This window comes from Pinus tabuliformis, chromosome J (genome assembly GCF_031772625.1).
Source record: "Pinus tabuliformis cultivar Carrire ecotype Pingquan chromosome J, CPIR1, whole genome shotgun sequence".
Taxonomy (NCBI): domain Eukaryota; kingdom Viridiplantae; phylum Streptophyta; class Pinopsida; order Pinales; family Pinaceae; genus Pinus; species Pinus tabuliformis.
The window spans coordinates 1,521,890,142-1,521,962,230 of NC_142295.1; positions in this window are offsets into that span (position 1 = coordinate 1,521,890,142).

The following is a 72,089-nucleotide window of genomic DNA, read 5'->3' on the forward strand; positions in this document are numbered from 1 at the left end:
TGAGAAACCGACTGTCCCGATCTGAGATGATAGACTGTGGGATCCCAAAGTGCACCCACACTCGTTCAAAGAAGAGTTTAGCAGTGGCTTCTACTGTGATATTCTTCTTGCAGGCCACCATAATGGTGTATGGTTGTGGATGTGCTGTGGTCGGTAAGCCCAACAGCTTCACGACCTCTGCCGAAATGAGGTTCTTTTGACTCCCGCTATCAACAATGAACTGTATCGGGGAGCCCTTTACCCACATCTGGGAGTGGAAGAGACGCTCCTCCTCCTCTGGATCTTCGGGTTCATTTTTCTGGATCTTTGCGGTAGCAACAGTGGCGCTGGGGTCCGCATCAATGATCTGCTTCCCTTTTTCATACCCTTTATCGGGTTTTGACTCAGAGTCGGAACATGCATCTGATTCTGAAACCTTTAGCTCAGCCACCAGTGACTGCTTGGCCCGACACTCACTTGTGTTGTGAGTGGAGCTCTTATGGAACTCGCACCATTTTCCAGTGTCCTTTCTCGGCTTCGCAGCGCTGTTCTTTGCTTGCGGCTTTGGCTGGTTGTCTTGGGTTGTCCCGCCTTAGCTTTGTCCTTTGTTCTGTGGTTTAGGGGCACCTTTCCCCTGCTTTGGATTCGCAGATCCAAAGTCTCGCTTCTTTTGTTTAAACTTCTGCTCGACCTTGACGGCATACCGGTATGCTGCGCCGAGCGAGGGGATGTTTAGGAATTGTATTTCTTCCTGGATGTACTTGTGCAGGCAGCCACGGTATTTGAGTATCAAATGTTGCTCCGAATCCTTGATACCCAACTTTGTGCGAAGGGTATGGAAAAGATTGGTGAACTCCGGCACGTCTTGGTCCCTTGCCTGCCGCAGCGTGGTCCACTTTATGTATTCATCCTCGTAGCTCCCGACAGGGTAGTACGGCTCCTTGATGGCATCCCGGAACGAATCCCAGGTGGGTGCGGCTGAAAATAGTGAGCCAGTACTTTCATCCTTCTGCTCGCAGTAGGTTTCCCACCAATCCTTGACGTGGGGGGCTGCTTTGAGGAGAGCAAAAACAATCTTTTCCCGACTCGAAAATTCATGAACAGAAAAATAACCCTCTAGCAGATTTAACCATTTATCTACGGCATCTGCGTCTATCTGACCCTCGAATATGGGGATTTCAAAATTAACTTGTACCTTAAAGGGTGTGGCGTTTCCAGAGTAGCTGCTGGAGGCCGATGCATTGCTTCTGGGTAGCCGCTGAAGGATCTGGGCAAAGCTGTCCATCATCGCGTTCCGTTGTCGCTCGAGGGCTTCTTCGAGCAAGATTTTGATGGGATCTCCTGCCCCCTCGTCTTTCTTCTCGTCCGCCATGGGAGGCCGTCGGGATTTGCGAGGCTGGTCTTGCAAAGGTTCAACCAGTTCAAGCCCTAACTCCTTATATCCCGACCTTGTTGGGGACATGCAAAGAAAAACAGAGAAAAAGCAGACCGCTCTGATACCACTGATCCGGATTTAAACAGGAACGCAACAAATTACAGAGATAACCATATACACAAAGATGCAGCGGAAATAATACTTCATTTCATTAATGGAAAATACTGAAATATGCTTACAAACAGAAATGGAAATAAACCAGCTAGGGCGATGGTAGCTTATCTCTGAGAAGAGATGTGATGGCTACATGCCTCTGAACTGTCTTACAATGAGGCTCGAAGGCCTATTTATTGTTGAGAAACAATGGAAAACCCTTAACATTCCAAAACCTAACCCTAGGAGATGAAACGCCAAACCGTGGGCCCCGTTTGGGGGTAAGTTGGTACATCAACTTCCCGAGGTCGTAACTTTGGCATATGATCTCCGTTTGACGTGTACAATAGCTCATTAGAAAGATCTATCCGAGCACTATCATTGTTGGAACGGGCAACATCGGTCCATTCTATGGACCCATGTTGCCCTCGGATTCCCCAAAAAACATTGTTTAGGGCCTCAAAATGGCTCCAGAAGTTCAGGACCCGAAAAACTGCTAAAAATAGTAAGTTGTGCTACAATTAAGGAAACTGAAAATGCTGAGAAGGACAATGGTGGGGGTCCAGGTGGACTTGGCAAGTGGCCACCAATATCCACCTGGATCATAAATGTTTTTCCCTTCACCTTTGCAAACTCAAACAATAGCTAGTTTACAAACAATCAAATAGTAGAATCCTTTGTACTGTTTAAACACCTATCAAGTCAAACAAGCAATCTTTTTCTCTGTCAATCAAGCATCCTACTCTAATACCACCTGACTTTTTCAAATGGTGATAACTTCTTCATACGGTGTCAGTTTTTTGAACCGTTCACAGCACCAGAATCAGGAAGACAAGATCTATCCAGTCGTTCAGGTTCGACACTCTTTCAAACACTTTGAATTTTGAGCTATCATTAAAGTCCTGGATCAATATCTGATCAGTATGGTTGATTGTTTGTTTTGTTCATGTGTGCAGGTGTGTGCTTGATATATCTTTATTGTTGTTGTTGTTGTGGAGTCTTTCTAGGAAGAATAATGTATCCATGGATGATGGTAATCCTCCTCACTCTGGTTGGGCAAACAAACTGAGTTTCATGCTGGTTGCAGTAGTGGCACAAGATGCTACAGGAGATCATGTAGCTCCTACAAGAGATCCTGTAGCAGTCCCTTTTTCTCCCTTTTAAGGGTATTTTTCTTCAGAGGGGTGTTGGGAAATAGTGTAAGGTTGGAGGATGACAGAAGAGCCTTGATGGAGTAGTGAACAGTTGTGGCAATGGAGGACATGTCCTATATTTTTTATTTTTATTTTGAAATTTTCCTATACTTTTTTGAATGAGACAGAGCTAGGCATGGGTATGGTGATTTGAATCAGGGATGCATGGATGATGGGTGAGTGGTTTGATGAAGTGTAGGGTCCCTCATCAACCTACAATAGGCATGCATGGTGATTTCTTATTGGGTCCCCTTTCCTGTAGCATTTTAGGACATCTTGTAGTGCTACAGGATCTTCCTATAGCAGCTACATGACATCCTGTAGCAGCTACATGACATCCTGTAGCAGCTACATGACATCCTGTAGCAGCTACATGACATCCTATAGCAAACCAGAAAATTCCAAAAAAATGATTTTTGAGGCCCGAAGATGGATATGAGTGGTAGGGACATGATTGACCTAGATGAGATGGAATCGATGAATGGAGAAATGGAATGAAACTCTTGTATGTTTTCCCTATATCTCTGCATTTTCCACTTAATCTTCAAAAACCTGCAAAATGATAGAATTTATTAATGGACAAGTTGGAGTTCCCTGTCATGGTATTATTTCTTTTTCTTCTTCTTCTTTTTGAGGGACACAAATTTTGCCTCAAGAGAGGTTTTCAACCTACCTACCTACCATGGGCACCTCAAGGCAGGTTTTCACTCAAGGATCTTTTATTTTTCTTTTTTCTCTTTTTTCACTCCTGGGATGCCTCAAGGAGGTTTTCAACCCAAGAGTTGGCATCATATGCCTCATGGAGGTTTTCATCCAGGCCTTTTATTATTTTTTTTCTTTTTTTTTCTTTTAATTTCACAAATAAAAAATAGTTTTCATGAATGATGTGGCTTGGAAGCTAAGACACTTCCGATCACATTTACCTCCTTGCTAATGGTACTGATGAACTCTTCCCTGGAAAAAAGATCTTTTGTAAGCCTTCAATGTGTATCCATTGACAAGAAAAGGAATACCTTCCTCATCAATGGTCTTGATTTGAACAACTCCACTATCATGGAACTTCTCTATCAAGTATGGGCCTAACCACCTTGTCATCAATTTTCATTTGAAATCCTTGAACCTGGAGTCATATAGCAGAGCCCAATCCGCTTCTTGAAAAAACTTGTCCTTGATGTTCTTGTCATGCCAAACCTTCCTCTATACTTGGATAACTTTAGTGTGTGGGAGGGCCTACATCCTAAATTCATCCAGACAATTCAACTAGAGCAACCTTTCTTGTTCTTCCTTTGTAACATCCAAATCCAACTATGTTGCCATTCTCAAGGTGTTGTACTCAAACTCAATGGAGAGAAAATCCTTCTTTCCATAGACCAAGTCATAAGGGGTGAAACCAATGGTTGTATTCCAGGTTGTATTATAGGCCCAAGTGGCCTCCACTAGTCTATCAGCCCAATCTCTTATGTTTTTACTCACAACCTTGGTGAGGAGGCCTTCTAATGCTTTGTTGGTGACCTCCACTTGTCCATTGGCCTCAGGATGGTAGGAAGTAGATTTTTTGTGCTTTATCCCATGCTACCTTAACAAATTTTCAATCAGATGTGACCAAAACTAGAGGGGACACCCACTCATTATTAGAGATGGGGTAAATGAATCCTGCATTCAACAATTTCTGCAACTCTTCCTTTACTATGTATTTGAGGGTTGGGTTCATTCTCCTTTGAGGTTGGCACACTAGTTTGCAGCCTTCCTTGATGTAGATGTGGTGAGTACACACTAAAGGATGCACTCCCTTCACTTCCTTATAGCTCCAGGTAAGGGCATTTAAGTGTTCTCTTAGCATGTTACACAACTTCTCTTCTTGGTTGGCTGAGAGAGAGGGGTTGATCTTCAAAGTCTTAGATGGACCAAATTCTACCATTTTGACATGTGCAACACTTGGGTCCAATAGGCATAAATCAGTCAAAGAATTATCTTTAGATTCCTTCACCAACTCATCAAGAGGCATGGTGTTGGGGTGTTGGTTCTGGAGGATTTGATCAATAAGCTCATCATCATCAGGTTGCTCCCCTCCTATAATAGCATCTAGGGTACAGATTGGATAGGATGTGGTATGATATACTTCATATTCCTCCTCCTCTTCCAACCATAAGGGTAAGTCATGCTCTAGAGATGGCCGAGCAGGGGGGTACAAGACCAATTGTTTGGACAAATGCCCATTCTTAATGGTCATGTTCCTAGATCTGCAACTTATGTAAGCATCAGCAATAGCTAGCCATGGTATTCCAAGGATGAGAGGATAGCCATTAAATTTAGTCTTGGGTTTGAGAACTAAGAATTCAGCATGATACTCTCAAGAATCAATAGAGACCATTACATATTCAACAACTCCCTTAGGAGCTATTGTGGACTTGTCTGCAAGTTACAATATTGTTGTCTTTGATGGAAACCCCAAGATCAATCAAGGTGTGAGGGACAATGATTCCATCAATGTGCCCATCTAACACAGGACTTCCAGGGTCTAGATACTTTTGGGCAAATCACTCTCCCCAACATTAGGTCAAACAACTGACCAATGAAATTAATGGTAGGGGTGTCTTTTTTTCTCCTCCTAGGATGTTTGAATCATTTCTCCTTGATTATCTTGTTGTAGATGGGACATCCTTGATGGCTTGGAGGAGTGGGATTTTAACACAAGTTTTTCAGTTCTCCCAGAAGTTCAGTCTCTTCTAGGGTGTGCTAATTAGGATGGATAAATATTTCAGGAAAAGGAGGTGGACTAGCTTTAGGAACACTCTCTTCCTTTTCCTCTTCAAGCTCCTTGGGTGGAGATGGAGGTTGGTTATCTGGGAGCACTCTTGCAGACCTAAGTTTGATTTCTTGAATTTCCACAGCATAGGCAAGGTAAGATGTCTCTCCACTATAGACTTGTTGTGTCTGTTTATTGTTCGAGTTTGGATTTGGTTGAGCAAGCATCTGAGGTTGCTTGGGTGGAGCAGGATGAATTAGTTGTGGTTGAGATGGAGTTGGAGGTAGTAAATCAAGAGTTTGGTTGAATTGAACCTCCAACCTTGTGATGGGGTATTCTACTGAGGATGTGAAGAAGCATATGGCTAAAATGGTTGATTGGCAGGTTGGGGAGTCCGATACTGAAGTGCATAAGACCAAGGAGAAGGTGTGGACATGAAGGGTGAGTAAGAGAACACCAAGGAGGCAGGGGTGCATTCTGATTAGGAGTGTAATAGGAATTAGATGCACCTTGCATGCCATGTTGGTATGGACGAGGTCCTTGACGCCTCCTTTGATTGATATAACAGAGTTGTTTAGCCCCACCTTCAGCCCCTTGGTATACAACCTTTAATCCAAGCATAGAAGGGCACTTATCTATGCAATGGTTTTCCTTGCAGACCAAGCATATCTCTATAACGTTTAGTGGACATTAATTTCTGGGGTGCCTCCTAATGCACTTAGGGAAAAAGATAGCTAAGGCTCTCTCTGCTTCCTCTCATTTCCTCTTGATCTGAATAGTGTCCACTTGCAGAGCAAAGGTGTGCAGAATTTCACTTTTAAATTCCTCCAACATGTTTCCAATTTCACTCTTGATAGATGTGTTGGAGGAAGAGGAACTGGCCAAAGCTTGACTAGCCCTACCCTTCTTTCTAGCAACCCTAGAATGGTTTTTAAACACTATCTTGATATCATTATAGGGTAGTTGATAAATGTCCCCTCCATACAACATGTTTAGGGTTTCCAATATGTCCTCCTTGATTCCTCTAAGAAGGACTAACTTGAGTGATTCAGGATCAAGGGTGCATCTAGCCCTTTTGTAACTAAGTTGGAACCTTTCCTCATAATCCTCCAAGGATTCATCAGGTCCTAGGGTCATTCTAAAGATTTCCTCTTTGGTGTCTTTGGACCTACAATAGTCCATGTACTTGTTGTTAAAGGATTGTTGCATTTGAGCCCAAGTAGTGATGATATCCCTAGGTAGACCCATGAACTAGCACAAGGCTGCATCCTTAAGGGTGGATGGGAACAACTTCAACTTTTGGTCATCAGAGGTATAATCATAGGTTCTGCAGATGACAACAAACTCAAACAAGAAGGTATCAGGGTCCTCTGAGGTTAAGCCATGGAAGTGAGGAAGGGCAGAGGGACTTATATTTTTCATCCTAGTATCTCCATTAGTCTCTCTAATGGGAAAAGCACCCTCATTTATGTTTTCAACCTCATTTCTGTTTTCAGCCATGGTGTAAGTGTGTGGAATGGTCTCTTATTATTCTTCCCCAATATGCTCTTCAAAGATTTCAAGTTGTTCACATAAGGGGTCCTCTAACTCTCATGTAGTCATAGAGGGAAGTTGGCAGTCACCGAAGAAGAGGGAAGGTTGATTGTTTGATGGTGTGGGGGTATTTGGCAAGAATTTCCCTAAAGTGTCTCTACTCCTACGAGGCATGAAAGAAGTATATATATATATATATGAGTTTCTTCAAAACCAATTGCAAGACAGAAAGTAAAGCAAGAGTAACATCTATACAACAAATGAAAAATATAAAGAAAAAGTAGAAATTACATCTACCTAGACACCTCCCCAGCAACCACGCCAAAAAATGATGAGCCTCAATATTGCAGCAAGACTACTGCAACTCCTAAGGCTACTAGCTTTACTTTATCAACCCGGGGATTTGTACAAACTTAGAGGTGACAGTGTTATATACACAACAAATGCATCATTCTACTCATGTCACTTCTCAACTAGGGAACTTGACCATTATGGTTCTGGACCATTCCTCTATTGAACTAAAGGGAGTCTGACTATTGACAATGGAATGTAAATCTATTTCTAATGCAGAGAAGGTAAATGCTTGTAAAACTAGGAAATGAAAGCTGTCAACTTGTAAATGATATGAAATGACACAAATCACCTGCAGAAAGGAAAATATGCTAATATTGTACTTAATCACCTAGCTATAAGGGTTACTTGAAAATGGAAGCTTTCTCTATCATTTCATAAGTTAAACATGCATGCGTTAACTATCTCATTCACACTTGGAGGATAGATGAAGTTCTAATTGCCAAACTTAGAAATAAAAGAGTTAATGCCATCTGATCTTGCAAGAAGGAAAGGAGTGAAGGGACTGGTCTAGGTGGCACTTTTGGTCATGGAGTCCAAGCTGAGAGGTTATCCTACTACTAAACTAGGCTAGGCTATCATTGTAGGTCAAAACAGGTTCAAAACAGGCTTCTACAAGTTTGCTATAGGATGTCCTAAAGTGCTATAAGAAGTTCAATGAGAGGTTTTGGAGGAAAATAATGGTGGGATGAAGTGTTGGAAAGGTGCATGAAAGTTGTGGAAGGCGTAGGGAAGGTGAACATCACCCAAGGCCAAGCCCAACACTCCAAGAAGGTTGGATTTTCCTAAGATACCTTGCTCACGGTGTCTGGAAAACAGAGGTTCGGAATATGGGTTGGTATGCATCAACAGAAGGTGGAGAAGACCTGGGTGGAGTTTGTCGGAGGATTCCCTTATTGCAGATCAACAATCCCTACAATAAAACCTGTCTCTCTTTTCATTTACAAATTATTGCATGCCAACATGGAAAAGATGAGTTGAATTTATAAAATCTGATCTAACTATTGTTAAGGACTGGATCTGTGAAATGGACTATGTTCTAAGCAACAACAACCTTAAAAAGCAAAATAACAACTGCAAATATTTCTAAGGAATCATAAATAGTTATCTAGCTAAGAATAATACTTAAGCTAGGCAATGAACAAAAGACAAACTCTGTTTTTGGGATGTGAGAGTGGGGTCCCCTAATCATGGTCCCATAAGGGAGATGGGATAGGGGTCATTGTCACAATATTTTTTGGTATATTTTGCTTCACCAAACTACAACACTAATCTACTCTTTAAGCTAATGAAAGCATGGATAAGAAACAAATTCATCAAATTTCTAAGCTAAACAGAAAACATAAATAAACTTCAACAATTATTCAACAATCTAAGCTAAGAATACAGATACAAAACAGAGGAACTTATGTTGCTAGGGTTGGGCCCTAACCCAAGAGCTTCAGCCCTCTGAGTCAACCTAGTGCTAGATCAAAACATAATTTATCATTATTATAAAAATTTCAAGTACATCATAACAATAATAGTGAAATATTCTTTGGCTTAATGGCCTCTTGGATACAATAAAACTTCGAATCCTAATGAGTCCCTTAGCTTGCTTATTTATACAAAACTGGAGCTAACAACATATCCCTAGAAAATAGGGATACTTGGCTCCCTAACTCGAGAATAATGTTTCCTTGACTGGCACTAGCTTGGCTACCAATGAACTCGGCTTGCTTGGTTTCCAGTGACACCGAGCTAATGAGATAGAGGGTGGGAATCTTCGACTGATTTGAGGAGTTAAGGAGGGAGACCACTTCCTAGAATCTCTCTTGCTTGCCTACTTTGATTCCTTGCACTCAAGTCAACTCAAAACTGCTCCAATTTCCTGCATTTAACACACATTAGACCATAGGACATAGTAACTTACTTTTACTCTTCTCGTTAAGAAACATATAATAAAATCTGTAAATAAATGTGAGAAAAGACAATTTAATAAGCTGGAGAGTGGCATTTTGACCCATATAGTTGACCTATTGATGAGCCTCATCAACAGGATAAGAAGAAGAGTTATGCATATCATAATAGGTTGAGCAAGGAGTTACAAGTTGGGGAACAGGTGTACTTGTGCATCAAACTGAAGAAGATCTCCTTACGGATTGGATCATGTGCCAAGTCGGCACCACGGTTTTGTGGACCCTTCAGTATTATTGAGAGGAGTGCGCTAGTAGCCTATCGACTTGCACTTCCTCCGACATTGAAATTCCATGATGTTTTACATGTGCCATTGCTTAAGAAGTATGTTAGATATGTTGATCATGTGATTGACTAGTCTGTATTGCAGGTGGAACCAGATGGAGAATTCCAGTTGGAGCCTTAGTGTATATTGCAGAAAAAGGTGCTCGTGATCCGGAAGCAATCGAGTAGGTTAAGGTGCAATGGAAGCAGGTTAAGTTGCAATGGAAGCAGGTTAAGGTGAAATGGATATGGCGGATCAAATCTATATATATATATATATGGGCTATGTATCCTTGTTTGTCGGTTGAGGAAAAGCGGTTTTGGTATGGTGTTTTGGTATATGTCTTGGTATATGTTTTAGTATATGTTTTGGTGATGTTTGGTATATGTGCATATGTTATGGATGTAAATACCGCTATGAATTGTGTTATAAATCTCTAATAAGCAATATGGGTCTCAAGTCATTATGATGTTATGTTTGTTATGTTTTCATGTTGGTTTTCTTCTCAGCATGTTGATCATTGTAAATAATGCATCAAGCTAAGTTATAAAGCTCCATCGGTAGTATTTTTTTCTTACAGCAGTTTTGTGGTTATACGTGTGGTTGAACAACGAGGACAGTCTTCCCCCAAGGGGGAGGATTCTTTAACAACCCTGGTGAAAATTCCATGTAATAAAAGTTAATAAAGGCAAACATAATAACCATGGTTGATGGGACATTTATTCCAAGCTAAATGTTGGGAAAGACATCCTAGTGTGGATCTTCATGTGGTTGTTTAATGGCTAAGGAAATTGGCAAAGGCAATGGCTAAGGCTTTGGAAAGGAAAAATGGCACTTTTGGCACATTTATTTATGAAAATAATGCAAATTAGGAGAAAAGTAAGGTGAAAGGTCGCAGGTTGCATGTGAGGAGGAAAATGAAGGAAAATAATGGAAAATAAAGAAAATAGAGGCCCCATTCATAAAAAGGCTTTTGAGGATCAGTTAGTAACCATTTCTCAGTTCAGTTTTGGAGCTCTCTCGTTATTCTCTCTCTCACTCTTGGATACTTAGAGTTTTCTTGGAGAACTTTTGGAGGGTGTGGCATACTTGGATTTTTTATCAAGAAGGTAAAGGAACAGTAGGAAAGCACCAGAGGATATCGGGATCAGTAGCTATAGCGGATTTTTCATGTAGGTATCGAGTTACATGTATGTTTCCCTCACTATTTTTGGCATGCATGGCATATGCATGTGGTTTGTTGGTTGTGATCTATCATTGGCTTGGAGGATGGCCGAGATTGATAGTGGATTTCCTAGCCTTTCCATTTCATAGGTAGCCATGGTGATTGTGGATTTGTTTTCCTTGTTTTGTTTTGGTTGGTTCTCATGTTTCCTTAGCTTGGGTTGAGTTATTAATCCTGGAATCCCTAGTTGGACAAATGATCTGGAAGCCTTTGGTGGGTTGAGTTACTAGTCCTGGAAGCCGTGGTTGGACAAACACTCTGGAAGCCCGGTAAAAGTTGTGGGTTGATTTATTAGTCCTGGAAGCCTTGGTTGGAAAAATGCTCTAGAAGCCATGGAAGGCTTGGATAGGGACCAGTCTGATGATGGTTTCGTTATGTCCAAACGTGAGGTGGAATTGATCACTATTTCATGGGTTGAGGTGGATGGCCTCTGGAATCCCTGGATGGTTTTGGATTGATGTGTTCTATGAGATCCCACGTTCATGCTTGGAATATGGCATGGGAGTGAATGGTTGAAGAGAGATTTGGCTCAGCCATTCTACGGTCGGGTGGAACATGGAAGTCCCATCCCAAGTTTGGATTTTGCATCATCAATATGAGGTTATTTCTCCTTGTATTTCTATGAGTATTATATTGGTTATATGTGGTTTATATGGTTGTGATTTCATTGGTATTTTTGTTGCTATTATGTTGGTTATATATATATATATATATATATATATATATATATATATATATATATATATATATATATATATATATATATATATATTATGACAGTAGTTATGTATGTCTCTCATCATGTTTTTACTTGTAAATGAATGAACAATGTATCTATGACCTAATGGATGAAATGGCAGTTGATGTGTTGAGGCATCAATGTTTCTTAGCGATTCTCAGCTAAGTATGAGACCCCTATGCTTAGATATGTTGTTTACACCTGTAGATTACATATTTGTGATATGTTTGATGAAATGCCTGTCATGGCTAGGAGGGGTCCAGTCAAGGTCTTATTCAAGTGTACTATCATTTCTATGTTATTTTATTGTTCTGAATATGTTATTCAATTATGGGTAGTGACCTGGGCAATGGGCCTAAAAAAGTGGCTCAAATCCTAGGGACATTGTCACAAAACTGTGCAAAATAGTCTCTGAACATTGGCTTGTAGGCCTGTGAGAGCATTCAGAAGTCCCTGGATGCTGGCATGCCCATAGCATGAGAGTGTCCAGAGGTCAAGTGGTCCATTATATCAGTGGGACATAGGGGCTGGTTGACAAAAAGATTGGATTGGTTCCTGAAGGTCCTAATGTTGATGTTGAATGTCTATATGGTGTTTTTTCGTCGATTCCACTTCCTTAACATAACTTAGGAGGTCGAATCATATCATAATTTCCTCTCATTACATGTTTACCCTGACTGGATGGTTGCTTGGATAGATGTGGGAGGAGGGTGTTACAGTAGAAAACATATACAAGTGTGTTATAGTTTTAGAGAATGTTTAGACACGTAAAGAGAAAGGTCCAACCCCTATTACTCGTCAATGCTTTCAAGGATTGATAATAGAACATTGTTATGCCCCTTAAGCACAACATTTGTCAATATTTTTTGGCTATGAAACCTTTGGAAAGATAAAGTAGTTTCTTACAATGTATATCTTGGTATAACAATAGGCAAATGTAAATTTACCTTTGTTGTTATATATATGAAACTTTTATGTGTTGAGTATCCATATGACTTGTAGATAGAATGTTTGGTTATAGAAACAAACTTAGTTTGTGAACCTAAAAGACTATTTATATTACAACTTGCATTAGCGGAAGCCTTATGGCATGCATTTAGTACGTTGGGTGTGCATATTCTAGGCATGGTTGTAAAAGGTTTGAGAGAGTTTCATAAGGGCACAATTTTGTGCCTAGAAATTAGAAGTGAACAAAGTATATATCATTGGAAAGCTATTAAAGAGTGCCAATCAAGTTTAATTGATCAATGAGATCAATGATTAAGTGTTTTGATCATTTTTAATTACTCTCTCGAGTTGTCCCATGGTCATTTTTTTCAAATGTGGAATGTGTAGCATCTCTCTTCATGTTTGTAAGTCTGCATGTCCATGTATCCATGTCGCTCTACCTTTGCATTTCCATACTCGATCATTTCTCGAATGTGGATGTAACTCTAATGTGGAGTTAAGTGACATTGCAAAATGCTTCACACTTCTTCATTTCTATGTCAACCAAAATGCACCACACACTTCTCTAACATGCAAAATGCACATATTTTTATACTTATCTATTTTTATTTTTATTTAAATCAAATGCAAAATACCTCTCATCATTCTATTCCTCAATACTCCTCATCTCTCTAGTTATGGATTTTCCATTCTTCCATTTGTAGCAATCGTAATGCACTCTATATTTAGTCAATTTTCATCAATTTACCATTCATTGGGTTGTCTTTGGGAGAAATTCCTTATAGTGTTCTAATTGGTAGTATTCCATCTTCTATATTTAGTAGAGTAACCCCTCCTTTTGGGATGTCAATGAATTATGTGCCATTTACTACTTTTTGGAATCCTTATTAAATCTTATAGAATGCCACTAGGGAGAAACCATCCCAACTTTATGGGAATACCATGAGTGGAGATTTACCTTCCTTCAGCCCAATAAGTGAAGGGTTAAATATTAATCTAGGTATATATGTGCACAAGCCATGGTAACCTGATGCCACTCAAAATCCAAGCTATTGTTTTCCTAGTTTCAGGATTTTGGAAGGTCCTCCTCTTGGAAACTGGAACCCTGTGGCTCAGCCACATATACCTTTTCTAGCAACATTGAAATTTCCAAACCTCTCAAAATTGACTATCGATTTAATGTGGTATGATAGAAATTGGCTCCCTATCCCAACCAAATTTCTTTCAAATATCCCTAAATTTGAAGGAAAGATTGGTGAAGACCCAGCTGACCATATCACCACTTTCCATCTAAGGTAATCTTTGAATTCGGAAATGCAAAAACAAATTATAAAATTGCTATGTCATTATTGATGTTTATTTATTTTCAAAATTGTCAAATTGATGTGCAAGATAAAAAGGTTCCTTTGTCTGTGTGTATTAAACTATCCAAAACCACTTCGCCAAAGTCTTGATAGCACAATTATGGGTGCAGGCAATCTCTCCACTGAGTTTTTATGGCCAAAGTCTTGATGCCACAATTATGGGCGAAGGCAGTTTATCCACTGATAAATTAGTGGATAAACTCCCTATGCCTGGAATTGTGGTATGGGGACTTTGGCCAAGCAATTATGGTTAGCTTGCAAAAATCCCTATATTAATAAGGGATTGAAATGTACTCATTGAATGGTTTGTGTATAATCCCCTATATCGAGACTTTTTAGAGAGATATCCCCCCCACCCAAACTAAAAATCGTAATTTTTGTTGTCATTTTTTCTCAATTAAGTTAAGGCATGCCACGTGCTCTGTCTCTTGGGTTATGCATTGGGGTATGTGATATTAATGGATACATGGGTCTTACAAATTATGTAAAATGTTCTAGTGTAAGGAAGAATCGTTTAAAGTTTAGGTAATCATAAGGTTTCTAAGCATGTCAAGGGTGTGCAATTTTATAGTGCATGCATGAATTTTTCCTTAAAAAGGTGTGTGTATTCCTCCTTGTTATGTAAACATGCAAACCCATGAAGAATTGATGTTATATAATGATGGGATAATGGTTAGATAAATGCTTAGGGTGAAAGTGTGCTAATAAGATTGTAAAAACTACGTTTAAAACCATGTTACAGTCTAGTAGAAAACATATACAACTGTGTTATAGTTTTAGAGAAGGTTTAGACATGTAAAGAGAAAGGTCCAACCCCTAAAATATGCTAATAAGACTGTACAAAATATGTGTAAAACCATGTTACAGTTTAGGAGAAAACATATACAAGTGTGTTATAGTTTTAGAGAAGGTTTAGACATGTTAAGAGAAAGGCCCAACCCCTATTACTTGTGAATGGTTTCAAGGGATGATAATAGAACGTTGTTTTGCCCCTTGAGCACAACATTTGTTAATATGTTTTTGCTGTGAAACCACTAGAAAGATAAAGTAGTTCCTTACAATTTATATCTTGGTATAACAATAGGAAAATGTAAATTTACCTTTGTTGGGATATATATGAAACATTTATGTGTTGAGTATGCATATGATTTATAGATAGAATGTTTGGTTATAGAAACAAACTTAGTTTGTGAACCTAAAAGACTATTTATATTATAGCTTGCATTAGCGGAAGCCTTATGGCATGCATTTAGTACATTGGGCGTGCATATTCTAGGCATGGTTGTAAAAGGTTTGAGAGAGTTTCATAAGGGCACAATTTTGTGCCTAGAAATTAGAAGTGAACAAAGTATATATCATTGGAAAGATCTTAAAGAGTGTAATCAAGTTTAATTGATCAATGAGATCAATGCTTAATTGTTTTGATCATTTTTAATTACTCTCACGAGTTGTCCCATAGTCATTTTTTGAAAATGTGGAATTCAGAGCATCTCTCTTCATGTGGTTTGCATGTCCATGTCACTCTACCTTTGCCTTTCCATACTCAGTCGTTTCTCTAATAGGGATGTAACTCTAATGTGGAGTTAAGTGGCATTGCAAAATGCTTTGCACTTTTGCATTTCCATGTCAACTAAAATGCACCACACACTTCTCCAATATGCAAAATACCTCTCATCATTCTATTCCTTAATACTCCTCATCTCTCTAGTTATGAATTTTCCATTTTTCCATCTGTAGCAATCGTAATGCACTCTATACTTAGTCAATTTTCATCAATTGGACCGCTTATGCACCACTTTTGAAGAGCATTAAAGTTATATTATTACCATATCAAGTTTCACACTTGGATTAATAATATTATTAATCTAATCTAAGTCTTGTAAAATTTCCATATAAATTTGAATCCAAGTGTTGGGTGTGCATTTCTCTTATGCCCAACAAACACTTATCTTCAATGTTGAGTGTGAATTTCTCTTAAGCCCACGAGAATTTTTCTTCGTGTTGATCATGAATTCACCTTAATTCCAGTGGGAATTTTCTTAAGGGTTGGGCATGAATTCCCAGCATGCCTTTCGTGTGCATTTTAGGCCTTGGGAAAGCATTTTTTTGCCTATGGGCATGCATTGATTGAAGCCTTGTGGCATGCATATTTCGGGCATGGTAATCCCAATGGGCATTTTCTTAAGTTTTGAGCATTCATTTTGTGCCTTGGGAGTGCATTTCCAATTACTTTGACATGAATTTTGTGCCTTGGGCGTGCATTTTTGTGCATTTGGCAAGCATTTTTGTGCCTTGGGTGTGCATTGGTGGAATCCTTGTGGCATGAATTTAGTACACTAAGTGTGCATATTAAGGGCATGGTAATCATAGTAGGAATTTCCTTAATGGATAGGGGTGTATTTCGAACATGTTGGTCCTTCGGAGACATCGTATAGCACAATAGGAACTACCATGAAAGGAGGACATTTCCCATTGATGTTACCTAGGTTGGGAGGATTTACCACTTCCAAGTTGAATAGAATGGAAATCCTTGATTCTTTTACTTTTTAATAAAACAAAATGAAGAGTAATAAAACAGTCACATAAGATGCTAAATCTAGTTGGAGTTCCTAAACTCATGGTTATTTTCAAGCCAGACAGTAACTCCATAAGGCAAAAATGATTTGTGTGTTCTATTCCATCAAGTAGGTCTTTGTTATATACATGAGGGAGAGACTGTTCAGTTCATCTCCTGATGACTGTTCATATTTCTAATTTCTTTATTTACATAAATTCACCCAATCACAAGGATTAGGTGTCAACATTCCCCCCCTTAATCTGAAGGGATGTTGGTGAGTCCAAGCATCATTCTGAATCGTTCAAGCTTTTCTCTTCCAAGCGCTTTGGTGAAGATGTTTGCAATTTGCTCATTTGTGGAACAATGACGGAGATGGATTGTTTTGGCCTCAACATGATGTCGAATAAAATGTTATTTAGTATTGATGTGCTTCGTTCGATCATGGAATTTTGGGTTCTTAGCCAACCTTATTGCAGAGGTATTGTCAATCATGAGTGGAGTTGATTGTACTTGTTTTACCTGCAAATCTTCAAGAATTTTCCTGAGCCACACAATTTCTTCTGTTGCTTCAGCTGCTGCACGTATTTTGCTTTTGTTGTGGAATCTGCTGGAACTGATTGTTTGTGTGATCTCCAGGAGACAGTGTTGTTGGGAAAAGTATCCAATACGGAATGACCCTATCCCACTCTAAGGGTGATAGTACCTCAGCAAAAACTGAATGAAAAGCTATTCAAGATTACTTCTTTATGAGATGAGAGAGAGAAAAGAAGGATGATCTACTAACCGTTATCTTGCGCTAATAGTCGATCCAATCCTCACTCCTTGCTGCTTGCTCCTAGCTCCTTGCTCTTTCACCGGCCCAGCTACACAAAGATCCTGTAAAAGCACAAAGAAAGGAAACTACAAGAAGCATACATCCATAACTGATTCAAGGATTAGAATAAATCAAATATACAAGCATCAATTCGCCATAGAGACACATGCATATAGAAGAACCTCAAATACTTTATTAATAGAAGAAGTAAAGTTCTGAGAGTGTTACAACCATAATAGGCCCAATCCAGCAACACCTCCCAGCAGAAAGAAATCTCCTCTTCACCTCCTTCAAAGCAATCACCCAATAGTTCTATACTCAAACCAACAACACTTCCTTACTTGCACAAAATTCCCGCCTCCATAGACCTCATGAGAGAGCTCTATATATAGGAGATTTGGAGAAAGGATGAGTCAGCTTGAGACTGACATGAAGCTGACTAGTGTCCTCTCCCACTTTAGTTAAACTTCAGTTCTTGAGTCCACTTGGAGATTCTTGCTTCCACTTGGAGATCAAGACCCTCTTACTCATCACAAGGCGAATTCCATGATCCAAGTGTCAGTTTGGAAGCTTCCTGGGCAATTGACACCTTGCAGAATGACTGTGCCACTTGGCCAATCTCGCCCAGCGCAGGTAGCCTTCATTAGTTTTGACATTCAGCGCAGGTACAGAGTGGAGCAGTTGACATTCAGCGCAGATACTCAGTGGAGCAGTTGACATGATCCAAAAACAGCTTGTTTTTGAGTGTTTTCAGGTGGAGAACTGATTTTCAGTGCTGTGGTTTGCTGACCTTGTTCCTCTAAGGGTAAGAACAACATGTTTAGGGACTTTGGATCCCTCAGATTATTGACATTTCATGCTCCATGCTGTTAGGCACAAAAATGTCTATAACAGTTGCCCCCTAAAGTATGAGGTCGTTTATCGGGTGAAATGCTTTATCAGGAGGATCCGAAGTTCATTCAATCGCTGAGAGGTGCCCTGTAATAAAATACAATACAATACATTATTTTTTCATTCTGCTTTCATGATCTAGCTGAGGCGGGCATTCCCATGCTCAGCTTTATAAATTCATTTTGGTACATAGAACAGACGATCGTCTGATGGTAGACTGATAATTCTCTGCTGAAATTATCATCCTTTGAGTAGGATGATCATCTGCTGCAATGATGTACATAACAAATGTCTTTATATCCTGAATATATATCGCAGCCCGGATGGATGAAACTAGATCCGGGGTCTTCAAACTCGTTCGATCTTCACTCTAAGTACAAGTCGATCCATGTGAGAATTGCGCTGAAGTCGAACATGGAAAGACATCGCTTGATTACCGGTCAATAATGTAAACCGTTAACAAGCGCGAGAGGAATCACCAATAGTGACAATGACCCTCAAGGTACTGCAGTACAATTCACGTGGTGTGAATAAAGGACTTGGCGTCGAACACCACGCAAAATCTTCTGGTCGAAGGTCATTGATGTATACCTGTCGCCGGAAGTGAGAAACTTGCCATTGAGGCATGCAAGCTTCAAAGTACTGGGGGGTTTGTTCCTAGATCGACTTCTTGGATAATGAGCTGAAGTCGACAAGAAGCGATCCGTCAAAGGAGGGCCTTAATGAATCCCACATCAGTGACACAAAACGGAGCTAATGATTTTAGTGGAGGTGAAAACAATCTGTGAAATATGATTCAGGGTGGCGATCATGGGTGGATGAAGGATAATGTATGGCAGTGGATGGGACACGGTTGACTCTTTCTGAACACATCTCTTGAACATATAACGACACTGATGTGATGGATCGGTAGCATTACCCCAAATGTGGATGGTTTGGCGAGGACCATGGTGATGAGACCGGTGAATGAAACAACCCAACCCGATGTGATACGGAGGACAAAGTGTCATGTTCAAGAGTGACTTGCTACCATTAAAGCTTTGAGGTTCTCCCAATTTTTCCCCAGTCATTTCTGACCAGTACCTCTTTATTTTTGTCAAGCTTGAGGAGGATAACATATGCTTGTTCTATAACCTGCCCTTCGGGCAAGCCCATCGCTATGTTTTAACGAGCCTAGCGATAGGGAAACTCGTTCTCGTCTAAAGACAAGTTTGTCGCTATTTAATCATTTTAACGAGTCTAACGACAAGGAAAACTCGGTCCTTTTCATTTTTAGAGAGTCTGAAAAGGTACAGAAAGTTAACTCCAAAATTCCTTTTTCGTCATCTAATCCCTTAAGTCCGAAAAAGTATAAAACAATACAGAAGGGATGAGTTTTCGATAACTTTAACGAGCCGAATAAAACAAGCGCTCGACCTTTTTGTGTAATAATCCCTCAGGTCCAAAAAGATTAAAATCTAGAGGAGGGATAGCTCTTCTGGTCACTTTAACGAGATGGAAGGCCAAAACTCGGCAAACTTTTCATATTTTACGAGTCAGGAGAAAAGAGCTCAAAGAAGACTCATCTTTTGAGGAACGAGTGATAAACAGGGATAGCAGCAGATTCCAGGTACAGGTTGGAATTTTCCAATCACGGCAGTGTCACAAGGATGGCTAAGTGAAATCACTCTTCGCAGCTGTTCCTCAAAATGGGTAAACAATCATATGGAGGTGAACGATTGGCCAAATGAAATGGAGGTGGCAGGTGCAAAACACGACCAAGGCTTTTGTGGCTAATAAATTTACGATCACAATGGTTATTTACCGGAATAGGTTCATTTTTTAATGAGCTTGAACTCTGGGGGAAACTCTTGCTCAAAGCTTATGTTTATTTTTTAACGAGCATGAACTATGACGCTAAAACTGCTCGGATCTCGCTTTTCTATTTTTTAACGAGCATAAATTCCGCGGTAAAACTGCTCGACCCTTTTTGTATGCCCCCAACATAATAATGCAAACGAGGCACATGCCCCCTAGTCTTAAGGGGGGCGTTTCATTTTTTAATGAGGTTGACACCGTAAAGAACTATCCTCTTGACTCTTTATTTCATTTTTTAACGAGGTTGACCTGAGATAGGAACTATCCTCAAAGTTTTTAGATCCATTAGAAATAGAAGGTTTCATATTCCACTGCGGCCATTTCTGCCAGATCACTTTGAGGCGGTGAGGCAAAAGTACCCATTAAAGTAGGGTCTTTTAGGAAAATGACTCCGATATTTTGGAGAGAATGATTCTTTCCGTGGATCGATGGAATGCTTCCCGTAATAAATGATGGCACAACTTCTGTCGAAGTTGTCGTCGAACTGCTTGGTTGATCTTTTCCCTTGCCGTTCGACAGCTGCGTATTGCCGTAATCTTTGTTCTTTGTCGAAATCAAAGCATCATTCTGTCGCCTGGAGGTTGACAACATCAGTACCTGACTTGGGGAAGCATTTCCACTATCAACCATATTTTGACTTGGGTTGGGAAACGGATCAGTTAACACCGCTGGAGTTTGTGAATTCTTCAAGAATCTTTTAAACTCAGCTTTGTATGGACAGTTTGCCGTCCAATGATCTTCGTCACATATCAAACATGGACTTTTTGGTTTTCCTTTCCAAGGAGAGCTTGAAGAAGATTTTTTAGGAGATGATTCTCCTTGTTCCTTCTTCTTCCCTTTGTTTTGTTTCTTCTTGCTTCCTGGTTGATTGGTTTCTTTGCCCTTATCTTCCGATACGGCATTTACTTCCAAAGCAAGAATTTCCTCTTTTGCATTTTGATCCGAATTCTTACGGGCTTTCTTTGACGAAGCCTTTATCGATTTCGCGTTTGCTGTGTCAATCACGCCGTCACCGACATGAGCGTCACTGTTTGATTTAGCAGGGGGAGGAATTGAAAACTCTGGTCTAGGGGCGTCAGGTATTTTGTCATAGAGTGTGCCGGACTGAGTATAAACTAAGTCCAAATATTGTGCACGAGCAATAACTTGCTCCTCTGTTACGACTCCCCCCTTGGCCACATCTTCCGTAATAGCCGGAAGTAACGACTTTATAAACCATTCAGCTAATAGCTGATCGGGAACATATGTTTTCACCATCCTACGACGACGACGCCACTCATGTATATGATCAGATATATGGGTAGCAGTTGTCTGCTTGAAGTTGGTTAATATTTCTGTTCCCGTTTCATACCTTATCGGTAATTGAAAGTGGGTTAATAAAGTCGTGGCTAGGGAACTAAAATTGTCGAAAGAGGCTCTCGGCAATTCTATATACCATTTGGCCGCTGCACCCGTCAATGTCCTCTGAAAAAGGCGAAGTCTTATCGAATCGTCGTTAAGGGTGTTCGACGAACACCACAGATGAAAAGTCATCACGTGATTCGATGGGTCTTCACCTGGATTTCCATTGAATTTAGGAATGTCAGATGGAAGTTTATGAGGAATCGCTGGCCACCAAGGGGCATAAGCAATCGGATTGTTGGTTAAACGGTGTAAATCTGGTAACTCTAAAGTTGCCACGAATGGTAACTGTTGATTCAGGTTAGGCGAAGCGTAACCAGGGTACGATGGAATCGCTTGAGCAGTGGGTCTTTGCATACCAGCATAATGTAATTGATGTTGGTATGACTGATACGGCTGGTGGACTTGACCACTGTAAAGTGGTTGGTTTTGACCGTTTTGGATATACGGCTGTCCACTATTCGCAAAGATCTGCTGCTCAGAACCTTGGTACACTTGCTGGAACTGCGATTGTTGGTATTGTACAAGCCATGGTTGTGACGCCATGTTCTGCTGCGCCATGCTAACCATTGGACCAAGGTGTGGGGTAATTGTACCCGTTTGTACTTGTGTCGTCCCACCAGTTGGCGATTGTGGTTGTGACCCATGGTCAAGCGACTGTTGCATTACAACCTGAGAAATCTGAGGTTGACATGTAACAGGTATCGCTTGAACTTGCGACACGGTTACAATAGCCGGTGTGGTTGGGATGTTCGTCACAGGTACACACTGTTGCATAGAATATACAATCCTTGGTTGTTGAGGTAGCATAGGTAGCCAACTACTTGATGCAATTCCAGTATAACCTGAATACTGTTGAGAACTGCCATATGGATATCCTCCCGGAGGAGGTAATGAAAGAGCATACTGCCCCCCATATGGTAGCAATCCGGAACTCAGAGGGATTGTCAATCCTTGAGGACTAGATGGCCCAAATTGACCTCCATGAGGATCAATCTGTCGAGTTTCAACATAAGAATTACCGGGTATTACTCCGGATGAACAAACTGGAACAGACCATACTGTCGAAATAGTCCCTTGGTGGACTCCTTCTAGCTGTTGAGAGCTAGTTGGGACAGCTGGTATGCCGGCAAACATCGTTGGAGTGACGGCAGGGGCTTCTGCTGTCGCTGTGTCATTTGACACAGTCCTAGATGACGACGGTTGTTCAAACATTTTAAGTCTATCCAACAGATTGCCTAGCGATTCTACAGGGACTTCCACTTGTGGTGGATTAACTTCTGATGAAGGAAATAGAGTGACCCCGACTCCAAAATGAGTTGGAGTACTTGCTTGCGGATCCTCTGCAATTTCCTCTATCGCAATCAAACCCGGTGGAAGAGGAAGACCGTCAGGTCCGTAAAATATTTCTGGTGCCGAAGAAGTGGTTGTTTCGACAGCGACAGTTGTTTGGGGAACAAAACTTTCTGGACCGGTTACAGATGGATCTGGTTCAGTTACACAAGTATTTGCCCCCAGACTAGGATCAGTATTACTGTCCTTCTGTGGCTGTTGAACTTCTTCTATAGAGGCAGGGTTTCCAGAAATGTTAGGAGTAACCGGAACCTCAGATGTAGTCGGAACACTTGTTCTAACTTTCAAAGGGGATTTTGAACCGGTTAAACGAGTTCGCTTTGCCCGTACTGTTTTCGATTCCGGGGACAAAGACGGTTGACTCGCAAGCCTCTGCGAACGACGGGTTTTCAATTGACTTTCTTCCACGATTGCGGATTACTCGATCAACTAAAATATTAAAAGGGGAAATTTGTGTTTCCGAATTGAATGAATTTTATTAGACGCTTTTAGACACAACTTGCTTTTTCACTTTTTAAGAGTCGAGAAAAAGCTAAAGATGACTCTAGTCTCCTTCGATGTATTAACGAGCCCGAAGTGACAAATGCTCAGTTGGACTTTTTCAGTTATAGAGTTTGAAAAAGGCCAAAAGAAACTGCTCTGGAGATCTAGGCAGAGGGTGTGCCAAACCTTTCGCAAAACCACAGAATACGTTTTACGGTACGAGTGGTCGATCTTCGTGAATGCTGTGTTCACTGCATTGCGATCAGTAGGGCGGCCGACACGGTTTCCTATTGGATAAAGGCTTTATTCCTATAGGGGTCTCCCAATATATACACGACGGTACGTGGGAGAACAAGTCCGTATTAGTGCCACCGACTCTCAGGAGGAATCACCCACCTTCGTCGAGATCGACAGTCACTACGTTTAACGACGCCGGAACACGTCTCTAGCTTAGACCTCTAGATGTTTGCGTTATGTTTCAAAGCGTTGTTAGGTTCATTCAATATATTTTAAGTTGATCTTTTTAAAGTTTTCCTTTCAAGGTTCACCACGAGATGTATTGATACAAATTCCTAAATGCAGTCTAAGATGAGAAGCAAGCTTTTTCAATCTTTTTGACTTATGAAAATCTTAACTACTGAGGGAAAAGAGAGACAAAATCTTTTCACACAGATCAAAGAGCACTCACTAATGCACTTTTTCCCTAAATCAACATACAAACTTATATGCAAAATGCAAAGATGCAGGTATTTCTTTTCTCTTTCTTAATGTTGGCGAAATGCAAAAAGAAAGCTGTTGTATAATTTTGAATTCAATTTCAAGTGAAAGCAAACAAGTTTGTCCAAAATCAAAAGACACCTTAAGATTTACTTGTTTCGACACTAGAAATACATAAACTCAAACCAAATGACGAAAGCAAAATCTCAATCAGCTATGAACAGCAAACAAACTAACTCTTAAGATCAAAACGACACTTTATCACAGGTCTAGATCTAAGAGGTCACAGCAAGACTAGTTCACTTTCGTTATGGGAAACTGTAAATGCACAAGAAATACACAAAGAACAAACACAGTTTCTTTATACAACTGAGGTGGAATAGTGACAAGGAAAGTTGGTTTCAGATAGGCCTACTGACTGGTAACAAACAGCAAAAAACAAGAGTGAAAACAGGGCAAGACACAGCAGGAAACCCCAGCAGCACAAGGCAGGACTGGTCCAGCGCAGGTGGAACACTGCCTGTTTGACCTTCAGCGCAGGTAGCCCCTTCGGGAACTGCGCTGAAATGCAAACAGCCTTTGTACAGCCTGCACTGAAGAACGAAACTTTCGTTTCTGGTGGTTTCCGGGTCACAGATTGCTCAAAAATTCACAGTTTTCGCTCAAATCAGAAGCTATCAGTCAAGGACACACTAAGGGATGACAAGGAGGATGAAAAGCTATCACTAAGAGCTTATTAGAGTCCTTGTGAATCAGCTCTTCAAATCATAAACTTGCCCAAAAACTGAGCTAGAGTAGCTGCCCTCTACTTTGTATTTGAAAGATTCAAACACAGTTCGATTCGGTACTCCCTTTGCTTATGAAATGAATAGCAAAAACACAAACAACCAACAAGATACGATCCCCAGCAGAGTCGCCAATTTGTTGTTGGGAAAAGTATCCAATACGGAATGACCCTATCCCACTCTAAGGGTGATAGTACCTCAGCAACAACTGAATGCAAAGCTATTCAAGATTACTTCTTTATGAGATGAGAGAGAGAAAAGAAGGATGATCTACTAACCGTTATCTTGCGCTAATAGTCGATCCAATCCTCACTCCTTGCTGCTTGCTCCTAGCTCCTTGCTCTTTCACCGGCCCAGCTACACAAAGATCCTGTAAAAGCACAAAGAAAGGAAACTACAAGAAGCATACATCCATAACTGATTCAAGGATTAGAATAAATCAAATATACAAGCATCAATTCGCCATAGAGACACATGCATATAGAAGAACCTCAAATACTTTATTAATAGAAGAAGTAAAGTTCTGAGAGTGTTACAACCATAATAGGCCCAATCCAGCAACACCTCCCAGCAGAAAGAAATCTCCTCTTCACCTCCTTCAAAGCAATCACCCAATAGTTCTATACTCAAACCAACAGCACTTCCTTACTTGCACAAAATTCCCGCCTCCATAGACCTCATGAGAGAGCTCTATATATAGGAGATTTGGAGAAAGGATGAGTCAGCTTGAGACTGACATGAAGCTGACTAGTGTCCTCTCCCACTTTAGTTAAACTTCAGTTCTTGAGTCCACTTGGAGATTCTTGCTTCCACTTGGAGATCAAGACCCTCTTACTCATCACAAGGCGAATTCCATGATCCAAGTGTCAGTTTGGAAGCTTCCTGGGCAATTGACACCTTGCAGAATGACTGTGCCACTTGGCCAATCTCGCCCAGCGCAGGTAGCCTTCATTAGTTTTGACATTCAGCGCAGGTACAGAGTGGAGCAGTTGACATTCAGCGCAGATACTCAGTGGAGCAGTTGACATGATCCAGAAACAGCTTTTTTTTGAGTGTTTTCAGGTGGAGAACTGATTTTCAGTGCTGTGGTTTGCTAACCTTGTTCCTCTAAGGGTAAGAACAACATGTTTAGGGACTTTGGATCCCTCAGATTATTGACATTTCATGCTCCATGCTGTTAGGCACAAAAATGTCTATAACAGACAGCTCCTAATCCAAGACTCATAGCATATCCTGAAGTTGATACCCCAGTTTCTTTGTCTCCATCGAAGTCTGAATCAGAGTATCCAATCACGCTGAAGTCGTCCACCTGTGTATACTTGATTCCAAAGTCTTGAGTTCCCTTCAAGTACCTTAGAACTCTTTTTGCAGCAGAACAATGTCCCTCACAAGGATTTTTCATAAACTTGGAGAGGATTCCAACAACAAACGAAATGTCTGGTCTGGTAGTAGTTAGGTAATTGGGACTTCCTACAAGTTGTCTATACTTTGTTACATCCTCAAATTCTTTTCCTTCAATAGATGTGAGCTTTAGGTTTTGTTCCATTGGAGTAGTAAGAGGATTGCACTCTGTCATGCCAAACCTGTTCAACAGATCTCCAATGTATTTCTTTTGAGAAAGAAATATGGACTTTGGATGTTGGGTTACTTCAATTCCAAGATAGTAATGAACATAGCCCAAATCAGTCATTTCAAAACTTTTCCCCAATTCCTTCTTTATGGATGCAATGTAGCTTTCATTGTTCCTTGTCATCAAAAGATCATCTACATATACCACAAGATATACAACTATTTTTCCAACTTTCTTGACAAATAAATTTGCATCATCAAGATCAAAATGTTTGAAATTGAGTTTCAGAAGATGCTCAGTTAATTTTTCATACCAAGCTCACGGTGCTTGTTTGAGGCCATACAAGGAATTCACAAGTTTGCATACTTTATGTTCATGTCCTTTCATAGCAAATCCTTTAGGCTGGGACATAAAAACATTCTCTTTTAGATCTCCATTCAAGAAATCCATTTTTACATCCATTTGATGGACTTTTCAACCATTTTGAGCTGCTAGTGCAAAGAGTGTCCAGATGGTAGCCCATTTTGTTGTGGGGGGAAAAGTCTCCTCATAATTGACCCCTTCCTTCTGTGAAAAACCTTTTGCCACAAGCCTAGCTTTGTGTTGAAAAGTGTGCAACAAGAAATGCTTGTTGAGAATGCAACAAGATGATGGAGCTTAGTGGAAAGGAGTCGCCTTCACTAAGTGGTCCCGCAAGCAAGTTTTGGCGCAAAGTCTATTTTTAGACTATGTTTATTTTTAGACATATGAATCATGGTCTATGAGTTGCAGGATGTTGTTTATGGATGATTGGTCATGTTGGGAAAAATAGATGGACTTCTATTTTTGGATCACAGCAGGAGTGATCAGAGTCTATTTTTAGACTGCTGGTCAAAAATAGAAAAGTCAAATATTATTGTCTCATAATAATATTTAGACTATAAACTTTATCTTATCCTCTTGGAGCACTTCAATTTGAGCTACAGATGTGGCACATGCAGCTGTCAGAAGGAAATACGCTGTCTTTGTGGGTCAGTTGAGCTATTGCATGCAGGACATCAGTTAGAACTCATGTGGTTGAGTTTTGTGGAGTTGGATGAGCAGTTAATGGAGTTGTGTTCAATTTGACTTAGTTGAACTAGTTGTATTTAGTCTAACTGGCCAATAGACTAAGTGATGAGTTGTGTGAATTAGTTATTAATTAATTCACTAATTATTAACTCATAATGCAACTGAAGAATACATCAGTTAACTCAGTGCATGTACAGTTCAGTGGAGACAAGTGTTAGAGGTTGAGATTGTTATCAGTTGTGACTATAGTTGTGCATGAGATCTTTCACAATCAAAGGATTGAGTATGCCCATGAGAATTTCATATGCCCAGTGATATAGCCTGTGCTCACGTGATTTCCAGTGTGAGTGATTTTCCAAGGTAAATAGAACTTGGAACGAGTTTGGATTCATTCATTCTCTTGCAGGATTGTGCAGTGGAGGCAGGCAAGCAGCGGAGGACATTTGGAGATCAGATCTAAGTTGTATTGTGTGTAACAGGTGGAGATAGTGCAGGATACTTGAGAGGAGTATTGTACTATGTATTTTTACATGTTCTCAATCATTAATATACAGATAGTGTGGGGTTTTCAGCTGTAAGCTTTCCCCGGGATACATATTGTGTTAATGTGTGCATGCGGTTGATGTTTCATTGTTTTTGATGCTGCTAAATTGATGATCAATGTAGAGGAGGTTATGTATTATGCATGTATTCTGAAATAGTGTATAATCGGGATAATCTCTGTGAATAAGTGTCATATTATTCAAAATTTCTACATGGTATCGGAGCGAGCTGATTTGTAGAAGAAGTTCTACATGATATTAGTGTTGTATTGATCATCAGATCTATTATTTAGAAAGTGTTTACATTTTATTTCTTCAGGCAGAGTCTGTGATTGGGCCAGGTAGCCTCTGGATTCATCCTTCTTTTGGAAGGTGAGATATTCGGTGAATGCCCATACAGTCGATCTTTGTACGAGAAATACTTTGTTCTCACGAATTTTAGATCAGAAGCAATTGAGTTTTTGAGCTGGTGGAATTCGAATTTGTAGCAGTGTTTTCTTGGTGTCAAAGTTGAAATGTCTTTCAACGGATTGCGATTGGAGTATGGCCTTGAGGGCAGCTCGAACTATATTGCATGGAAGGACAGGATGGAGGCGGTGTTAGATGATAATGGGTTGAAGGAGTTCATAGATGCGGATGTCCCAAAACCTACTGATGCTTCTCAAATCGGGGATTGGAAAAAGAAGACAGCAAAGTGTCGAAGGATTCTGTTGGAGGGCATGAGGGATCACATTGTGTCCAGCCTCCATGGAAAGGCTTCTCCATATTTGATGTGGAAAACGTTGATAGAATTATTCCAAAGCAAGAGCGAGCAGAGGAAGTTGGCGCTCAAGGATAAACTCAGAAACATTAGGTGTGAGAATGGAGACAGTATGCCCCAGTATCTCACGAAGTTCACCCAATGCTGGGATGAGCTGGGAAGTGTGGGGGTAACTGTTGAGGATGAGTATATGGTGAGTCTAGCACTCCTTGGCCTTCCTAAGAGTTGGCATAGCTACCAGGACTCAGTGAATGGAAGGGAGAAATTGCCAGGATGGGAGAGACTTTGGTCGGATCTTGTGCAAGAGGAGATTAGATGGCGCACCAGAGACAGTTCTTCATCTATGCATGATGAGGAGAATTGTGCCTTAGTGAGTAAGGCGAAGAAGGGGAAGGGGAAGGTTTCTTTTTCCGAATCCAGTTCTTCCAATGATGGGAAGAAGGTTGACAAGTCGAAGGTGAGATGCTTTCGTTGTCATGAGTTGGGTCATTATGCTACTAATTGCCCAAAGAAGAAGTCCAAGAAGGGATCCGGGGAAGGATCTGAAGGTGAGGCAGCCTCACTTGCTTCACAGTTTGAGTTGGACTTCACACTCTTCGCATGCATGGTTTCATCCATGGTGGGAAGTGGTTGGTTTCTTTACAGTGGAGCTTCTTTCCACATGACCGGTGACAAAAGTTTGTTCAGTACTTTGGAGGAGAAAGATCACCAGATACTCATAGGGATGGGTAATGATGAGAAGTATAGTGTCTCAGGTGTAGGCACAGTTATTTTTCAGAGGGAGCATGGAGCTCGCCTTACCTTGACCGATGTCAAGTATGTACCAGGACTGAAGAGAAACTTGGTGTCGATCGCGATGCTGGAAGACAAAGGCTGTGATGTAGTCTTCAGTAAGGGAAAGGTTTTCCTTAGACACATAATCACTAGACAGGTGAAGCAGATTGGTTCACGGGTCAAGAACCTGTATGCTCTTGAGGTTCAAGATGCATGCAAAGCCTTGAGCAGCAAGGAAACTGATGGAGACTTGGTGGTTGAGAGGGAGCGTATATTACCTCTCAACATGCAGAGCAGAAGAAGTCTCAGACGATTGTGGAGGAGCCACGATTGGTGTAGCAGCTTCAGGATGTTGTGGAGCAGCCACAACAAGGGAAGCTGAGAGGAGATCGCGTAGAGACATCTACTCATGCAGAGACCTCCAGTAGGGGGAAACTTCGAGCCAGGTGGGCAGAGGGATCGCATGCAGCCATACCTCCAAGTAGGAGGTCGGGTGATGTGGATTGATCGTCCCAAGGAGGAGGGGCAGGATCCTTGAGGTACCCAACCTCTTGGATGAGACCTTGCTACGGGAGCCCCGATGTGGAGTAGCAGGAACTGATTGATTGGGTAGAGACAGATGCGGATGGAGTGGCAGAGAGAGTGACAGTGCAGGGAATCCCAGGATAGCGCAAAGCATGCAGGCTGCAGCAATGCGAGAGGCACAAGTGTTTTGCACAGTGCTAGGTGGCACAGAGAGGTGTGCAATGGTGCGAGATGCATGGAGATGTTGCTGTAGAGCAGATGTCAGAGAGGGAGCACTTGTCAGCAACAGGTAGAGCTTCAGCATCAGAGTATGTTCCTAGCCCAACAGAGTGGTCAGTTGGGAGTGTTTTTGTTCCAAGTGTTGTTGGAGCAAAGTGGACCGGGCAGATGTGTTGCATGCAGAACATTCCAAAGTTACAAGATCGGGTTTGAGAGGAAGCCTTTCTTGTTGAGATGGAGTGTTGAAAAGTGTGCAAAAATAAATGCTTGTTGAGAATGCAACAAGATGATGGAGCTTAGTGGAAAGGAGTCGCCTTCACTAAGTGGTCCCGCAGGTAAGTTTTGGCGCAAAGTCTATTTTTAGACTATGTCTACTTTTAGACATATGGATCATGGTCTATGAGTTGCAGGATGTTGTTTATGGATGATTGGTCATGTTGGGAAAAATAGATGGACTTCTATTTTTGGATCACAGCAGGAGTGATCAGAGTCTATTTTTAGACTGCTAGTCAAAAATAGAAAAGTCAAATATTATTGTCTCATAACAATATTTAGACTATAAACTTTATCTTGTCCTCTTGGAGCACTTCAATTTGAGCTACAGATGTGGCACATGCAGCTGTCAGAAGGAAATGCGCTTTCTTTGTGGGTCAGTTGAGCTATTGCATGCAGGACATCAGTTAGAACTCATGTGGTTGAGTTCTGTGGAGTTGGATGAGCAGTTAATGGAGTTGTGTTCAATTTGACTTAGTTGAACTAGTTGTATTTAGTCTAACTGGCCAATAGACTAAGTGATGAGTTGTGTGAATTAGTTATTAATTAATTCACTAATTATTAACTCATAATGCAACTGAAGAATACATCAGTTAACTCAGTGCATGTACAGTTCAGTGAAGACAGGTGTTAGAGGTTGAGATTGCTATCAGTTGTGACTATAGTTGTGCATGAGATCTTGCACAATCAAAGGATTGAGTATGCCCATGAGAATTTCATATGCCCAGTGATATAGCCTGTGCTCACGTGATTTCCAGTGTGAGTGATTTTCCAAGGTAAATAGAACTTGGAACGAGTTTGGATTCATTCATTCTCTTGCAGGATTGTGCAGTGGAGGCAGGCAAGTAGTGGAGGACATTTGGAGATCATATCTGAGTTGTATTGTGTGTAACAGGTGGAGATAGTGCAGGATACTTGAGAGGAGTATTGTACTATGTATTGTTACATGTTCTCAATCATTAATATACAGATAGTGTGGGGTTTCCAGCTGTAAGCTTTCCCCGGGATACATAATGTGTTAATGTGTGCATGCAGTTGATGTTTCATTGTTTTTGATGCTGCTAAATTGATGATCAACGTAGAGGAGGTTATGTATTATGCATGAATTCCGCAATAGTGTATAATCGGGATAATCTCTATGAATAAGTGTCATATTATTCAAAATTTCTACACTTTGTGCTTGTCAAGTGAGCCATCAGCTTTATACTTGTTCTTGTAGACCCACTTGCAGCCAATTGGTTTGGTCCGTAATGGAGGATCAACCAGCTTCCAAGTGTCATTCTTTATGAGGGCATCATACTCCTTTTGCATCACTTCTTTCCATTCATCATGAGAAGCAGCTTCTTTGAAGGAAGTTGGTTCAAAATCTGTAGACAAGTTCAATTCACAATCACAAGAAACATCCATATCAACGAGTGAATTAGAGTCATCTACATCACCTCCATTTTTCCGGTTTGAATTTTTGGTTCCTGTCTTTCCAACTTCATCGGGATGAACACTTTCAAGTGTCTTTGTTAGCCACTTTGGGGGACCTTTCTCAGATGGTCCAGGCTGCTCCGTTGATTGAGTTGGGACTGAATCAAGATTGAGTCTCCCAATTCTATCAATTACATCACTTAAAGCATCATCCGTTGTCGGAGTTTCATGCAGGGGAGAGTGTTCTTCAGAAGAAGATTCCACATGTTGATCTAGTATAGGAATCCCCCCTACAAGATGTGGAATTTGATTATCAAATTCTTGAAATGATTTTGCTTTTGCGCATCTATCCAAGCGATCAAGTTGCCGCTCAACAACATTGTCAGTTTTGGATGATTCAAGAAAAATTACATCTCTAGATACAACAAACTTTTTATTTACTTCATCATAGAGACGGTATGCTTTGGAGGTGTTTGAATACCCCAAGAAGATACACTTGCGACTTCTAGCACCAAGTTTGTTTCTATGTACCTTTGGTATCAAGGCCTAACAGGTGGAACCAAAGACCCTAAGATGCTTTACCGAAGGAACATGTCCATACCACATTTCATAAGGAGTCTTGTTTCTAATAGCATTAGATGGACATCTATTCTTTATATATGCAGCACATAGAACAACATTAGCCCAAAACATTATCTTTACATTCTTGAAGAAGATCATGGATCGTACCATATTTAAGATTGTCCTATTCATTCTTTTAGCTACACCATTATGTTGGGGATTATAAGGCATAGTTGTTTGATGTTTGATCCAATGTTGGCGAAGATAGTTTTCAAATTCATTTGATGTGTATTCTTTTCCATTATCAGTGCGAATAGACCCAATATGAGATTGTGCATCATTAATCCATTTATGAAAATTCTTGAATGTTTGAAAAGCATCAGATTTGTTCTTTAATAAATAAACCCAACACGTTCTGGTGTAGTTATCAATAAATGTCATGATATATTTATTTCCATTTGCAGAAGGAACAGGCATTGGACCACATAAATCTGAATGAATGAGTTCAAGTTTTCTATGTGCTCTTGAATGTGAATCATGAAAAGACTGTTTGCTATGCTTTCCTAGAATGCAAGCATCACATTGCTTAAGTTTTCTATGAATTGTAGGCAAACCAGCAACACCATTTTTCTTCAACAAGCGGAGACTGTCATAGTTCAAATGTCCAAATCTAGCATACCATAATAAACTTGATGGAAGTGTACCTTCTTCATGATGAGAATTGTATGAGAAATGTTGTGCATGAGCAGAGGTTCCTTGCAGCTTGAGAAGCCTTTCTTCTTCTATTCCCCTCATGATAAGTGAGTGATCAGATGCTTTTCTTACCTCAAGCTTGCCATCAAACATATGAATGGAGTGACCTTGCTGGCGGATGTGGACCAAGGAAAGCAAGTTTCTCTTGAGCTATGGGAGATATAGAATATGATGCAGAAGAAAGTCTGGAAAACAAGGCAGTTTAAGCCTGATTGTGCCAAGCCCTGATGGCTTGATTTTTGATTGATCTGCAAAGTATACTGCTCCATCAACATTGTCAGTGAAATCTTCAAAAAAAATATTTTCTATGAGTCATGTGGCAGGTTGCTTCTGAATCAAGCAGCGAATCATTTTTCCAAGAAGCAAGTGAAGCATTAAATAAATCTTCATTTACTCCAATGTTACATTGTGCCACAACATAGTGAGCGGATTCAAGTGCTTTACCTTTGTCCGTATCATCAGTTTTACCTTTCTGTTGGTTTCTTTTCTGCTCAATTTTGTCCCATGGTAGCTTACAAGTAGAGGCATCATGTGATCCATTTCTTTTGCAGCGTATGCAGTGCAAATCTGCCTTTTCTCCTTGAGAATGTCTTCCCCCCCCTGCCTCTGAAATATCTTCCTCTTCCTCTTCGACCACCTCTTCCTCTTGTAGAATCTTGAGCAGGATGTTTTTCTTTATGAGCAAGGCACACAGCCTCTTCATAAGATTCAGGGGCTGTCTTCTTTCCAAAAGCTTTCTCTCTTTCAGCAAACTTTTTCACAAGAGAGTCAAAGGTTATATCTTTGAGATTTCCATTTGCTTGCAATGACTCAAGATAATTGGAGTAAGTAGGATAAAGTGCCTTGAGAAAAGCAATAAGAGGAGTATCCAATTCAACCTTAGTGGATTTGATATCATGCATTATAGACTTTACTTGAGATGCAAGAGCAAGAGGATCATTATTTTGCAGTTCAAGAGTTAAGAGTTTAATCATTAGTTGAACAACTTCAAGTGCAGAATGTGAGTCATAGAGTTCTTTCAGCTTTTGTAAGGCTTCACAGGCAGTTGAATATGACGAAATATGGCGACTCACCTCTTCATTTACAGATGTTGCGATTAATGCATAAGTTTTGTTGTTCTTGTTTTCCCAAATGACGAGCTCTTTGTCTGAGGTAGGTTGTACTGGTTCATTGTCTCCTTCTCCGACACACACTCCTTTCCACAACTCATTGAAAATGAGGGTGTGTTTTATCATCCGGGACCATTCAGGATAGTTCTCCTTGCCAGTGAGAACTATTCCCACCATGGATATGATTGAATGCATTCTGTAAAAAAAAATTACTTCTGCTGATAGAAAAATACTTCTGCCAATATACAGTAAAATTGTACTCAAAAGAGCATTCTCAAAAGATTTCAAATCTCTTCCTTATATACCAATATGGACGCCAATACCATGTGACCCATATAAGTGTTTTGCTTTAAACCTCATATAAATCCACCATTATATATGTATATGCCATACGTCCCCTTTATATTAAAAAACTCAATTACCATGTGACCCATATAAGTGTTTTGCTTTAAACCTCATATAAATCCACCATTTAAAAACGCCATTCAATCTTCATAAAAGGGATTTTTTTTTTACAATTTAAAACACTATTTGGTCCTCATAAAATTGGATAGTGCATAGTCAATTTGCATGGTACTCACCATAGAAACCAATGCATTGCATAGTCAATGCAACATCAACAACTGTCGGCGGGATTTCTGATTGAGATACTCCACACTCACAGCGTTCAAAACAGCGTATATATGTGATAGCATTTCTGGTGCCAACGTATACGCTTTTCTGGAGCCAATCGTACAAGCTTTTCTGGAGCCAACGTATACAGCGTTCAAAACAGTGTATATGTGTGATAGAGTTTCTGGAGCCAATGTATACAGCGTATATGTGTGACAGCGTTTCTGGAGCCAACATATACAGCGTTCAAAACTTCCATAGTACAGAGCGGGCAGAAACTCCTCCCATTCTCAACCATCTATCCTTTGTAAGGCACCCATCCTCAACCATGCATCATGTGCAAGATGCCCAGTGGGTAAGATATTTTTAGTAGCATAAACAGCAAATTTTGAGTCGAAGAGTGAAAAAAAAACAATCCCAGAAATCTGCCTATGGCAGATTCTAGCCAACCCAAATGAACTTGGTGACCCAAAATAAAATGGTCTGCAGGTCCAAAATTTGCAGAACAGATATATGAGGTTAACCACCCAACAGAGTTTCCAAAGACTGAGATCCCAAATTCCTGCCGCGAAGCAAAACCTCAGGGAATGAAAAGAAGAAAGAGAGGAATCCAATGAACAACAGGGCACGCGGAGAAAAAAAATGAAGGGAAGCGGGAAGTGAAGGAACGTGTCAGACCACTGACACCAACGTTTATGAACAGTGAATTATAGACAAATGTACAGGCACAGGGTGGAGCAGGTCAGTGTGTGGAGCAGGTCACTGTGTGGAGCAGGTCATTCAGGCAGTCAAACGTTCAGGCTACACAAATAGGAATTGAGATAGACATTAGACAAGGAAAATGGCAGTATGGACAGCGCCTTTGAATGGAGAGCAGAGGAGCAGAATAGGGAGTTACAAAGCACATAAAAACTAAAAAAGGAGTTGGCTCTAATACCATGTCAGGCCAGGCAGTAACTCCATAAGGCAAAAATGATTCGTGTGTTCTATTCCATCAGGTAGGTCTTTGTTATATACATGAGGGAGAGACTGTTCAGTTCATCTCCCGATGACTGTTCATATTTCTAATTTATTTATTTACATAAATTCACCCAATCACAAGGATTAGGTGTCAAAAGCTATGACTAAAACACCTTTAATGGTTGACACTATAAGTGATCTAATTGCTACAAAATTTAAAGATGTTGCATATTATTAGGGTTTATAGTTTAACATTAAGAACATGGTCTACGAGAGAGAATATTACAAGTTGAGAATAAAAACAATTGTTGTAATGCTCCCTCCCACCCCCTTGGAGTTCCCCAAGCCTAGTGGGTTGGCTACTTTAATCTAACCCAATGTCCATAGTTTCATCATTGAAATGGGTTAAAAATTGAATTACTTCCTAAATTTGGTGAAATCGAATTTGGATGACACCATTACTTTTAGCTCGTCAAGAGCTTTCTAGCGATATAAATTTTACTACGATCTGACTCTTGGATCAAAAGTTATGCCCTTTTAAAGTTTGGGGCCCCTTAAACCCCTTGCCACATCAGCATGACGCCTGCCACATGGCACTACCACCACAAGAGAGGTCCACCATGACAATTCCACATCATAGCACCACTGCACCATCTCTACTGCTAAGATCATTTGCTTCTAGACTTATGCGGTGCAATAGACACTTTCACGTTAAGTGATGGGGACAATTCTTCGTACTGCAACTTTCATCTTCTTCGAGGAATCCATTATCCGTACCCCAACTATGAAATGCATTGCAAAACTTCTTTGGGGATCCACATTCCTCGGTGACATGGCTCTAACCACGTCAAATTCCCTAGACACCACATACTACCCCTACCCCAAGTAGCACCACTAATCACCTCCACATGTCACCTAGGTGCCACATTAGCACAGGTTTCCATGTCATCCACCTCTACCAACCTGATGACGTGACCCTACCAGATGGAATCCTCCCACGATGCCATGTGTCACTTGTAAAATGACCACTTGGCCCTCCAAAAATGTCATTCTTTCTTTCCATGTGGCACGTTGTTATTGTGCCATGTCAGCAACTTCACCACTTCACGTACATGTGTGACATCCACATAACCTCACCCAACCTATGTTCCTTCTTCCAATCTACCCTAGTCGTGGGTTACATTGGGCCTCTTCCCTTCATGTAATTCAACAGTTTCACGTTATAAGGTTTATAGTCAATTGAAAACCTTTTTTCATTAGACACGCATCTCCGTCCATTCACTAGAACATTCATTTTTCCCATCCCCCGAGATAGACATATGTATGTGCCCTAATCTTAAGACATTTGTGTCCTACGATACATACCTCTTCTTCCTGGGACGTATATGTTTTTGTTCATTGATGAAAATATTTTTCAACATGCCCCGCACCTTTTATCAATAGTGCCATCCTCCCAGTACACCTCACATGGAACTTGGCACAACGCGACGTTAATAATTAAGGGAAAGTAACAGGGATTTATCCATCATGTGCTCCTATTAACTCCATGCCCTTTTCCAATCCCAATTCACTTTATCACTTTATCAAACCCATTTATCTTGATCACAAGCATGTTGCCATGCGATACATGAACTTAACAACTCAAGCATTTTAGGGACTTCACCATGACTTCCTTCAAGATCAATGTTACTCAAAACACTGCTACTTGCATAAACAAATCCTTCATTTCCATACCAACACTCAAACATCTCTATGGAAATAATCCTTATCCAGTAAAGCTTATAAGAATGCCCTTTACTAGGCAATAAACAAGCCAAACAATGGCTAACGTTGATTTTCTTATTAATCACAACAACAACATACCACACCCCAAACTCGGTGCAACACAACACCATCAACCTGATGATAAAACATGTAGTTAAACATAATATAGTTAATGGATCTAGACCAGTAAATAACGTTGGCCATTCCAACAATAAGATTCACACGTTACAAATTAGTTATATCACCAAAAAATTGACAACAAACCTAGGAGTCTCTAAACCCCTCAAACCATGAGAATAATCACATATACATCTCATTAAGGATAACTAGGAATAACACCATTCCTATCTAAACAGTGCTACTAAAACCATTTTTACAGTCCATAATAACATCATTCACAATGCAATAAAAATACAAGTGAATACACTTATATGTATATCTTAATGACTGGTAACTGAGGGGGGGGATTCCACTCTCCACCCAAATAGGCCAGCTACACTGCAATATTTCTTGCAACTGGCCACCCTTGAGCCGGATTCAAAGCCTGAGGAGTAAGTGCTCAAGGGAATTCAATCGATGCCAATCAACTAATCACATAAGAATCCAAGGACCACCCCGTCTCCACCCACCTAGTTTAGGATTATATACCCTAGTGTCTCCACCTATTCAACTAGGAAGCTAGATCACATTGCTGTCCATGTGTTAATTCCATAGATACCATAATCACATTGAGCTTTCTCTATGCTAACCAGGGATCCAGAGTACACTAAGTTTACACCTCCTCAAACCAACAAGGCTCTAAAATACATAATGTCTCCACCTGCTTCTTTCTCTACAACCATGCTTCTCAGCATGCTCCCACTCCAGTGCTAACACTTGTTCCAATGTTCTTCCTTTTGCTTTGCGAGTTCACTCACATTCCTTGTATGCATAAACCAACATACAAGCAGCCACGACACATAGGCATGTGTTTGTGATCCATTGCTAATAGCAACCATAGCTATTCCTATTGCTCTCTGTTTTGTATGCTTTTCATCCTCATATATTTAATTATTACTATCATTATTTTCTAGCAATTCTCTTTTCCCCCAACCGACCCCCTCATCGATGTTTGCATGTTGACCACATTGTGTAGCCTACAAGGAAACAAGGGTGGTATGGGCTTGTCCTCCATTCGTTAAGCCCATAATCCACCTCCTTGCTTACCATACAGACCATCAAACCCAACCATAAAACTAGTGGCCATTAAATGACCATCTTGAATTAACCAAATACCAAGAAAATCCTCTCCCCAAGCTCTAAATATGTGTCCACTCCTCACAGCCAGTCATTGCATTTACATTTCCACAATATTTACATGAATTATAAATTCACCACAATAATTACAAAAGGGTTAGCAAAAAAGGTTGTCACTGTTGGAATAAGAGGTAGCACACTACAAAGGTGATATGACTATCTTAGTAGAGTTGAAGGATTGTGTCTTCAAACTGTAAAAATAACTTGACATGGTTCAAACACAAATGTATATTAATCTGAAAGAGTTACATGATATTGTTATTCAATCCATTGTGTACTTAAAAGAAGGTCAAAGACAATAAATTTTGTTAGATGGAATACAACTTAGCATGGATGAGTTGAAGAAATGGAAACTAAGGAAAAGGATGCCCAAAACGACTTATTGATAATGACAGAGAAGGAAAAATAGTTGAATTATGCAACTTTTCAAACTATTATATAGAAAGCACAACATTGGAAAGGACATCATAGCCTTGGTAAACAATTGTACCTTGTAGAAAAAGTTATTGGGCGATGTCATTTTTCACCAGTGAGGAACATGAGTGCACCTAATCCCATGGCAAATTTCTTGAGAAAATTAAAAGATGGCATAAGGAACAAAGCGAGCGTAATTGGGATGACACCAAAGATTACAAAACAAGTTCTAAATGAAAATATTATTGGCCCTTATAAGGAAATAAATTTTATTAATTATTTCCTAAGTGACTTAAAAAGAGAGATAGGAGCCATGCCTAAAGAGTTGATATCTCATGAAGTTTCCTTTAAGCAACTACTCTTTAGGCATATCTTAGGTATTTCATCTCAACGTGAAATATGTATATTCAAGAAAAGGCACAAGGTTGACTATAACCATATTGTAAATAAAATGTAACTTAATACAGTCTTTGGGAAGGAATTAAAGAAAAGGAAGTTGAAGAGTTGTAACTATTTAAATGGAATTAAAGAAAAACAAAGAAGTAGACATAGCCTGAAGGCTTCATAATCCCATGGATTTTTCATAGAAAGGAACTTTTGGTTGATTGCAAAGTTGAGATTTATTTTGAGAATTTGGATAAGAAGAAGCCCTCGAGGCCAATTTTGAAGAGAAGCATTGGTGGTATGCTGTAAATGTTAAGAATTTTTTTTGGTGTTTATGTTGTCACTAATAACATTGTAATACTACATTATTTTATTGTTGACTATTCTATAATTAATTTATGGTTGTTACTCTATCTCCCTCATTTGATATCCTACATTGAGTTGGTAAACAAGAGATTATGAGTACTGGTGTTCTAACATAATCTTTTTCTTTACACCTATGTTTGTGCCTACGTGTTCCTATACTTCTTAAATAGCTTTTTGTTCTTGAAATATCCATAGGAATTTATGACTAATCTTGTAACTATTGGTTAAAATATTCTCCTATATATGATAGGTTGGATTAGCTTATACTATTCACAAAGGATAATAATATATTTTGTTTTGCATTCCATGATCAACCCTCTCATCTAAAATTAATTATTTTCAATATAGAATCCAAATGGGTCTCCTATTCCAAATGGTGTGAAGTCTAATTATGACCTTACATCAATGAGAACCCCTTATTGTTGAGAAATGCATTTTTCCCTCATCAATAAAAATTAGTGCTAGAAGGAGGGCTTGGGTTGTATGGCTATTAGAAATTCCTTTATCCATGCTACCATCACTCTAAACCTTCAACCCAAGAACCTTAACCTCTTCATTCCATACTAGAGGTGACAATATCAAATTAGAGATTATGCTTTATGTTAGTTATCCTGTTTTTGAGAATCATGAATCATCTCTAGAACTTTTGTATGTTGTTCTCTGAGCAGAAGTAAATGTTTTATGTCATCTCATTGCAGCATATGTTGGAGAGACTGGATGACTACTCATAGAACCTTAGTTACCTACAAGACAACTAGCCTAAAGGACTCACATCTAAATGGAATAGATTTTTTGTGGAAGATTTAGTGAATCTTGCTCCACAAGAGATTCATGAATCCTTAGGCCAAATCCCATTGTCAACCCATCTTCACCTTGCACCTCATGGCCTCTGACCCCTAAATTTACACTCAACAAGTAATATTACAATATTTTAATAAAACATCGATTCATCAAATTGCTAGAAATCCAACTTTGTTTACCTAGTTGGATGTCCCAGACTACCCTCAACCTAGGAGGCAAACTTCGTGATTTTCCCAAACACCCTGAACAAATCTTTGCCAACATTTGACTCAAAAAAATCATGTCCTCCTAGGGACCACATAAAAAACTTCTACTTGGTTGTAAGGTTAATTGACATTAAACATGAAGATATAATTTGCACTTTGTTCGCATATAATTTCAAAAAACAAGTAAAGCAACTAGTATTATAGTTTTCCAATAGGTCCTATCATAGGCTAAGATGACTCTGAGAGGGATTTCATAAATAAATTTGGTGAAGAGAAAACTATAACTAATCTTTTGAAAGAACTAATAGCTATCAAGATGGATAAAAAAGAAAAAATTAAATATTTAATAATTCTTCACTATAATTCTCAATATATTCCTTGATGAAACCCAACTAGCTGAAAGTATTATGGTAAATTACTATAAATCTATCCTACACACATCCATTTCAATTTTCGTTAAAAGAATTGGTAAAACAACTTTGGCAAGGAACTTTGAGGAAGTGAAGGTGGAGAAATAAATGCTCACTCTAGTGGCAAATATAAGAGGTGAATGCAACAAAACTTTGGTTGTAGGAAAGAAACCTATGTTATTGAACAAACCTATGGAAAATTAGGAGACCATTGACCTAGAAAGTGTGCTTAAAATGGTCAAGAAATTATCTAATGAGATATTTGTCCCACAAAGAACTCTAGGAAATGTACATATAACAAAATAGTATTCATCCCTTTCCAAAAAAAATTGTCGCCTCACAAAAGGGGACCAAAACCTTCCAACTTGAATATAGATATACGATAGGTAGGGATAGATACTTTTTTCCCTTTCCACCAAGCCACCCATTTTGAGAAAACATGTCCGCAGTGGATTAATCCCCTGACCTGGGTTATAAACCAATTTGTTAATCAACAATTTGACTCTAAAGATAAAAATGGGTGAGCCATGGTCCATTTACCATACTCTTCTTAAATAATCTCTAGAGTTCATGGATTTGAAGGTAAACAACATTGGATATGAATAGAAGTGGCCCAAAGTGTGGAGATCACAAGATCTAGAAAGCAATTGACTTATGGTTAGATATAGTTGATGGGATGATCGTAGAAGTTATGATATTGTTGCTCAACGAGAGGTCACCTTGAATAAGAAATTAGTCCAATCTAGAAATGATATGCCCTAGTCCTATTCTTTTGTTATTCCATGTGTATTTTCCCTTCTTTGGTTTGATATGAAATAGATCCCACTCCATCATGAGATCTTCCATTTTTTTCTCTAAAATAATCTTTGGCTATGTTGCCTTAAAGAAATTTTGAGCTCAATAATGGGCCTCAAAACAAAAATGTACAACCAAAATCAAATTTATAAGAACCAATATGATTCAATATGATGATGTCAGCGATGGGGGATGATTCACCATTTTTGGAGTAAAAAAGTAAAAAGATTAAAAAAATAAAATAAAAATAAAAAACTACTTTTTCAACTTGTATTTTCAACTTATCTCCTTACATTTTTTCTCAAATTTCGAGTAGGAGCGTTCATTAGATGTATAATTTAATTCCCCATCCAAGGAGTACCCATGTTGCATACTTTCAATGAACTCAGCTACACATAAAAAGAGAAATACATGAAAAATGTGTTTTCAATCATGTTTTTTCATGTATTTCTCATTTTTCGTGTAGCAAGGTCCATCAAAAGTATGCAACATGGGTACTCCTTAGATGAGGAATTAAAGTATGCATCGAATGAGTGCTCCTGCTTGAAATTTGAGTAAAATTGTAGGGACATAAGTTGAAAATACTAGTTGAAAAAATAGTTTTTTTCTTTTCTCCCTCTAAAATTTGATGACGTAATCTAATATCATTTTATTATTTCCACGATTATTTTATAATTTTCCTTAGGAGGCCCATTTTAGACCTCAAAAATTCTCTAATGAAACCTCTTTTTCCCTTACTTTTCAGGATCACGTTGAAGACACTAGCCAACATAATTCTTAGAAAATTTAGAGTATTTCAAGGCTCCTAAAGAGTTCGTGTAACCCTTTTTTTCTATATAATCATATAAACACTAAATATATTATAGCAAGTACTTGTGTTTGGGTGTACAATGCATGTTAGGATCCAATATTTCATTTGATGAGAATATACTAGTTCAAAATCAGAAATGCCCTGAAGGGTGCAATACTTCTTAAAGTTCCTCTTGAACTTATTAATGTTCCTTCACTCCTTTTTTGGTGCATTTTTCCAAGATTTAAATTTTCCATTATGTAAAGTCTAGTCTCCTAAAGTAGGATGATAAATATATATTCTACTTTATCAAATATCTCATGGCTTCCTCTTTAAACTAGTCACTCATTCCTTAATAATTCCATAAGACAGTGTTCATTATTTAACAGATAGGGGTATATGACTTACGACTTCTAGCTCATGGTGGAGCATTGATTCATAGGTTCTTTACACTTTGAGTTCTAGCTCATAATGGTTTTTTTTTATCAATGTTTACTTACAAAGGATTTCCTCCTCTCTTTTTTGCTTCTTCCTTTTTTTCTTTTATTGGCATACTACTTACCCTTTTAGGCTATCCCCCTTATTCTTTATCCTCCTTTTTACCTTTTTCTTCCATTTGTTGATGAGATTTTATCCTTGTTAAGATACTCAAAGAAAGTTGAGGCTCATTAGGAATATGGTCAATTTTGTCTTGGTGATATAAAATGAGGTTGTCATTAACTAATGATGAGGGATTTGTATGAGATTCAATGAAAATGCATGATCTAGGTTGAAATAAGGATGTGGTTGTTGTGAATCAAGATGCAACCACTTCTACAAATAAGATTGGTTATTCTTGAGGAAATTATTCAAACCTATTAGTTGTTGAACCCATTTTCCTTCATGGGTCTTGTGGCCGAGGGATGAAATTTTGTTTCCCCGCATTTGAGTTGAAGGGTTAGTTTAAGTATTGTTGAGGTTGTTTGGCTCTTGATTTTAGTTTTTTTGAACCAATTGGAATTGATTGACCTAAGGACAATGGGGCCCATTGCAACACATTTGAGGTGGTCTATAGCTACAAACTAATTCTTTTGAACCCAATCAGTTGTAGATCTAGGTGAAGGTTAGATACCAACCAAGCCTCATTTAACTAAATAAAGATCCATATGCCAAGAGGTGGAAACTAGAAGAGGAACCTCCATAATATTGTTTAGTTTCTTAATGAAGCAGGAGAGCAATGACTCATGCCTTTCCTAGGGGTTGCAACAAGGGTGAAAAATTCCAAATCCTTTACGCTTTGAAGGGGAGGCCAACCAATATATGGTTTGAATGCATGGTTTGCAACTATAATAGGAGAATCCTAGTGGTGTAAAGGTAGATAATACCCACCATGGATGACTACTTTATGAATCCTCTTATTTGAGCCATGATTGTTGAATTTCCAAGCATAAGATTGATAATGGACATCAAAAAAATATTCTTGTAATTTGCATAACAATTTGTTACAAAATCAACTTGGAAATAATTGGGAAATTTTAGTTTAGTATATATCAAATATCATCCTCAAAACAATAACACAAACTAAAACGATCTATCACTATTATCATATTATGCCATCACGCTATATAATGCAAAAAAAAATTGCACCACAGTGGCATTCAATGCAATATGTGTCATAGTGCTTAATTAATTATTGAGAAAGACTATTCTAAATATATATAAACATTCCATAAACAATGAATCTATTAGAATTATTTTGTAATTGAATTATATTGAGACTTTTTGCTTAATAAACTAGAGAAATTCCACTAATCTTACACATACCCATATTAACCCTAGACCTTATTAAACACTTAAATGGATTAAACATTGATATATCTAGATCTTGTTTCTTAAATATATTTAAGATATATATATATATATATATATATATATATATGTTTGTTTGTTTATTCCTTTTTGCATTATGTTATTCAACCACGTAATTCACCACCCCGGTTGAATGACTTTGATGTTACATTAACCTTGATATAGCCTTATGGCTCATACATTATTCTTTGAGAACCTCAAGTTGAGGATCCAATTATTATACTTTTATTATTAGTGGATGTGACAATTGTGATGTACTAGTTTGATGTTACGATAATGGTTGTGATGGACTTGTTTGATTACTATCTGTAATCATGTTGATGAATTCATTATGTTGTCTTATTTACATATTTTGAGGACTAGCTTCTTGTTTACAGTTAGCAATTATGTTGATTATTATTTCATAATGATAATTTAGCATGTGCAATTATATCAATGACTAACATTATGAACATATATTAATAATGATTATTGTGTGTGGCGAGACACCACCAAGATGCACTTGCATGTGATGAGTCAACAACTTTTAGTTTGATCGATTGCATACTATTGAGACTAGACTATAAAGTTCTAGTTAATATTATGTTATGATTACTAATGGCATGACCATGGTTGCAAGCACGGGTCAATTGCTTAGTTGAACGATTCACACATGGGTGATGGGGTTGTACAGGATAGATGGAACTTCATGTGAGGGGTGGAACAACATCCATGATTCCACCTACTAGCAATCTTGTTATGACTTAGTTTGGAAAGTATTAGGATACCTTTGCCTTGAAGCAATCGATGTTATGAGGGTGGACCGTGGATTGGGTCACTCATGACAATTTACTGGGGGGGGCACACAACAATATTGATTCCTTGATCCCCAACACCATTAGTATCACCATAGAGGGTGACAAAAGCGATGATAGTGATCTTCGTCGTCACATCCATTTTTCCCCACATATTCATGGATGTGTGAAGGGAAAGCAATATGGCACCTTTAGAACTTCAAAAGGAAGTTCTTGAAGGGCATCACCAACTTGGCACCCTTGGCATCAAGAAGAAAAAGCTAGAAAAAAAATTAAGGGTTGATGGTCATGCAATGATAAGCACTAATTCACATAATACAATAAGTTTTGGAATAAAAATAACTAAATTAGAAGCAAACTTTGCAAAAGGGAGAATAGGGAGTGTAACATCCCTTTTGCTACCCCCATGTAAGCATCAGTGTGTATATTTGTTAATGAGAAATTATGTAAAAATGTAAAATATGGTTGAACTCGAGGAGTGGACATGGATTTAGAAGTCTAAGGAGGAGGAGTTGCATGTACTATGTTTAAGCCCAAAACCACACCCACTTCATTTATTCCCCTAGCTATCTCCCTGACAGATTAAGTGGTCTACACATCAGGCAGGGAATGGGAGTATGGGCCATCTAAGTAAAGAATGAGGCTCATGCCACTCCCTGTATCATGGGACATGTTGGGGAAGTCAACATGCAAGGGAATGCGAACAAGGGAAGGAAGACAAAAGTGTGGAAAATCATTGTAGGGAGAACACGCAGAGCAGTGGGATATCATAGAGTGGAGACAACTAAGAAGGAGTGTTGGAGTGTTGCATTTGACGAGAAGTAGCCTCAAGCCAATGTCGTCTATTGGGATGTTGATCCCTATAAACCTATTGTGGTTTGTAGTTGTATGTTGGTGTGGTATTGGGAAGTGAAGACTCAGTGGGGATAATGACTCACATAATGCTACTGAGTAAGCTAATGCCCCTCTAAGTCTTTTTGGGGAGATGATAAACCACCCTTACGGTGATATCATTCTCCAGGACTGAGTAGAACTTCACTGAGCCTTGAATGAACTGTTGTGATTTAACTTAGATAGGTAAAAGAGTCATTGTCGTGCTTACTGCGAGGAAGTTGATAGGCCACCTAGACAGTGCACTCCCTCTCTGGCCTGGTTAACTTGTGATTGGGTGTGATATTCCCATAAGTAATTAACTCCTGAAACTTTGAATCTAGTTCAGGGGTGGTTAGCTACAAGAAATACTACAATGTAGTTGGCTTATGGTTGGTTGGCAAGTGGAAGTCCCTGCTTCGATTTCTAGTTGTTCTAATACACTAAGATAAGTATAATGATTTAAGCATATTTGATTTTGAGTTATGTAAATGCTTGTTATGCTATTGGTTGAAGTATGGTTTTGTATGCCTCATAGAGGAACACTAAAAATCATTGAATGCTCATGGTTGACTAGTTATATTAATTATTCATACTGATAATGAATGCTTGAATGGTGTGAATGTGTCCATTTTCATGAATTCCAAGGTCACTTACATGATTATGACAGAATGTCTGAAGTTCGCTTAGTTATCCTGTCATCTCATCAATAATCAATAATTCATATATTCATGAGTTTCGTAGTTCTCTGCCATAGCCTCATTTGTAGGTCATTTTACATGTTATAGGTTTAATTTTTAGGTTGGACGTTCAGATGAGCATGGATGATGTGATGTTTGTTTGGGATTATGCACCCAATATCAAATCATATGGTGGAGGCCAGAACCTTGTCTTAAAACAAAAATCACTTAGCCTATCAACCCTACATGTCGACACTTTCACATTATAGCCCAAAGAGCTTTAACGCTTGGTGCTTACCTCGTCTCCCATTGCATGCGACCCAGGTGATGACCAAAGGTGCCTTATTGGTTTAACTTGATGGAAAGGAAAAGAACGATAATGTTATGGAATAGTCTGTCTACCGAACTCATCAACCGACAGGACCACTCACCGCTCATTGGAAATATCCAACCTATGGCATTTCCATGGAAGTAATGGTAGGTTGGTCGCAGTAGACAAGACAATATATATTGTGGAATAGTTTGTCTACTAGAATCGTCAACTAATGGGACCACTCGTTGTTTGTTGGTTCTTATGATCTATTGTGCTTTCATAATATAGCAGTGGTGGTAATTAGCATAAAATTTTCCATTTGATGGGGTTGTCAACTAATAGGATCGTGAGGACATGGCATTGATGATGTGCTAGGATGAAATCACCAAGAAGATAGCATATTATCAACAAGACGTGGTGGAGGAAGGATGATGTGGTAGAGGTTGATTGGTTGAGAATGATGAGTTGGAAACTAAGTTGGAAAAGTGACATGGAAAGATGTTTTGGTCATAGGTCACTTAATTATGTCTAAAGTGGCTTTAATTTAGGATTATTCCTAATCACTAGCGATGTGGCCTTGGGTGAAAGTAAATTTCCATGGATGGGATGGGCAAGGGACCTGGTACTAGGAGGATGTGGAACCAAGTGATACGTGGTAGTTTAGCAGCATGATGTGTGGTTGAATAGCTAATGTGGTGCCTCAAAAAAGCTTGGATGCAGATAAAAAATATGGGACCCCTCCCCTTCATTAACCATCGGGTAGGCAGGGGCGCTCGAGATGGTTTTTTGGCCATTGACCAAATCTAACTTAAATTGGAGTGTTAGTGGAGCATTATGTGGTTTAACCATTTATCTCTAAAGGTCCACGTGGTCACATGTGGGTGCTAAGTGGTGGTTCTTTGCTGGCATGGCACTATCTTGTTGTTACAACTTCAAATGGGCATAAATTTTGATTCGGGATTCAAATTTTGATGAAATTTATATCATCAAAAAGCTCTCGACAAGATGAAAACAATGGGAATATAAGAAGTTAATTCCACAAGCTTCAAAGAAAGAGGATTTTTGTAACCCCGTCGTCATAATCAACTATCAAGGTTAAGTTAATTTTATCAGAGAAAACTTTAAATATATTATGTATATTTAAATAACACACACACACACACATATGAGTTGTTCTAATAACAAAGGGGAAAGGGGATCCCCAAGGGTTAGATCAGTTAGCCAAGTCCCTATCATTAAAGCACCTCTAATATTGATAAGTCATGGCTTCAATTCTCTTGACACTCTCGGGGTCAAGCTTTGTGGTTAAGCTAAGAGGAAGTGATCCCTTCGAGTAGATCTACTTGGTATAAATATTATGTGGATGTAGCGGTCACTAATCTCCGAGAACTATAAATCACATAGAAAAAAAAGGTGTGGGGGGGACACAGAGCTATATTAGAAACATTAATAAAATGATAATTTACTCTCATTAAGAAAATAGGGTTGTGCATGAAATTAAAGAATAAGCATATAAAATTTGATAAATTTAAATTAATGAGAGAACCTCCATGTGGCAAGAGCATAACATAGATCTCCAACTAAGACTTCAACTTGAGAAAAATTGAGTAGTTGGGCAGAAATATTTGAGACCTATATGTTGACTTAAGCTAATGAACATGAAATTGGGATCAAGGGACATCTAGAGGAGAAAAAATAGGGAAGCATGTGTGGGTGAGGGAAAATAAAGATTTTAATAAGAAATCAAGTAAATAATTTTAGGAGAGATTTGGTGAGAGGTAGAAATATGGATAGATGAACATTCAAATTATTGGATTAATGAAAACAATTATTTTTGCATGAAGTGAAAAGTGTCATCAGCAAAGCCTTCTATAAAAGGAGCAAGTTATGAGAAAGGCATTCTCTTTTAGCCCTATTGTTGGATGAATATCCTAATGCTACTACATATTTAGAGTGACTACTAAGTTCTATAGTGATTTTGGTGGAATTCGAGGCTCATTGAGTGGGAAAATCCTGAGTTGGAGTGCTCCCCTCCACTTGCTAGTGTTTTTCTTCTTCCGTACAGCCCCATTGCAGCTTAGAGGTCTGCAGGGAAAAAGAGTACCCAAGGAGTAAGCTAGGAGGTCAATTGGTGAGTCAACAACATTATGTTGGAATGTAAAATTATTCACATGTGCATGAGGACTACATTAATGGAACGGAAGAAATCAATGGATCGGAGATCAAGTTCCATTCCCTTGGTGCATGGTATCATTAATAAAGAAATAATTTATAGTTACGAATTCCTTGGTTGTGGGTATATGTATCTTGAACTATTTATATGTTTCTTTATGAATGGTTGTCATTATTCAAAGTGTGATTTAATAGAAATAAATAAAAATAAAATAAAATAAATAAATAAAATAAAAATAATTAAAAAAAATAAAAATAAAAAAATTATCCCATTGCTTATTATTTTTGTAACTCGATGACTTGGAATACATATTTTATTTTTGCTAATAAATAATAATAATAATTGGGTACATAGGAGAGTCCTTATAAACCATAAGAATGAAAATATCATTTTTTGACATTAAAAGTTGATAAAAAAAAATTTAAGCTTTACACTTTTAAAATGTTTTATTTCTCTCTTTGTAATAAAACATATGTATCAAAATGGATAAAAACATGTAGAAAGATGGGATGTTGTTGGGATGAATTATTGATAACTAGTGTAAGAGTCTTTTACAATTGGTAGTGAGTGGAGGGTTAACTTGGATTCTTATCCTCAATAAATCAAGTATTTAGTCTGCCTCCTAAATGGTGCACACCAGCTAAATTTAGACAATGTAGAGCTTCAAGGGATTGTTAGCCTTAGGACAAAGCATATCAATGATCTAAGTAGATATTGGTGGCCACCCACCTATTCCACTTGGCTCACAGTGCAGTTTCCTATTTTTCAGCATGTCTTCTTATTTCGGTAATTTTTAGGTTCTAAACTTTCAGAGTTGTTTTGAGGCCATAAACAACATTTTTTGGGGAAATGTGAAAATGTGATTCAAACATTAATGTTTGCAGTTAAAATTTGTTTTTCTCAAATATACCTTTTTAATAGGTTATCGTGTGTGTCAAACAAAGATCGTATGTCAAAGTTACAACCCTAGGAAGTTGACATTCTAACTTACCCCATCAGGGCCCATAAGCCTTTGGTGCTTCATCTCCTAGGGTTATGGTTTTGGATGTTTAGGTTTTCTAATTATTTCTTCCTAATAAAAAGGCCTTGGAGCCTCATTGTAACACAATTCAGAAAGTATGTAGGCATCACATCTCTTTTCAAAGATAAGTTATCATTGTTCAAGCTAGTTTGCTTTCTTTCTGCTTGTAAATAGTTTCAACATTTCTATTCAATAATTGAAGTTCAATTTCATTGTATCTCTATGTTTATATTTTAAATATGTATTTCATTTAGTTCCCTCATAAATCCATATTAATCAAGTAGTAAGAAAGCATCAAGAAAGATTAAGGAGTCGAACCCTTCTAAGGCCTTGGAGGTTCCTTAACTTGTAAAGTTCATGATTTCCCCTTTGGCCATATCTAAATAATGGTATCCCAAGGAGCCCATGCAAAGTAACAATGGACAAGATCCTGTTATGGTCAATCCTTAGCCCATCGTTGATGAATGGGAGCCTCCTCTTAAAGATAAAACCCCCCTCCTAAGGTTTGTTTATCATTTTCATCCTGTGTTTGATTTGACCAGTGACATGTATACTCATACTTAATGTTTTAAATTTCCTACACTATATATATATATATATATATATATATATATAGATATATATATATATATATATATATATATATATATATATATATATATATGCACTATTTTTTTTCTACACCGTTAATTTTTTTCTAGAGAAAAAAATTTGCAACTTCTATTATGTAGAAGTAAAAGAGGTTACATTTGTATATACCAAATCTTTCTTGTGGCATATGGCCCGATCATGTGGTAGTTCAATATAAAAACCAATCTGAGTTGTTTGTGAATAGCTCCTATATCTCACATAAGGTGATAAAGTATTGTCATCGCTTACAAAAATGTACACACAAAAAATGCCCACATTATGTGAGTTCCCAAAACAACTAGTAATTCTCTATGGAACCTTTTTTCTGCTTTTACAGTGCTGATGTAGATATCTTAAAAGATTGTCCTTTAAATCTTTTGAACTATGAGAAACAACAATCAAAATCTCTTTTCATAAGGAGGAAAGAAAGTACTCAAAAAAACATGTATGTTTTGTAGCTTTCTTATCTTCAGTGATTGTGTGTGTGCCTTTGTCCATATCCAATCTGTTTTTTAGAGATGGTTTGCTTCTTCATTTAAGTGCATGTATATGTGATCATAAGAGATAAGTGAGGATTTGGTTGTTGGAAATATTGAGAGGGAGTGAATCAGTATTTCTTTTCAATTGTTCATTTTACCAGTTAGATTCTTCACAATTATAATCAAAACAAGATGAATAATAACAATAACGTTATTAAGAGAGAGGACTCCAATCCTCTTTTTAAATAATTGAGTACAATAACGGTTGAGGGCACCAACCCTTCAATGTTCCACACACCAAGTTGTAACCAAACACCAACTTCGACTTTTTAATGAGGTTCTCACCTCTAGGGCTTCAACCCTATTCTTCGCAAAGCTTCAACCTTGTATTTAGGGGCACCAACCCCTAGGACACCAATCCTAATTGCTTTTTTTAATAGAGAATGTGTGATACTTACTTGAATATCCTTGACATAATCCTTCACTGTACAATCAATTCCAAAATTGCTGCTTCACTGTTCAATCATTTTGCTTTACTGTGTTGGCTTCAATCCAACATCACTTTCACTATCAACGCAACGGGAGGTTTCTACTAAAACATTGTGTTGTTGTTCAAATAACACTACAGTCAGGTTCTTTATAGTCCTGAGGTGATTTATTGTGATTTAATCCGAATACTAAGAGTCTGCGTCATTACTAAATATTATGAAGTCTGAATTTAAAACCCAAATCACCATCTTAGAGCTGAGAACTAGAGTCACTGTGTGATGATTGAGTCACAGTTCACTGGATACGTTCACCCAAGACTCTGATTTTACAGTTCACAGGATCCAAAATCCGAGTTTTGAGTTACATCTCTCCAACAAAAAATCTGAGTATACGCTACCAATATACGAGTTCCAGTTCATCATATTTGAGTCATAGTGCTCAACCAATAATCCGAGTTTTGTGAATAAGGTATAACCATAGTCGGAAAATACAGAGTCACCGTCCGGATGTGTGGAGACAGACCTGGGATGTAGAGCAGAGGTACAGTGGCACAAACATGAGATATAGAGCCACAGATACGAGGTGCAGTCTCTGCCTGTTTACTGTAATAATTCTGACAGTCGAGAAACAGTCCACCAATAAGCTAAGACAACAAAATATATATATATATAGCGTTCGTTGTCTTCAAAGTTGTGATCGAACTAATGAGTAAAGAATGAATACTTATGCCTATTATATAGCGTTTATGTCTCAAAAATAGGCCAACATAAGTAGGCAAGTATAGGTTGGCTCACAGTCCAGAATAATATCCTTGATTTAATAAAATTTATATCTCCCAAATTATTTAGAGTTTCGGTCCAAGTAAGAGCTCATTGTAAAGACAAAATTATGCTCCAAAAGATGGTATGGGTATCATATGGAGAGGTTGCTTCTAAGGCAGTGAAAAACATTTTTTAATGTTATTGGTCATCATTAGGGTAGAATTGGAGGTAGGACAGAATGGCTTCATGAAGAGTAAGGCCATGAAATGTAAGGCTTCGTGGTGACATTTACTAGGAGAGCTCAACAATATATATTTCATCAATGACAATTATTGACCAACATTGGTGACTTTTCATTGTATTTTTGTAACACCCCCTTTATTAGTTTATTTCATTTTTGTTTTTGTTTGCTTGGGAATTTTTCTAGAGGATAATCTTCCCTTGAATTATCCTGAAGGCTTGTAGGGTATTGAACGGATTGTCTAGAGTTTGTAATGGAACCTGAAAGCTATGATACCACCTGTAACACCCCTTTTATTATTTATTTTTTTGTGTTTTTTTTGCTAGGAAGATTTCTAGAGGAGAATCTTCCCTTGAATTGTCCTGAAGGCTTGTAAGGTATTAGATGGATTTTCTAGAGTTTGTAGTGGACAACACTATAAATCAAACTAGATTTGCTTACATCCTCACAAGGTGGTCTTTGTTTGACCTCATATGCCCAAAAAAATATAGTAGGCACTATTTTTCTCCCCAAACCCGAAAATTTAGTTATCATTTTATGGTGTAGGGTTAGGTTAGGGTTTACAATAGCTTCACATAATTTTTTAGCATTAAATAAGCTATATGCCTTGGTAATTGTACATCTATTTGACCTTCTCCTTGGTCATTGTACATGGTACTAATGTCAAGATAAGATAAATACGAGTTTCCAACCAATCACCCTAAATCCCACCTTTTTCAAGAAGGGTTTCCACCTAATGCTCATCTAAAATGGTTTACATGATTCCTATTTAAAATTGTGCATCTAAATGACCCTAACCTTTGAAATTGGAAGAAGAATGAGATTTTGACCAAACTCTAATATGTGTTTCTCAAAATAGAGATGGTTCAAAGTCTAGCTTCATAACATCTATTAGAACGAGGAAACCGTGTATCTAACTAAATTTCACAAATAGATCCCCTCCATCCATTAAGGAAATGGGAGGTAAATGAAATAAAGATATTGCATAAGATGACTTCCCTGGCTGAAGAATAGCATAAACAATTGTTGTTCCTTGATTTTTACTAATCACAACATTTGTGAGCATGCTCTTCTTTTTCTTTTACCCGTTATCTTTAACTCATCACACTTGTAACCAATGTTAGTTAGAAACATTCCTCCTGCCAAGAAATTTCTGTCAGAAGTACCTATTGTTGGTTTACTTGTCCATTGGTTCCTAGACAAAAAAGGCACAAATTTTTCTTTGTTCCATTGGTCTTAACACTTTCATCATTATGATAAAATAATTGTATCATTCCATAGAGATCAAATACTATGACCAGTTTACTACTTTTTGGACATTGTATTCAGAGAAACCACCATAGATTTTTTTGGTCCTATTAATAAGAACCCATGAAATATGATTCGCAAAATATTTAGATTCAACGGGTCCACAATCACAATGATATATTTAGACATCATTTTCAGGATCGTTTCTCCATCTAGAGTACACTCCTTGGAGCTCTTCCTACTTCTTTTCTTTATAAACGAAGGGTAATTGTTGGGGAAAACCTACACATGTACGTTGGATTTTTATTTGTGTGTCTATGTTAGGGGTAGAATTGTGTAAAGCAAGGTCAGCAAGGGATAGATTGTTAGCTAGAGTTTCACATGAAGCAACTTCAATGAAAAGTAATTGGGCAGCATTTTGTAAAGAACTCTAACAAGAGAAGGTAATCACAAATCATTCTGGAAACTCAAAAATATGCATTTCAATTAATCCTAGAGAGTGACATGCAGTAGCGTCAATGGGGGAAAAAGTAATCCTAAGAAAGATAAGTCATATGCTATAACATGAAATGAGGAGGAAGTAGACATTGTTAACTATCGGACAAGACCTTACCCCAAATACATAATCTACCAATTACAGTCATATCATCATGTATAGAATTCCTAACATAACCATTTTTTCTTAAACGCTAGGTAGTCAAAAAGCTTTGGTTTGTCCTGAAGAAATTGTCAAACTATACTGAACTAATATCAACAAGATTTGGCTTTCCCTTTCAATCTTTTCAAAAATAGTCCATTTAATTTTAATTTCAAAGTGAACTTGCATGATGTCTTCGTCAATTAGCTATCCAAACTTATTACCACTTTATCAATAATCGTGACTGAACTCTACTTCAAGAAAACATAACAAGGTAATTTCTTGTAAGTTATTGAATTGAATAAAACATAAAATCTATACCCCTGCTTGCTCCTTTATTGACTAGGAGGAACACATGTGATTTCACATTTTGAAAAAAACATTCAATCTCCTAGAACTGAAATCTGAATAATCGATTCCTATCTATATTTGACACACAAATGCTCATATGCATCAATGATGGAGACCTACGGACACTCTGTTTTTCTTCAATGCTTTGACTAGACCTACAAACCATCATGCAGCTTTATGGATCTGTTGCACACACATTTGCTTGGTGTTGTAGGAATATATCCAAGGTACACTCCCTAACAATTCAATGCCTAAGCTCATGTTAAGATCTTGTTTAGTTCCCTAGCTCACCTTACAGTTTCCTACCTAGTACCCAATTTCCTAGTCATGCTAAACGTTGTCCAATAATGTCTAAGCTCATGTTAAGATGTTGTTCAATGCCCTATATCACCTTATTTTACTACTCCCTAAGGTCTTGTCATCTTACTTGAAACAAGAGTAAGAACATCAACTTCTTCAATGTTGACACAATTAACTTTTCAATCTAAAATATAGTGAAACCTTCTAGAATATAGATTATATAATTTAACACACACTAACTATGGAATACTGAACCATCAAACTCCTCCGAGGTAGAGTTAAGTTCAACCTAACCCCCTCAATACCAAATGATGCGGAACCCATGAACATATTAGCCCCTTCTAGTGAACTGAAACCTTGTTATCCTAAACAACTATGGTTGCTTTCCTTAGAACCAAGAATTTTAGCTTCAACATAGATTAGGGAGAAACAAGAATGCCAACCATTCTTGATATAGATCTCAAATCGGCATGCCCCTTGAGATAATGACATAGAATAGGCCCTCTATTAAGAAAATTCAAAGGCCGAAATCCCATCAACAAATCATCTGACCCATATAGCACATGTTTAGCACACAATATCAAGGGAACACCCTCTCTTATACATAAAGTACCAATATTAGTGATTTATTATACATTATTTCTAATATCAAACTTCAAGCCAATCTCATTTAATTATTATGGCGAAGGTACCCATCAAGGCTTCGATTCACCGCAACAACTTTTAACTTCGTTGTAACCTAATCAAAATTGGCCCATTTCATCGCATAGAATATGGGACACTACATAGACATCAAATTCTTCTAACATATCCCTCTACTTTAATGATTTGATGATGATCACTAATTCTATTTGTTCTCTACCATTTATAGACCACAATAATATGAACGAGGATTGGTATCTATTAACTTAAATTTGTTGTCAGGGTATATAAATAAGTCCTTTAAATTACTCATAAGCTCAAAATGTAGTGATTAACCATACGTATAAACAAGTGCACCAACCATTTTTCATTGTTCCAGCATGAAAAAAGTATTTTAAGATGTACAAGCTATCCAAGGAAACTAAATTAGTCGTAGTCCTTCTTGTTATTTAGCATAAGAAGTTGCATTTTCAATTCACACAAGTAAGGATATTCGGTAAAACACTTAAATTTGATCTCTATAGTAGTCTATGCAATACCATATTGATTTTGTATCTCCATTGCACTTTCAATAGAAAATTCCACACATAGCCAAATCCTAAGTTGAACGCCTCTAACGAAAACTCCAAACTGAAGAATAGGCAATACTAAAGTAACAGATTAAGTATGTATTAATAAAGAAAAACCATGAATTATAGCTTCTACATGAATGCATATTCTAACATAGGAAACCTAATCGAATTATAGAGAGAAAACAACCAACCGAAAATGGTGGAAGGTTTTTCTTCATATTCAGTCGAGTCGTGATACGAAACAACCTTAATACCAAAATGAAATGGCTAGAGAATAGAAGATCACCGAAAATGTAACTTGCATCAAAGTCTGCAGGGATATCGGTGATGACTTTTCAACATTAGTAAATAATTACGGTACACTGTATATTCATCACAATAATAGTAGTAGTAGCTCACTGTACATTAGTCTAGTATATGCTTATCTTAATGAAAATGAGCGACAAAGTTAGGAGCAATAACTCACCACCCAACATTATGCAGACTTCAAATTCACCTTTCTCTTTCAACTGCCACTCTCGAGCCATATTCTATGGCATAAGGGGAGTGATCCAATGAAGTAGCTAAACTTTTCCCTCTTCTTCATGTTGTGTTCTCCTTCTTTGCACTCAATCTTGTTTCCTTCCCTTCCTTCCTTGACCCCCATGCCTTTCCTAGCCCAATTCCTCCCTTTTTCTGTTGTCTGAAATTTTGTCGTGGTTAGTTGGATTACAGCGTGGGCCAACCCTTCTGGAGCAACCAAAAGTGTTCCACTTGTCCTTGGTGTTCAAATTTTTGTGGTGGTTGGCCAATTCATCATTGGTAAGTCTTACAGGCCAATATCCTCGTGTCATTTGGCCTTACTTTCCATCTGTCCCAAACAGCATATCCACCTTAGCCCCAGAATATGTTGTCCCTTTGACTCAGTCCAAATTTAATTTATAATAAATGGAAAAAGGTAATCGGGGATGTCACCCCTCCCCCTTGGGGGAACACCATCCTTAGCGTTCAATGACCATATGCAATATAAAAATAATGCTTAAAAGACACAACATAGTTGTTATGGAGCTTTATATATATAGTTTATTTCATCTTTTTACAATAGAATATATATGTGCAGTGGCTTACCCAGCCATTCGTAACCTTTAGCCATTTTCTAATGGCCCCTTTTTGTAGTATTTTGGTACTTGGATTTCATTCCCTTTCCTTGGATATTTGTTTGCCTCCAACGTCCATTGTTACTAGCCTTGCACTCCTTGTCCCTTCAGCAAAAAATCCCCAGCTCATTGTTTTTGGGCACACCCCCAATTTGCTTCGGATTCCAACCAATTATGCCCCTTATCAAAAATAATTTATTTTTCGGTCTACCCTTCATTTCTTCCCAGTTTCCCAGGCAATCCAGTCACCCCCGCTTTTGTACTTTCTCGCATCAAAAGGGACTTAAAAGCAAGGCATATCCCTCCCTCAAACCGTCATATTGGTCATAGCATGCGCTATGGAAATCGTTTGGCACCATTGGTATTAGTGTCCCATGATGGCCTCATTTATGAAATCTCCAACTTTTGCACATTGTCATTGTTTCATGAGCACTCTCGTGACTATTCCTACATTATAGGAATATGGATTCCATGAGACTCATCATAAGGATAAATGTAATGACTATAATTTATATCTTATTAGTAGTCTATCCTTGCAATGAACTTGGAATTTTCCATAATTCTTACAGTGAACCAGGTTAGTGCAAAATTCAAATCATCATAAACTGGAATATATCATCAGAAATCATGCTAATAATTTTAAAATCCAGAAGATCAGTAAGGCATTGGTACTTGTTGATCACTCCACGTCAACTACCCTATAGAAGTGTACATTTTTGTAAGAAGATTCCATCATGATCGAGCAGTGAGATCATTTGAATTTCATCATCATCATTATCCATCAGTGTTTAAAGTTGTAAACCCATTCTGCATATTTGTAATGTAAATAATCTTAGTAAGACCATATCTATATGTAACAACCTAGGTAAACCTATTGTTTTGATGACGATTTTCATCCTAAGAGGTTTTTCGTCTCACTGATTCATCTGTGTTTCTAGATACAAATAGTCAGCAAAGTTTTTCCCTCCAACCACACCCCAAAGCTAGGGTGGATTTTGTCTTCAAGATCTTAGGTGAATCCTAGTGTTTTTAAATCGAGTCTTTGTAAAGGTGATTTGGGAATAATTTTAGCTAATTGGCTAAATTATTTTATTGCAAATCACTTGGTCTATTAGATTACATTTGAGTCACATAAATGGGTAAATAATTGAGGGTCTATAATAAACAGGTGTTCTCCCTTCATGTATTAAAATGTCATATATTGATGTAAAAAATATCTTAGTGCATGGTCCCTCATAGTTGACACCATGGCTAAAATATTTGAGGGTCAGAAAAATTGTTAATCCCCTCATGAGTCAATTAATTAAATTCTCTGGCAAAAATTAAATTAAAATCCTAAGTGAGAAATTTAATTAATTTTAAGTCTTAGGAAAAATTAATTCTCTAAAAGGTAAATTCGTGAGTCTCAAAGAAATTAATTTTTGGAGGTCCTCATCCAAGGGAACATTGAAAATTTCAAGATATTTTGGACCCTTGGGCCTTGGTAGTTAAGTCAAAGTCAAATTTTTGAGGAAATCAACTGACAATAATTAATTTTGAGTTGATTAAAATTCAATTAAATGAAAAAAATCGAATTTCCTCAAAAATCAAATAATTTTGACGGAGGATATTAAAAGATAATTAATATTTTTCAACAGTCGAGATTGTTTTAACGGGGATCAAGCCAACTAGTCGTTGGAGAATTAATTTATATGTTAGAGGTCAGTTTCCATTCAATTGATCTAATCGTTTAGATCATGTACTAGCTTTCGAAACTCTCTTGTAATATTTATGGAATAATAAACGCAAAGTCTTTGGGGTTTTATTGATGGCAGTGTTCCTCTTTTGTGTCTTATGGTAATATTGTTTTTAATGTTCTGTTGAATATTATTTATAAATTGCCGATCTATAGCTTTCGTGGAATAATCTATTGCAGAGGTATCTTGCTTAGTTTATTGTATCTAAGGTAGAAAATTTAATTTGATTGAATTAGTGGGTATCTCTAATTCTTGAAGATTATATTGTTATTTTATATCTCTATCGACCTCACAATTTGATCTAGTGTTTGCAGAAACCACTCGTACTTAAAAATTTAGGCATATGGGGAAATCCTTGGTTGGACCAGCTAACTCCTAAACAATAAGATCTGAAGAGCCTACTTGATTGAAACCCCAGGATTTATCTAACGAAGCTTCTCTTGCAGGGTTTTTTGGGTTAGTGCCTCTTTTAAAACTATTTATCTTTTACAAAATTGTGCTAAATAGCTAGATCTGGCTAAGAAGAGCCTAAAATCTATAGATCTGGGAGTGGTCTTGGACTCATACTCCTTAGATCTGATACATTTATAAATTAATTGTAGGTATCTTGTATATTTTATAGCATCATTAATAATTTTTCATTTTTCTAACCTCTGTAATATAACTTTTGTATATATATTTGTGGTGTTTTCTTAATTTTTCTGGCAGAACTGAGAGGGGAAGGCAAAGGTTTTGACTTCCATCATTAGATCTAGTTTGATACACCTTAAATTTGATAATTAATCGAATTTTTTAGGTTTTTGAAGCTAAATCTCCACAGATTATATTTTTTCTTTTTTTTTTCTTTCTTTAATATTTTCTGTCTGCAGGCATTAAAAGTTGCAATTTTAAAGGTGGCACTCATTTTCGAGATAATCGCAAGGGTTGAGTATCATTGTATGACATTGGATTGTTTTAAGGACCGCAGGAATCTCCAATTTCTTCCATCTTGGTCGTTGTCCCTTTTAGCACCCCTCTTATTTCCTCAGCTGCTCGTGACCCATCTCCATTTCTCTTTTGCATACCTGTGGGTATCCATTTCCTGTTCATTTCGTAACCCTCCTTCCACCTTACGTTTCTACCTCATTTGCTTTGCGTCCCTCACCTATCTTCCCTGCCATTTCTAGCCCCTATGCATGCAGTCGACCCTTATCCCTTCGTGGTCCTGACATTCCTCTCTTCCACGTCCATTTCTCTCCATGCAGATTCCTCTAGCATTCCATGCCATCTCGCATTTTTAGCTCCTCTCGGCTCTCTAACTCCCTATCCTTCCTCTCGCTCCTTGCTTTTCCTAACCTTGTCGCAACGCCTCTCGGATTCCCAACTCAGCATCCATATCTTCCGCTCATGAGCTCCTCTTCTTCCTTTGAAACCCTCTCCTCACTTGTTCCTGCTTCGTTGACTTGTGTGTTGCCTTCCTCACATCGGCTTAGTCTTCCAATGCGTCTAAAATTTTGATTTAATTTTTTTAAGTGGCCTTTGGCCCTTAAAAAAATTAAAACTAATCTTTTCATTAATCATTCATCATTTTGCCCCTTTAATAAAAATTAAATTTTTATTTATCTCATTGAAAATCCTTTCATCTATTAGCCCTTTGAAAATTTAATTTTTATAACCATTATCATATTAAACTTTAAAAAAAAAATAAGTGTTATACAAATTTTAGTCTAAAGTTTTTTTTTGTTAGTTTTTGTGATAAGGGTTTTTTTCACGCCTATAATCTTTAAAATTTTATGGGATAAAAAAATTAACTTCTTATATAGTCAAGGCAACATATAATTTTTTTAAATTTTCTCTAAGTCTAACTATAGGAGAAGAGATATTTTTCTGGATATGAAACATTAGAAAAATTAATAAGTTCTAGAATTATTTGAAGAGGTGTTTTAGCATTAATTAGCGTCTAAATTTCATTGTTATCCCACATATTAAATCATTGAAATTTAAGTGCTTGGGCTTTCATTTCTTGTATGCTTCAACTAATTTTTGTGATCATTGGTTTTAATGCTTGATATTTATTACAATCGCTCTTTGTCTAAGAAGGAAATTAACTCTAAACTCGGATTTATTTACTTGAATTGTTGGATATTTCTTGAATTAGTTTTGAGAATTTTTTCAACATTTCTATTGCATACTCTATCGTGAACTTATGGAAATTTGTATATCTTTCGGTTCTTGAAATTGAGTATTTTGAGCATCTACATAGTTAGGATTTTTCATTAAATTATCGCTTAAAGTACTTAGCGTTTAGCTCAGAATAAGTTGTAATCTAAGTGCTTTAAGTATTTTACATCTTGCCTCACTCATCCCTTTGTTAATCATATCATGCATCTCTTTTCATCATAGTAACATTTTCCTTAGTGGTAGTTGTCCATCCTGTACTTGGTCCTAAACTTTTTAGCAAGATAGTTGACTCAACAAGGCACTAGTATCAATTGTCTAAATCAAGTCATTTAAGTCTTTCTAGATCTAAACAAGTATTTGGTTGCTCAACTATGTCTCCCGGATTGGTAGGTTCCCAAATAGTCCTTCTTTATTCCATTTTAGTAGGGTCTACCCCCCTTAGTCTCTTGTAGGGAGATAGCGTAAATGGAGAGATTGGGGATCAGGGTGACAGCCCCGAATCTGAGTCGTTGTCGCAATGCCTAGACATTTTGTGCAACAACATTTTTGGTGTCGTTGTCGGGGACCTAATTTATTAGGCCTTGGATTTATGACAATCATCTTTCCTCTTCATCTTTCATCTTTCTATCTTTGATTTTAGCCGACAACGACAACATTTTTTGGCATCGTTTTCAGGGATAGAGTTTTTCTATCCTTGGTCCTCATGAAATTTTTCTAATCATCTAATCTTTTCCGCCATTCATTAGCCTGTCAACCGGAACAACATTTTTTGGCCCCATTTAATCTCTTCATATTATCATCGCCTTATCTTTTCACCTCACTAATCCTTTCATCTTCTCTATCTGCACATTTAGCACCTGGACATTTCGGTTGGTTTCATGTTTGGGTGGTGACTCCACTTATTCATCCATTATTCCTATGACAAGAAACCTCCCTGATATCCATCTACTTCTCCCTGACTAACATTTCGGTTTTTGCCTTTTGGATCTTGGAGCTAGATTCATGTTCAAGTGGCGACTCCACTTATTTCATTTCTTACAAGAATTTTTGTTAGAAGCTCGCTTCTTGTGGATTTCTTGATTTTTCTTGAGCATGGATCTCTCTCTCTAGTATTTTTTTGGCCCCTCCTTGATGCAGGAGCATCTAGCTGACGAAGGTCATCGTGACAGAGGGTCATTTGGTCTCTGAGAGGACTAAGGAGGAAATTGCAGGTGGACACTTTAATTTCGTTTCTTTTGTTATTATTTTAATTTCTTAGAGAAACAATACATAGGAAGATAAAAGTTGAAATTAAACAAGCTATTGTAGTCACTTATTTTCATTTTTTTCATGTTAATTTTTACAGATCATAGCGTAGGGATATAAATAGTTTTAGAACTGAAAATGAACTATCAAAATGTAACTAACAGCAGTTAAGAGAAACTGTTTCCAAGAAATTAATGAAAAGGAGACAGAATGCATTGTAATAGGTTCGACTTTTAGAGAAAGAGAAATAATAAAAACATCTCTGAGCACACAAGTTATATTTTGGCATCCCACAGTTGTCTATCTACAGTTTGTTGAATTGCTTGATACAGTGAAAGAAAATTCGTTTGTATCTATTCTACAAAGCATATATATATATTTTTCTACTTGTATTGATTAAACAGGCCGACAAATCAACAAAATATTGTAAGTATAGACATGGAAGAAACTACAGAGACGAGGCCGCATATTCCCAGAATTATTAAATCATAAGATCGAAAGGAGTTCCTGGAAAATACACAAATTCTGAATAGCAAAGACAGACCAATAATACAGTTATTTTCTGAAGAAGAAACCCTCTCTTTTTATTCACAAAAGTATCTGTAAATCTTTGTTCAATATACATACAGACTATAGAAAAATAACGTTGTACAAATCAAATGAGATTGTAATGGCGAACGGGTTTGAAAACCCTAACTAAAAACAAACCTACAGCGATAACCCAGGATAGTAACAACGCAAGTCTAAAAGACTCGGCTACATTATACTAGACAGACAACAGTCTCCACGCACAACAAACTAGCCTAACCTAAGACAGTGACAAAGATAAACTAGTAAGCAAGGTTGACAAGGAGCGACCCTACCCGAGTCTAGCCAGCACGCCACATAGTCGAAGCCAAGACCTCCAGGACAAACCCACCTACAACAAAAATCGCCAACAAAAAAGTGTGAGTATTTCGCGACAAGAATAGAAGAAATGAGGAACAAAAAAATATGGAAACATAGGGTTCGAGTTTACTAGTGCGGAGACAAAGTGCCGGGTTGTAATCACCAAGGGTCCCTCTGCTCACGAAGGAGCAAGCGAGTCAGACAATTGCATAAAAATGGGAGAAGAATGAAGGCATAGAACGGGACCTTACCTTTGCCGTTGAAGAAGAAACAGAAGCCGAAGACCCTGAGACCACAACATGTCAAGGAAACAGAGCAATATGACCAGAGAACTCTAAGAACGGTTGAATCAAAGAAACCAAGAAAGGAACAGTCACATAGTCCAACAAAACAACCAACTATAACCACACACACAGAGAAAATTCACAATCTTTTCAAATAAGCTAATTTCCATAGCACAACAGAGTATATTAAGCACTGAGGCGGAAGAACAAGAGAAAACCAGTGCCGAACAAGTGTATCTCACCAGACAGTGAAGCTGAACAGGTTTCTAGGTCGAGATAGAACCAAAGCACAAGAAGCAGCATACTCTTACAGTGAAAATTGCACCAAAAGGACTACACAGTGAAACCCTCGAGCTCCAACAAAATGACGGGCAAATGACCGAGAGAATAGGGTTTTCGAGTCACTTACCAAAGCAGGAGTGAGATTATCGAGGAGTGGACACCTGTCCAAGAACTAATGGTTCTGGTACGAGTCATAAATACCAAGAGCCAAGATATCTAATAAATCATTGTAATCAACAGCTGAATAAACTAATCACACAGTCAATCATACTATTAATCATTTCAATTAATTTTTATCCATTCATTAAGGTTACCGAGTGTAACGAGGGGCTGGACACATCAAGTGGTATCAGAGCGGGAAATTGAAAGTGCCAGGATAGACATGGAAGTTGGAAGATGAGGACGTGGGAGAGGTGTGCGCAGAGTAGCAGATGAAGGACTGAGAGAAGAAATAAGGATCCTTACTGCTCGTTTGGAGGTAGTGGAAGCAGGAAGGAGAAGGGATCCAGAGATAGGAGATGATAGTGAGGAAGAAGCCATAGTTACAACAGACGGGTCAGATGAGGAAGGACCAGAAATGAGGTTGTTGAGGTCGGTCCTGTTGGCCAGCAGCAAGCCCAAACCAGAGATCCCAAATTACGATGGCAGCTTGTCCATAGAAGTTCTGTTGGACTGGATTAGCGAGTTGGACAAGTATTTTGAATGTGAAGAGGTCAGTGAGGACCAGAGAGTCAAGTTCGCTGCAACAAAGTTGAAAGGACACGCAGCCCTGTGGTGGGACAGTGTCCAAGCAGAGAGAAGAAGGATGAACAAGTTACCAATAAAGAAGTGGCCAAGGATGGTGGCCAAGCTGAAAGGCAGATTTCTGCCTAAGGATTACCAGGTTGCACTATATCGACAAGTGCAGAATTTGAGACAAAAAGGGATGACAGTGAGAGAGTATACGAAAGAATTCTATCGAGTAAACTTAAGAGCTGGTTACACTGAGGACACCCCGAAGAAGACAGCAAGATACGTAAATGGTTTGAGACTAGAAATATTGGATGAAATCATCATTCTTTCCCTGAGAAATATAGAAGAAGCCTATTAGATTGTTGTGAAGGCTGAGGAAAAGATTACTAGAAAACAAAATGCTAGGAGAGGACGAGGACAGTCCTATGGCAGAGGACGAACTGCTAGTAATAGCGAAGAGGGCAGCAACTCCAAGGCTTCAGGAATAGCAGAAAAAGGAGACAACACTAGAGGTGGCAGGCCATATCAGCGAGGAAGTTGAATGGCCGAGGTAGAGGAGCTAACTATCAGTGCTACATGTGTCACAAATGGGGGCATAGATCTTTTGAATGCCCTAAAGTGGAATAAGCTGGCCAGAGAGGAACATTTGTTGCACAGCCTAAGGAAGCAAAGGCACCGTCCCAAAAAGCAGAAAATGTGCCAGAAACAAGGGAAGCCTTAGTTTTGAACAAAGTGTTGTTGAAACCAGGCAAAGAAACTGCTGAACAGACCCAAAGGAAAGCATTATTCCGGACAGTTTGCAAATTGCACGGGAAATGCTGCAAGTTGATCATCGACAATGGGAGTACAGATAACTTGGTTGCCACCGAGATGGTAGAGAAGTTAGGTTTGAAGCGGCTGAAGCACCCCACCCCTTACAAGGTGTCATGGCTGCAGAAAGGCCACCAGCTATTGGTTGACGAACAGTGTGAAGTTGAGTTCCACATTGGCAAGTACAAAGACAAAGTTATTTGTGATATTATGCCAATGGACATGTGTCACATACTGCTAGGAAGACCATGGCAATATGATCGAAAGGTAGTACATGACGGGAAGAAAAACTACTACAAGTTTGTTAAAGATGGGATCAAGCACACACTTGTGCCCATCAAGGAGGAGGAGATAGCAGAAGCAAGCGGGACGAAAGCATTACTAATGGGTGGAAAACAGTTTTTGAAGCAGATCGACGAAAGTGAAGTGAACTATGTTGTTGTGAGGAGGGCCAAGACAGTGTTGTTGCACACAGAGATGTCTGGTTTGCCTGCGGAAATTCAGGAAATGCTGCAGGAGTTCAGTGATATTGTAGTTGATGATTTGCCAGACAAGTTGCCTCCCAAAAGAAGCATCAGTCATCATATCAACTTTATACCTGGAGCAAGCCTACCAAATAAGGCAGCATATTGTATGAGCCCCAAAGATAATGAGGAGATCAGAAAACAGGTGCAGGAGTTGCTAGATAAAGGGCTAATAAGGGAGAGTTTGAGCCCTTATGCAGTACCAACAGTTCTCGCTCCCAAAAAAGGAGGAGAATGGCGAATGTGCACGGATTCGAGGGCCATCAATAAAATCACCATTAGGTACAGATTTCCACTACCACAGATGGACGATATGATGGACTGCCTGAGTGGGGCAGCATATTTCACAAATATTGATCTAAAGAGTGGCTATCATTAGATTCGGATCAGGGAAGGAGATGAGTGGAAGATAGCCTTCAAGACTAATGAAGGGTTGTACGAGTGGCTAGTCATGTCATTCGGTTTGAGTAACACCCCTAGTACTTTTATACAGCTAATGAATGAAATGCTGAAAGAGTTCATCGGAAAGTTTGTGATAGTGTACCTTGATGACATATTAATTTTCAGCAAGAATAAGGAGGAACACTTTCGACATGTTCGAAGTGTGCTGGAGAAATTGCAGCGGAATAAGCTGCTGATAAATTTGAAAAAATGTACTTTCCTACAAAGAGAACTGGTTTATCTGGGCTTTGTAATTACAAAAAATGAGCTAAAGATGGACCCAAAAAAGATTGCAGCAATCATTAACTGGCCATCCCCGAAACGCCTGTTTGAGGTACGTAGTTTTCATGGGCTGGCGAGTTTTTATCGCAAATTTACAAGAAATTTCAGTGAAATCTGCGTGCCTATGTTGGACACTATAAAAAAGGCAAGTCAGCCTTTTCATTGGACCGAGGCAGCAGAGAAAAGCTTTCAGCTCCTAAAGAAGAAAATTATAGAAAGGCCAATTTTAAGGTTACCATATTTTAATAAGCTTTTCCAAGTTTGCTACGATGCAAGCGGTACAGCTATTAGCACTGTACTCAGCCAAGAAGACAAACCTATTGCATTTTTCAGCGAGAAGTTGAACGAAAGCAGGCAGAAGTATTCATCCTATGACAAGGAATTCTATGCTATCGTCCAAGCACTGAAGCATTGGAGACACTATCTGCTGGGGAGTGAATTTGTGTTATTTTCTGATAATTCTGCGCTGCAATATGTGATGCAATAGCATAAACTGAACCACAAGCATGCCAAGTGGGTCAAATATTTGAAGAGTTTCACCTTTGTGTTGAAACACATCAGCAGGCAGGCCAACAAAGTGGCAGATGCGTTAAGTAGAAGAGCCTTGCTCTTACAGGAAAGTAAGATACAAGTCTTGGGCTTTGAGCATTTGAAAGACTTGTATCAGACTGACGTGGATTTCAAAGAGGCTTATGAAGCCTGTCAGAATCCCTTGCTGAGAAACAATATTCCATGGTTGGACTACAATTTGCAGGAGAAGCTATTGTTTAAAGGGGGATAGTTATGTATTCCTGATTGTTCGATGAGGGAAAATACTATTCAGGAGAAGCATAGTGGAGGTCAAGTCGGACATTTTGGTATAGACAAAACTTTAGATCAGCTCGGACACTTTTATTACTGGCCAAGAATGCGAAGGGATGTGCAGCGATATGTGAGTAGGTGTAAAGTCTGCCAATTGGCGAAAGGACATAGTCAAAACACCAGACTTTACACGCCACTGCCTATTCCAAGTAGACCATGGGACTCAGTCAGCATTGACTTTGTCTTGGGACTACCTAGAACACAGCGAGGTTACGACTTGGTGATGGTGGTGGTAGATAGGTTTTCGAAAATGGCGCATTTCATCCCTTGTCGAAAAACTAGTGATGCCACTCATGTAGCTCACCTGTTTTTCACTGAGATTGTTAGATTACATGGCCTACCTAGATCTATTATTTCCGACAGGGACGTGAAATTCACGGGACACTTTTGGCACACCCTATGGAAGAAGTTGGATACATAATTGAACTTCAGCTCTGCATATCATCCGCAGACTGACGGGCAAATGGAAGTGGTGAACAGGAGTTTGGGGAACCTGCTACGGAGTCTGACTGGAGAGAATTCACGGTTATGGGATCGTGCGCTTGCTCAAGCAGAATTCGCTTATAACGATTCACTGAACCGCAACACCGAACACAATCCATTTTAGATCATGTATGGAATGCATCCTCGCGGAGTACATGAGTTGCGAGATCTGGGAAAATTGGAGAAGAAAAGTGCTGATGGAGAATATTTCGCCAAAGCGATGAACAATCTACACGATCAAGTGAAATCAAAGTTGTAGAACAGCATTTAGAAATACAAACAGCAGGCAGATTTAAAGTGGCGAGAAGTGCAATTCAATGTAGGGGATGAAGTCCTTGCACACTTACACAAAGAACAGTTTCCTAAGGGCACATATAACAAGCTGAAATTTAAGAAGATTGGTCCCTATAAAATTCTGCATAAATTCTCAACTAACACTTATGAAATACAGCTGCCACTAGATATAGGCATATTGCCTATTTTCAACGTGGCATACTTGTTCCCATATATTGCCAACACTGAAGATGAAAGTGTGGTACGGCCAGAACGGGACACCCAGTTTGAAGGCGGTTCTTGGATGAGGCAAATGCCTTCGGCTCAACCCCATGAGATCGAGAAGATTCTTGACACATAGGTGGCCAAGCGAACTCGCAGAAAGGAGTATCTGCGGTACCTTGTCAAGTGGAAGAACCGTCCTATCGAGGACAATTCATGGCTCGACGCGGCACAAATACAAAAGGCAGGTTATTCTGTGGAGGAGCTCATGGAACTGAGCCATGACTTTTTATTACCCCAGGAACCTGATGTAGGAGCATCTAGCTGACGAAGGTCATCATGACAGAGGGTCATTTGGTCTCTGAGAGGACTGAGGAGGAAATTTCAAGTGGACACTTTAATTTCGTTTCTTTTGTTATTATTTTAATTTCTTAGAGAAATAGTACTTAGGAAGATAAAAGTTGAAATTAAACAAGCTGTTGTAGTTAACTATTTTCATTTTTTTTCATGTTAACTTTTACATATCATAGTGTAGGGAAATAAGCAGTTTTAGAACTGAAAATGAACTATCAAAATGTAACTAACAACAGTTAAGAAACTATTTCCAAGAAATGATTGAAAAGGAGATAGAATGCATTGTAACAGGTTTGACTTTTAGAGAAAGAGAAATATAATAAAAACATCTCTGAGCACACAAGTTATATTTTGGCATCCCACAGTTGTCTATCTACAGTTTGTTGAATTGCTTGATACAGTGAAAGCAAATTCTCTGGTATCTATTCTACAAAGCATATATATATTGTTCTACTTGTATTGATTAAACAGGCCGACAAATCAACAAAATCTTGCAAGTATAGACATGGAAGAAACTACAGAGATGAGGCTGCATAGTCCCAGAATTATTAAATCAAAAGAGCGAAAGGAGTTCCTGGAAAATACACAAATTCTAAACAGCAAAGACAGAGACCAATAATACAGGTATTTTCTGAAGAAGAAACCCTCTCTTTTTATTCACAAAAGTATCCGTAAATCTCTGTTCAATATACATACAATCTATACAAAAATAACGTTGTACAAATCAAATGAGATTGTAATGGTGAACGGGTTTGGAAACCCTAACTCAAAACAAAGCTACAGCGACAACCCAAAACAGTAACAACGCAAGTCTAAAAGACTCGGCTACATTATACTAGACAGACAATAGTCTCCACGTACAACAGACTAGCCTAACCTAAGACAGCAACAGAGATAAACTAGTAAGCAAGATTGACAAGGAGCGACCCTACCCGGGTCTAGCCAGCACGCCACATAGTCGAAGCCAAGACCTCTAGGATGAACCCACCTGCAACAAAAATCACCAACAACAAAGTGTGAGCATTTCGCGACAAGAATAGAAGAAACGAGGAACAAAAAAATATGGAAACATAGGGTTCGAGTTTACCAGTGCAGAGACAGAGTGCTGGGTTGCAGTCACCAAGGGTCCCTCTGCTCACAAAGGAGCAAGCGAGTCAGACAAATGCGTAAAAAGGGGAGAAGAATGAAGGCATAGAACGGGACCTTACCTTTGCCGTTGAAGAAGAAACCGAAGCCAAAGACCCTGAGACCACAACCTGTCAAGGAAACAGAGCAATATGATTAGAGAACTCTGAGAATGGTTGAATCAAAGAAATCAAGAAAGGAACAGTTTCACAGTCCAGCAAAACAACCAACTGTAACCACACACACACAGAAAATTCACAATCTTTTCAAATAAGCTAATTTCCATAGCACAACAGAGTATATTAAGCACCGAGGCGGAAGAACAAGAGAAAAACAGTGTCGAACAAGTGTATCTCATCAGATAGTGAATATGAACAGGTTTCTAGGTCGAGACCGAACCAAAGCACAAGAAGCAGCATACTCTTACAGTGAAAGTCGCACCAGAAGGACTACACAATGAAACCCTCGAGCTCCATCAAAATGATGAGAAAATGACCGGGAGAATAGGGTTTGCGGGTCACTTACCAAAGCAGGAGTGAGATTATCGAGGAGTGGACACCTGTCCAAGAACTAATGGTGCTAGTACGAGTTATAAATACTGAGAGCCAAGATATCTAATAAATCATTGTAATCAACCACCGAATAAACTAATCACACAGTCAATCATACCATTAATCATTTCAATTAATTTTTATCCATTCATTAAGGTTGTTGAGTGTAACGAGGAGCTGGACCCATCACTCCTTTTCCCTTTAAGCAAGTCATCGTGGAAGACTTGTTCACCCCTTGTGATTTCATAACATTGATGGTTCTCTGCATGATATTTTGGATGAAGCCATTGAAGCCATCGATGAGTTGCCTCTTTTTCAAGGTAACAATTCCCTTAGTGTCGAGACTCACCTCAGCAATTTTAAACTTTGCGTGAGCAACTTGGACCCATCTACTAACCATGAAGACGTGAGAATGAGGCTCTTTGCAGGGATGCTCTAGAATGGCTCACAGAAGATTTACCTGCTAATAAGTTCAATTTTTTACAATCAATCATTGATGCCTTTCAAAATAAATATGGAGATAAGAAAAAGGTCGAAGCAAAGTTTGAAGTAAAGGAAACTAAAGAAGCTAAAAATGATCTTATCAAGGAATTAACTCAAATGGTCAAGGATATGT